Raw genomic sequence first — 72,089 nt, 5'->3', positions numbered from 1 at the left:
AGATGAATATATTTTTTTGATATATTAGTCTGAGTTGACAATCCAGAAATATTATTTGATAGAAAAATTTTTAATTTTATTTTTAACATTTGAAATCGGTCAATGAATTTTGTGCTCAGCTGATTTGTTTTAAAAGAGGAATTCGAACGCAAAACCAAAATTTTGATAAATTTTGACTTACAAATTATATTTTCTTAATTATTCCTTTCTCATATTATTAGGTTTGTTACATATATTATTAATAATACAATAAAGTGAATTATAATTACCAATTTCTAATGTAAAAATTATTAAAGGTACAGTAAGATATGAAATATGATAAAAATCTATTTTTTTCTTTATAATAAAGTTTGGAAAAAATGAAAGTTAGTTTTAGAAAATTCTAATTTTAAGATTTTTTTAATTCGAAACAAAATGGAAAATATTATCCATTACAAATAAACATTACAAACTATTTATGTGCTTTTCTATAGGAGACATTTATCGTTACATCATATTTTAGCTTCTAAACGGAGAGAAGCGTAACAGTCGATTGCGTGATGAACGAGTTCTTTGTGTTCGTAAATGTTGACGTAGCAAACCGTTTCTAATTACGCGCTTCAACGACATGCGGGGCCTTGTGGTCGCATCCTAATGCAGCAGCGGTTATTTCTTAATAAGATCATATTAGCTATTACGATCCCTCATTGATCTATGTCTCGTGTGATCGATATACAGTAATGTATGATGTACATGTGGTGCCTATTTTATATCCGCAAATCTTCAAAATTCAAGATTATAGTCGTTGATATATACACATACATAATATTTTACACACACGCACTCGCACGCGCGCGCACACACACACACACACACACACACACACACACACAAAATTATATATATATATATATATTATGTATATGTAAATATTTTAAATATTTTAAATATATACATACATATACAGATATATTAAATATTACTTATCTTTAAAAAATTAAGAAGCTTTAAAAATAATGATAATTGCAGATATACATTTTCTGTACAATATACAATTTAAATTAAAATTATTTGGACTTTGTGAAAGAAAGTGACAAAGATGAATATATTTTTTGACATTAATCTGAGTTATAATCTCTCGTAATATACTGGATAATTAAAATAATCAAACTAATTTAAATTAAATTTATATTAATTTACGATTTGGTTATATTTGGGAAATTTAATAAAGTGAAAATGGGGCACCACGTACATACTAACTACGTGTTTACAGTCGTTTTAGGTTGCAGCTGTCCCGCATGTACCAATCTCCAATGTGATTTTCCGACCGTTCCGTACCATTTTTCACGTCGCCGTCGCGAAACTTTTGCTAAGTTTCGAACGTTTCGATGTCGAATCAATCAACCGGTCGACCAAAAAATAATATTTGCTCATCCTGCTTGGACAAATAGACCGGGTGTCCGGGAAAACTCTGATGCAACTTCGATGCATGCAGCTTGCTAATACCTCAGGTCAAACCTCAGTATTGATATATGGGGAGGTCTTTTTTTATAAAAAGAGAAATATCTGGATCAATTCAATTGCAGTAGCAAGTGACAAAGGTGTGAATATATTGTTGACACCATTCTTCTTAAGAACATATAGATTCTAAGAGGATATCAAAAATCGATATATATTTCTTTGTTATTCAAGATATATTCTATATTATACAAAAAAGCGTAAGTTCAATTTTTTTATAATAAGAAAGGAATACGTAATCTACTGTTGCGATATTCTCAAAATCTATATGTGTTAGAGATAGAAATTTCAAGCTTGAATAATTACAGATTTACTTAAAATAATTAAAAACTATATGTATATTTTATATTTTTAAAAGATAATTCCAATACAATAAGCTCTAAAGTTTTTTATGGTGCAAAAAATTAACAATAAAACCTTAAAAACATATGATATTTTATCTGATAGATAATTGGGATTTGACAAGTTATTTTTTTATTTATATCAATTGCCTTTTGGTATATAGATTTTCGATTATATTACAAAAAAATGAATGGAAGAATTTTGCCAATATGTTATCGATTCTCCGCTGGGATTACTATTATCCATACAGCTGTCACGCCAGGCTTCAATGGATCGTGATGGATCTATGAAGAGTCCTATAATACTAAAAGAGCGTCCAGACCGCCATCGAGGACAGGACGAATCTGTCCAAGTAATTGGACTTTTCGAACAGAAGATGAAGAAAGGAAGCGACGGGTGTCCTTGGCACGTGCCAAGCGCGGGAGTTCACAAAGGACTTCTTGTGTCACCCCAGGATCCATCTTACCATATGATTCACATCTTTTCGGAGCAACGGCCGTGATATTGGTGGTCGTACAACTTTGGGATTTTTGTTTATTTGTGGTCAACCGAATCGAAATCTTCATCTTTTGGCGCGAGTGACTCGTGATTTTAATAAGATTACATTGTGTCGATCGGTCATTTTAAATCGATAAAAATTGAACGCTGAATGATACCAATAATTTTGTTTGCTAATTAATAAAATTAACGCAAAATTCTTTCTAAAAAATGTAATTATCGCTAACGGTCACAAAAGATTATGCTTCATAATAATATTAATAATGAAATAAATACTAAATAAAATACTAAATAAAAAATTTTTACTAAATAAAAAATTTTATTAAATAATTCTTTTTTAATAATAATTTAATATTTAATAATTCAAGGCTATTAGTTTCACTCATCTCACGCATTTAACCGCGATAAGTTGGAGGACACGAGTATATAATCAAATGCTCGAGACACCCACCAACACCTTCAAAGATCATTGGATCTCCGGTGTTCACCTGGGACGATTGGAGTGGCCGACGTGGTCAAGTCATATGGAAGGGGAATCGAATATGAGAAGGACAGAGAAGAACTTCAATCGATAGGAGGAAGCGAGAGGGCAAGCTGGTCTCTCTTGTTCTGTGGGTTCACCTACGGACCCCTTCTACATAAGGCCCCAGCTCTCACCCTACTTCGTCAGTGTAGAGACGGCCGTTGAAGTGCCACATTACGGACACCTTAGTGCCTTACGATACCTCGAACGTGATCCGAATAGTGTGGACGATTAAAACTTGTGTTATGTGGGACACCGTGTTCTCCAAAAAGTGATTCGTTTTTGGTTGCTGAATTTTAATCTGATGTTTAGCTAGTGCCAAGTTTTCTAGTGCCAAGGACGCAGTGAGTAGCCTGTTTCGTTAGTTTTTTTTTATTTTCATCGAAGTCGGGAGAGATCGTGGGTGGTGACCGGTTTCGTAAAGATCGGCGTAGAGGTCGAGGTACTATACTAGAGATTAATGAGAGGAAAGAACGTATTCTTGAAGAGAATATAGATTTGAAAATGTCGCGCTTTTTTAGTAATAAAATATTTTCTGTGCAATATTTGCTCATTATTTAATTTAATAACTTAAAACTGAGACTATCTATTATTCTATTATATTAAAATTTTAATAATAATAATATTTTTGTTATATTATTATATTAATAATAATATTTGTTAAAAAAATTGATGTACTATAAATGAGAGAAAGATTTAAACAACAAAATAATTTAAAAATATTTAAAATTGTGAATTAAGAAATATTAAAAAATTAAATTTTAAATTTTAAATAAAATGCTATTTGCAAATTGATTGCATATAATTTTATTTCAACCAATTCAAAAAAGCTAGTTTAATTTATTTACCAAAATAGCTAACAGAAATTAAAATTAAAATAATGGACAATTAGAAAAGCGTGGCATTTTATAATAATTAATAATTTAATAAGTTAATAATTAAATATGTTATTAATAATTAATAATTATTAAATATATTATTAATAATTTATATACATATTAATAATTTAATAAGTTATCTTATTAATTAGTAGTTTATAATTATACAGATGAAGTATTGTTAAAATATTTATTCTCAAAATTAAAGTAATGGTATATAATAAAAATTATTAAACTTATTACTAAAAGAATATTAACTTTTAAATAAATATAATAATAGGTTTAAAAAAATAATTTTATTATCTAAATTAAATTATAAATGCAATTTATCTAAATTTCATAGATTAATTCATTCTTATATAGCTTATATTTTAATTTTTATTAGAAAAATAGATTTAAATGAATTTAAAAGATACTTTTTTAAAGATTTATATTATTTTTATAAAATTTAGTGCTTTTTTGAAACATCAGAAAGTCGCATTTTGCTTCCTCGTTTATATCAGAAATCTCGCGACCCTTCTGTTCAAGAGAGTAAATGATCACTTAATTGCTCGACGGTTGTGCCTTGTTCATGTTAGACTTGAAAGTTACCGGCGAAACAATGGCGCCTGCCTGCTTACACATTATAGTTATTATGCACTGTTGAGAGGGGTGCACTTATTTCTCTTTCTCTTCTTTTTCTCATATACTCCCTCTCTCTTTTGCGAATCTCTCTATCCCTTTCCAGACTGTACCTCCTTTTTATCTATCATATTAATCCGTCTCGGTGCGATTGTTTAGTACTTTCCCAGGCGAAATACCGAGGGATTCCCTCTTGTAAATCACTCTTCCTCTTCTTTCGGATTTTCACGGATCAAATCTATCTATATATGTATTTTCTATTGAAATCCTTTATCTTTCGAGATTTTCGTTTTTTTAAAAATAAATCAAGAATGAATTATTAATGAAATTGAAGCAACATAAAATCGACTTTTTCATTGGTCTTACAATTATTATTCGGAATTTATCCTATAAATGATTTATTCTCACATTTTTGTATATGATTAATACCTATCTATATGACAAATAAAGCATGTAGCTTTTTTATCTTTATTCGAGAGAGAGAGAAATTGCTATTTAACTTATTTAAATCAATGTGATTTTATTACTGCAGATCATAATTAAATATTTGAAAACATTTATTTAAAAAATAATTATGCATTAAGAAAGTTAAAATAAATAAATAAATTTCTAATCAATTTATAATTTTCACAAAATCTTGTGCTAAAAATAATGAATCAAATTAATTAAAGAATAATTAGTAATGAAATTGTAACTAATTTATGTAACTAAATTTTTAAACATATATATATGAATGACATTTTTTTAAAACTATTCACATTTAGGAAATGTACAGAATTTATATATTCGCATTCATATTATTTATATTTTTTATCAACATAAATATTAATTTGAGAAATCGAAACTTTCCATTGAAGCTTTTCAAGTTTTCATGCAGATATTACTTTCACCCTCATTCATATCACCTAATGCAAAATTATGCAAAATTTCGCGGCCAGAATATTTTCGTATTATATCTTTACGTATATTATCATATTATAATAAGCCCCCTCAGCATTGAAAGGATTAATATGGAGATCCGCCGGACATGAGCTTTATGCTCGTTCTTATTCACGGTGCAAAATCGTAGGCACCATGCGAAAACGTGGCCAGCCTCGCGAACGAAATCGCGATGGCGAAGGGGGAACCGGGAGGGATGAGATCGGGAGTCGTTGAGGAGAGTGTCCGGAAAGTAAGAGCGGGCTTCCTCGCCCGGTCGACCGGTCGAACAAAGGACAAGTGCGTCCTCGAGAGCGATGTTAGAACCTCGTCTAATTGTAAGACAGTCCTTTTTGATCCGAGCGACACGCGGGCCCACGGGATTCAAAGGGAGAAAAGGGCAAGCACGCGTGCGCCTCGCGCGTACATCTGCCAACGAAGTGGGGAAATTTCGCAAGACGACGGCGAAGAAGAGGAGGGAAGGGGGGACAGAAGAAGGAGATGATGGCGGCTGAAAGGAAGGGCTAGTCTCGTGGGTCCTATACAAACTTTCCTGCGCCGAAGAGGTGAGGACCCCGTGGGTCCACCTCGAGGAGTCCCCTTCTCTTGGGTTTGGCGTTCCGCCATTTAAATGCTCTTCGGACGCCGTTGCTAGGACTCGTTCCCTTGTCCTACCTTATTGTTCCTACCTTATTTTCGAGTCTCGTCCTGAATATCTCTGCGAAGTCTCCTGAAGGATATGGGTGTGCGTGTGTGAGAGTCGTCGCGCACACTCGCGATTCGCGAGTTTCCAGTTTATTCTCGTTCAACCTCCGCATTTGTTCTCTTTTCGACCGTGGGTCATCATTCTTGTTTGATGGGTCGGCCAGCCGCCTTCCTCACGCGCACTCTCGCATCGTCGAGTGGATCATATCTCGAAAATTAAATTCCACTTTAACTCCTCCCGGCCGGTATATCACGGCATATCCAAGATCGACGTTCATAATGAAATACAGTGAGCAGAATATATAATGGACCATGAATTCAAGTCTGAATAATTCAAGGTATATCAAAATGATTTATAATCTCTAGAGAGAAAATACTTCAGAAAATATGTGTGTCTAAATGAGAATGCTGATACAAATTAATTACAAATTAATCATCAGAGATTAACAAATATATATATATATATATATATATATATATATACATATATATATGTATTACTAAATACAAATGTTAATTATTGAGACAAATAGGTATAAATAAATTTCTATATACTTAAATAGAAGTTAGTGATTTTATCTTTAAAAGCAGGTTTTGCGATAAAAAAATTCTAGAAGAAGAAAATTTTTACTTTGCATTACATATTGTCATTCAGTTTATTCTAAGGCAAGTTCAAGGTTCAAATCATCATGAATCAAGTCTACAATCTTTTTCAATCAGCCCCTTTTTTAAAGGAATCATTTTCTTCAAATACATCACGGAAGTTCGATCCCCTAAAATCGCGTCCTTGCAGATTGGAAAAGCCAATGCTGATACTTGGGGTTTCATCCTCGTGGAATTCACGCGCGTAGATCAGACTCGGATGGTGGGAAGGCGCGCGACATGGGAACACGCGCGATCACCGGGGGGACAGGTGTGCTCCAAATAACGCGCGGGCCCAAGGCTCGTCTTCTCTCTCTCCTCTCTCGTACGACGTGTTTTCTCTCTAGACGCGCTTCTCTTTTCTTCTCTCTTACCAAACTCCGCTCCCCTAATCTCTCCCCGTCGCTGACGGGGCGAGCAGTAGCCTCTAGCGAGTGAATGTGGCTTTGATTGTCGTCGGTTGGGTCTCCAAAAACCACCCTCCCCCTTCACGGGGAGCAATTCGAGAAAATGGCGCTAGCAAAAGGTGCGCTCGGGTCAATCCAATATAAATCAGAACCGAGTCTTGAGGCTTAGTCGAGGAGAGAGAAAAGAAACGAGGAGGAAGAGAGAACGTGCGTATGTACGTACGGAATCAAAGTGGGGGGGAGGCCCAGAAGAAAGGGGGCGACGATGAATAGAGTATTTTCGGAACCGCTCGCGGCGTATACATCGAAATGCTCGCGTATGTGCACACTCGTCCGTGTGTTCGTGATAACATGAAAGAGAATCAGGTACGAGACTTCCACCTGCCCTCCCCCTCCCCGCTTCTTTTAGGACCCTAAGGATCTTCTCTGGTAAGAATTTGGAGTTTCTCTCATGGAGTTTCTCTTTAAAACGCTGACGGCCGTTATTCTTCCTTCTTCTGTTGAGGATAATGTTGAGTTGCTTCTGTATCTTCTTTACACGGGTGGGAGGGATTATCGTTATCAGTTCTTTGATAATTTCTACAAGCAGTTCTTTCTATACCCTCAGAAGTCCTCCTGTTGAAATTTCAAAGATTTAAAAGTGATATGCTCTTCGCACGTGATATGTTTTCATTTTTCATGTTTAAAGGTTTGAGATTGATTCACAAAAAGCTGTTTGTTAGATACCGAAGCAGATGATATATAAATAAGATAAGAAATAAATATTCACATCTTGTATCACATAAAGATGCATTATCTCTATTTTTAATTTCTAAGTTATATATAATAAACACTTTCATTTATTTTATATATACATATATTTATTTATTTTTTGTTATTATCTTCACAAAAAACATGTTTTTTTTCTTTCTCGTCATAGTTTTCTTCAGTTATTGAGGAACAAATAGCAAACGAACAAATTAAATTTGTCACTTTCTTTGATACGTTAAATTATTCCAAAGTTTCACTCTAGTTCAGAGATAATCCTTGTAATGCAAGTGCATTTATTATTATTTATTTATTGCACTTTACGAGATTGTGATAAATCAGTTTGCAGAAAGAATTTATAGTGGCGTAAGATTGTATAAGTAATTTTATCTCGATTATTGAAACAAGTAAACGTAATGAGAAAAATCTTTGGAAACATCTTCGAACCAAATAAATTGTCGGAGTGGAAAGGGGTAATATGTCTCCGAGGTACTTCAAATCTCCGTGTGAGCCGACAGAGACATTATTTGTTAAACGACATTCGGTGCGCATGTTTGCATATGTAAGATCGCGCGATTGTTTGCGCGATCCTGAAAAGAAATCGGGTAACGCACGAGTCTCTTTCAGCTGTCCTCCCCCTTTCCTGCCAGCTTCCAGGATGTTCTACAGAGGAAGAAAGACAGGCAGAGAGAAAAAGTGTGAGAGAGAGAGAGAGAGAGAGAGAGAGAGAGAGAGAGAGAGAAGAGATAAAGATAGAAAGAACTTTGGCAATTTTTTTTTGGAGTTAACATCTTTTTAAAATCTCAAATTAATGCAATATTTGTTATAATAAAATATTTGTTGTAATAAAATATTTGTTTTAATAAAAATATCGATTGAATAAGTAATAACATTTTTAAAAAAATTTAATGTTTATAAACAAAAAAAATAGTTAATGCTAATAATCTGTACACGTGCAAAATGTTTCATGATTATTCCAAATTATCTTTCTTAAATATTTCTAATTAGAAATTTATTTAGAATTGTTCCACTTAGCATTTTAATTTGCGTAAAATGCTGGTAAATTACATTTATAAATTGGAGTTATGCGTGGAGAATTCAATGAGAAAATTCTTTTAAATGTGAATTTACAAGAGAAAAATTTTCTTTTATAGGAAAACAATTTAATATAAATTGTTGTTTTGCAAATTGACCTGCATAAAAGAGATAAACAAATAAAAACATACAAAATATTTCTATTTTGATTTTATTTAATTTCCACAGATTTTATATAGATTATTAATATAATATTTAACTATCAATATTTAATATTGAGAGTAACATTAAAAATTAACAAAATAAAAAGTTGAATTAAATTTTTATAGAGAGAAGAAAGAGAAAAAAGAAAGCAAGAGAGAGAAAAAGAAAGTTATTATCAAATTAATTATATAATATTAATTATATAATTTATAAGTCTAAAATTTAAAGTTTCTATGATTTTTTATCTTACCCTAAAAAATACGCATACATCAAATATATCACCATGCTATTTTCTCTAGAACGTTCTTTTATTTAAATTGAGAAATAAAGTCTTTTCCTTGGCCAACAATCTTGATGACACGCGCTACTTTTCGAAGTATTTCTTGCTTAGAAAGGGGCGCATCAAGACCGTTAATATCTTCTTTCTTGTTTCGCGCCCGTGAATAATCCGCATTGTGATGGCGGTTTTCGCATCGCGACTGCCATTAGTCTCGTGCGATTCCAACAAGTGATTAATAATGCCATGAGGAAGAAAAAAATCAAAAACATTGTCTTTCTTGTCTCTTATATTTTTTATTTTTATTCATTTGAAAGCAGTATAAAATGTTCTAGATATATCCATTTTTTATCGATTTATAGGTGAAAGAACGGAATAAATTTTTTAGAGAAAAATGATCTAAAGAGATCTGAATTCAAATTTTGTCAAAGTTTATTTTTAAATACACATTTTTAATAAATAAAAAAATTTAAATAAAAAATAATATTTAATTATTCATTTAAACATGATACACAAACTTTAACAAAATTTATGTTAAAAACTATAAAAAAAGAAGCATTAAAGAAAATTTTAATAAGAGTGTTGATATTAATTTGAATTTTATTTTAGACACATAATGTTAATAATTATACAGATGTTATGAACAGATGTTATGTAGGTTGCAGAGTTTGAGCTTTACGTGGCAGATGGAGAATTTGCAAATAAGTTTTCCCGAAAGGTCCGCTAGAAAAACACAAGCAAGATCCATTTCTTAATCAATCTCGTTTACTTCTTTGAATCTCACTACTTCTTTCTTATTAAAAACAGTTTTTATAGTATACATTATGGACGAGGGTCCTTGTCGACCATGCTTGCAAGCATGTCAAAGTTTCAACCGTCGTTCTATTTTATTCATTTTCCGTGGCATACAGGAACGAGGTCGATCCTGCCTTGCGTCTTGCGGGAATAGAAGCGGGGTCGGGACTCACGGGACGGGTATAAGGCCCCGATGTTGTTATTCCGGGCCGCTCGTCGTGGGGACCATTCTTGCATTCGCAACGTGACCTCAAACGACGCGACTCACCTCGTGCGAACACCTTATAGATCCATAAAAGGGGCGCATATATGGGGAATTGAGAAGCCGCGGAACAATTCAGTGTCTTTAGCGCTTTGTACACTTGTCTCTGTTTCTCGACATTGAAATATGTGACATATACCCTAATTGACGGACGAAAGGAAACAGAATTCGCCCTTGGGCAATCCGAATCGAATTTTATTGATGAGACTAATAATATTACTAGCACTAATAATATTCGATGTAATTGTAAATCAGTTATAAGTTTATTTTGTTAATTTTTTTAAAAAATGTCTTTTTCAATTTATTTGCTGATTGTTTATAATAAATATTCGTATAAAAAAGGATTAATTATCTCTTATAAATATCTGCAAAAAATTATATAGACGTATATTGTATTCCTATTGTTATAGGAAAATTAAAATTAAAAAAAAAAAAAACATAATTTTTTAAATCTCTATTAATATTTTAAATAAATACGTGCTGAAATATATTAAATGCACATAATCTTTTTGTGAGTATCATATTTGTCATATTTACGTGTTATATTTGTTATATATGTCATATTTATTTATTAAATCAATAAAATTGTTGTTGTTTTGAAATCTTTGAAGCATTCTCTTGCATCTTGCACTTGTTTTTTCTCCGTTACCGAGACAAAAATACAAAAAGCATTCATCTTTCGTAGCAATCGTTTATTCGCGAAGCATATCGAAGATTAGATGGAACGATAATATTCACAGGTGGACCACAAAGTGGTCCCCCTTTCTATATTTATATCGTATATATACAACATATGCTACGGGCCCTAAGATTTATTGCGCTTTCATAATTATGACGACGGACCCCTGGGCTCTGCTTAATAGAACTCCATGGGCATTCTAATCAAGCCTATCGTAGTCACGGTGAGGACCTCAAAGGGTTTTACATACAGGTGACGTATGATCAAATTAGAATGGACTTATCTGTTGACTTTTCTTTAAGGATTTTTCTATCGCGATAATAATTTCGAGAATAGTAATTGCGAGAATAATAATTTTTAGATAATTTAATATTATAAATACTGTCATTTGTTAAACCAATTGTATCAGTTTTTCAATATCTTTTATTATAAATACTTGTTGATATTAAAACAAAATTTTATTTTTAAAAAAATGTCAACTTATACGGAACATTCTAATAAAAATTATATGCAATAATAGTCTTTTCCTGGATAAACGAAGTTCTTATCCTTTGTCATAATAATTTAAGATAGTGAGAGGCACAATGATGATGGAAGTCTTTTTCAATGAAAAGGTACTTTTTATAAGAGTTTAGTCAAGTTTTTTAGTCAAGTCCGCAATTCATGTTACCGTCTTTATATTTCTATGGAAAATGACACGTAATATGCGCGAAGTCTCCCATTCAAACGTATAAACAGTAGAACGCTAGGTATACAATTTAGTGTGCACTATAATATATCGTATAGTTGCAAACCGGAAACAGACGGAAACAATACCTTATTGCAGGTGAAGTCTGACTGTCGTACCCCGTTTATTTCGAATGACGAACTAGCGTCTAATTATGCAGACAAATGCCTTTCGTCGCTGTTACTCGTACTCACTCATCCGAGAGGACGAACATTCTGAAGGTTTTAGATATTCCGCATGTCATTTCGTCTAGCACGATTCGCCACTTACGAACGTTGAAAGAGACCATGTATCGCTTAAAACCTCCAGAAATTCGTTAGGAAGTGGTGGTTTTGCTTTTATAAATTTTTTTTAATCTAAGAAAGAATCAATTTTTTTTACAATTGGAATAAAAATAATTTTAAAGATTAAATAAAAGAATTTTTTATACGTCAATGAAATTTGAGTTTCTATGTTCAGTTTAATGTTAAACTGAGAAATATCTTTGACAGTTAAAAAAACATTTTAGAACATTTTTAGAAGAGTACAATTAAATATAATAATAAATATAAATATCATATTAATAATTATATCGAATCAATTTTCCGTGACGAAAATAAATGCACATCAAATATACATATGTATAAGTATGATGCTTAAAATTTTTAAATGTCAAATTTTTAATAATTAATAACAAGTATTTCATATTTCATATATATTCTTCTCTTCTCGAAAGAAATGTGATGGCACGTGCCCTTCGCGACTCCTCTTCCAAAGAAATACGTTGGGGAAATCCTCCTAAGATGTCAGATAACCATCATCTTCGCCATGTATCGACATCGGGGTTCCACCTAACACTAGGCTGTGCGATACCAGATGGGGACCCACACCGCGCGTTTCACCACCATATGGGCAGGTGCCGAGACCGTTTTTACGTACGCGTAGGCCGGTAGTGATGGTGGTAGTGGTACTGTCGCGACAGACAGACATCCACGTATACATATGTGGATATGGTCTTCGAGAAGCACGCACATGCGAATGCACGCGAAAAAGTGCAGGACAGGAGAGAATGTCCGCGCGCGCGTGCGAGTAGCATGGCAACAGCCTGTATGCAAATGAATGCATTTTTATACCTAGCTAGTACAATGCGCCGCACCCCCCCTCGGCGAACCGTTAAAAATGAAAACCTGCTGCTACTACTAGTGCCGCTGCCATTGCTTTTACACGCTGCCCTTCGGACGTGATTTTAACCGCGCGACTTTTCAGAGAGTTTCCTCAGGGTCAAGATCAAGATCGGGATCTTTCAAATGCGTAAGATATTCCTGTCGCGCTTCCTTTCGACCTTAAATGAAGATTCTATTTAATATCTATTTGAAATCGAAGACAGTCTATCTATGCGGTCCGACGAGGACTTTCTAAAAATAAATTTTACGACTCGAGATAATGGCGCGCGATTTGTATGACGTCAAGAATATTTATTTCAGTCAATTAATTTTATTCTTTAATTTTATTAAGATTACAGATTTTTTTTTTAGACATCGATATTTGATATTTTAAAATTACTTTAACGTACCGATAATTTATTCTAAACTAATAAAAGAATCCAAGAATTAAAAGTGAATAATACTTTTAGAATATCCTACTACAAATAAAATTCCTACGTACAAAATGTAAGAAAACTCTTCTAAAGTAAAGATTAATTGGGATAACTCAAAAATAATTAAAATCTTAATATTTTCACAAAAACCGGCAAAGAATTGAATAAACTTCAATGTTTTACAAAAGTATTGGCTATCCAGTTTAGGAACAAACAAGTTAGGTTGAATATAGCGCTCAAAAGAAGGGCCTCGATTCAATCGAGCAACCTCGCTGATGAACCTGCGCTCATGCGGGTTAATCGGATCAGCAATTTCGCGAGTCAGCGACTGCATGCGCAGCAGCAACAACCGTAGGACCGAAACAAAACAATAATTCAGCTTGTACGCTTGACCACGTCCTTTTTTTCTCACCCGTCGTGCCCCGCGCTCGATTCTTCTCGCTTACGAAATTACGCTCCGGGGAGCGAAAGAGAGAAAGGGCTCATCGGCACTCACGGTTTTAGGGGCCGTTTAAGGGATCGTTAAGCACAGTGCCTAGGCAAGTGCTAACTCGTAAAACCGTCTCTCAGGTGTAAGACGGCTTTCACCTGTTTCGCTATTTCCCGTATGTCGCGACAGGTGCGCGTCGCTATCTCTCTTCCCTTCTCTTCGATTTCGTCGCGAGGTTTCCTGTCGCGTTTTGTGTATCGTGTCGTGAACACGTTTCTCTCTATGTAATTAGACGCAAGCGATCACTTCGCTTTCGGCCGGAAGGCCGATAGGGCGGATCTGACGAGATGTCGACCTTATCGAGACGTAGCGAAACCCAACGACGGTTTCCCATTCACGTGGATTCCCATATGTTTTACATACACCGTACGCGTTCGTTGTAGATTAATGACAGCTCGGACCGACCCTCACACTTCCTCTGTACAAAGGAAATAGCTAGATTGAATGTGAAGGACTCTCTAATGAAATGTCATAACCGGTGAACACTAAGTAACGTGTCGAGGCGAAAATAATCGCTCTGGCTTTGTGGCTTCCGGAACACTTGACGTATATTAAGATTAAAAGGACAATAATTCACATGCGTAAGGATAGTCTAAGAAATTAATTATGCTTAACGTTGGAAATATCTTTTTAGTTAGACATTTAAAAGTTACTTAGAACGCAATTCAGCCATTTCACGAGAAAATCTAAATAGTTTCAAAATTTTTTGAGAAATTTTTACCGGGTTAACGATTTTTTTAAATTCTTTTTTTAATGTCCATTCTTATTCTTTTCTCATCTAGCGTCTAGAGATGCTGAAGTGGACGGTTTCGAGATCGTTGTCGACAACCAGTTCGACACCCCACGGTCCGCCCACTTTGAACAAGCCTGCTCGCCGGCCATTTCGGGATTTATCTAACACACCGCCGACGTCTGCTAGCTGTCGAACTAGGCAGGTATCTGCACAGAATGTATCGAACACGTCCAGAACAACGCCGGCTCGGAGGAGAAGATGCAGGAGTAACGGAACTGACTTGAGGACGTATTTTCAGGTAACAGTAAGTTCAACTTTTCTTTTCTTTTTATAGCAATATATGATATAATAAATAATTAAGCATCGTGATATAAATAAAACACTTGAAAAAATACTTCTGATGTAATAATAAAATAATAATAAAGGCTGTGATTGAAATAAATTTTTGATTATACACGTCCAAAAAATTCGTCCAAAAACGTATCCCTCGGTGCATTTTTTAGGCGACGAAACCACATCTGAGATCAAGTAAACGCCAGTCCGTGTCACAAGGAACGGAGAATTCCCCAGTGTCTGAGAGCTTCTATCAAAGCACACCGAGAGTGGACACCGACATCGGACCGCTCATGTATTATCCACCCGGTAGCAAGTGCTCGACCGCTCTGACCCTACCGACAGATCCTACACTCTTCATGAACAGTTGCACCAAAAATTTCCAGAGCGACAACGAGCTACCGCAGAATGTCGTCAATGAGGCGCGAGCGAATTTGCAATCCCATGTTTCCGATTTCTTTCAACAAATCTCGATGGCGACCAGTCCCGAAGACGTGATGGAGGCGGGCTCCATGCCTTTGGGTGAAAAGACCAAGAACGCCTATTCTCAGAACGTTGAGCAGAAGGCAAAAATAGTGAGAACGCCATACTTGCCAAAGCTAGCGAAAATCACGAAGATCCATGCACGATGTCGAACGCCTTATCATACTAAACTTGCTCAAGCAATTAGTCCTTTCAAGCCGAAGATTGCTCAAGGACACACGCCACTCGTCGGAAAATTGTCAAGTCTTACTATAGATCAAGATTTGCCGAAGTATGAAAATATGGACAACACTGTGACGGAAGTGCTTCACAGGTAAGAATGATAATAATTAAAAAAATAATTTAATAATAAAAATAAAATAATTAGAAAAGAGCAAACGTGATTTATTTATTCCTGCTGTTTTACTTTTATTAGTTTTGACTGACATAAATTAATCTTAACGTATAAAATTAATGTATAAAATATACATTTAAGAAATTATGTGTATATTTGTTAATATAAATAACAAAAAGATAAAATTTGCTACAACATAAATTTTCCAAATTAAAAATCACATATGTTCAGAGAGCAGGAAGTCAATTTTGGAAGTAAAACGGTAGCGGAAATTCTCTTGGGTGATGCTGAGGAAAGAAATAAAATTCTGGAGGCGTCGTGCGAAAAACGATCAGATTCAAAGATGACAAATCATACGTACGAGACTATCGCGGAGGTGATAGAGGAAGAATCGCCGGCGCGCAACGACAGCTCCATTTCGTCGGTCAGTCAACTCCTGGAGGATCCCTCACCGGTGTCTTGGGCTTTCACGTCACCTTTGAACGATCTTGAGGGTGAGTTCACGCTGAAGAGGCAACGTGGCATTCGCCGGAAACGTCCGCGAAAGGATGGCGACAAAGAGGTGGACGGCAAACGTGCCAAGAGGAGTCCTTCAATTAAGGAGAATCAAGTCACTCTGATCGAAGCCGTCAATCCAAATGTGAAGAAGCTAGCGTTAGAAACAGATCTTGATTTGACCTTGGATGAAAAGCACATGCCGGCCACGAAGGTGTCTTTCTACAGCATTGAAGATCGTAAGGAGGAGGACATTAGCAGGAAGACCAGTTCATGGGATCTCGACAGCCCGAAGTCATCCATGATGGATGATTTGCATAGCTCGAAATCATTCGTCACTTCTATGTCGACAACTCCGGAGGTCCCCTTGGTCGCGACTGTCAGGAGATGTTTGAAGTTCAGTCCCGAGGGTGAAACGCCAACGAGATCCAATTGTCGCGGATCGATCGAAATCGAGTGCTCTCTCGTGGCGGAACATATACACGTTCGAGGTAAATTTATATTTGTATTACATATTAATTATGGTAACGAAGTGAAGAACAGAAAATGTAAGAGAAAATATGAATATATGCACATAATTACCTCAAAAGAAAAAAGATATAAGTATTAAATTTGTCTATTAACACTGGATCAGATATATATATATATATATATATATATATATATATAGATATATATATATATATATATATATATATTAATACCAAATTGGTATTACAAAATTTTTGAGAAACAATGAAATAATGAAGCTAATAACTTTGCACAATATTCATTTAATAAAATTATTCTTGCAATTTTTATTGCAATCACCAAACATTATTTCATATGTTTTTTCGAATAAATTTTTTACATTTTTCTGGGAGAAAACGTTTGTTATTCTTTAATTTCATTTGGTTATGGGGTAACTTGCTACCCTCGCACACTCCTGAAATTTCGCGGCCACGAGACATGCGCTAGTTGCGTGTCTCGAGAGGGGGTGCTTCGAGGGCGCTCGGCACCCCGCACTCGGCATCGTACTGTGCCAGTAACCTACAGACCCTCCCGGCAATTTGATTCCGGTTAGTAAGCCCAACGACATTAATCATCGTTGCGTTGCCTGCGTGTCAACAGTTACGATCTTTTCTTATACTCGATGACGAGTCTCATTCTGCCGGCTTGTTTTCCCAATCGTTCTTGCCGCGTTTGGAATGAAACGCATCGCATTCGGTCGATGCGCCGTTCGCTGACGCGTTTCGCGGTCGTCTCGCAGAATCGGTTAATCGTCCTCGATTGGTCCCGAGAGATTCGTTTCCCGTGGCACCGCAGTTTCCCGGTCGTCCTTCATCACTCAGAAATTCCCGCTTAATTTTTATATAAGAGAGTGAGGCGAACTTGAATATAATGTCGACACGATTTATTCCCGAAAATCCCGCTCGTATTTCTTACACCACGTTATTCTTTTTAAATATTACTTCTACGGATGATATAACGAATTTCAGCAAGAAGAAGAATATCTACTTGAAGAAGGAGAATTATTTGTAGAAACTAGAATAGTGCTGTGTACGTGTGTGTATTTTTTTTCTTTTCAACAAGTTCACTCTATTCGTCGATTTGCTAGACGTTTGAGATTATTTAAAACGTGATACTATGGTGCGTAGTAATCGCCGAAAAGTAGATCGCGCAATGCGAATCCTCGGCACGGATGGAGCCAGTGGCGAATGCCGCATCGGTCGGACGTCCTCGCGCAAGTAGTGAGTGCCGCGGTACAGTCGGCCGTAAGAGTGAGCTCGGAGCGTCGATTCTCCGGGATTCCTCCTGTCCGCAGTGCCGTCGCACAATGCAAAATTTGCCACAATGCATAAAGGAACAAATACATTTGACTTGATTGCATAAAAATATTTTGCTTAGACAATTAAATTTAAATAGATTAAAAGTCCGACAGTGGAGAAAGGAATTTCAGAGAAGTATATCCACAAAAAAGGGAAAAGTTGTGAGCACATACAAAATGAAGATAAATTGTTTTTTTTTGTTAAACGAGGAAAAAAGCAGTTTTGATGTTTTAAGATAATGAAATAATAATAATTAAATTTAATTATTTTTCTCTCTGTATTCTTTACCTATATATGCATATCTCAAAATAAAAATTAAAAATTAACAAAGATGTTAGAAATGTTAGTCAAAATTGCATAAATTTTTATTTATTATAATATTTGTTTGAATGTTCTCAAAACTAATGAAATAATTATATAATAGCCATTAAATAAATATACGAAGTTAGAGATGTTACATTTATATTTACAACTAAACAAAATATTTTTATTATTTTAAATTGGATAAATTATGTATTACTGTTTTAATAGTCTTTAAAATATTAAATGTATTCTTATACTGCTGTTATAAACTCGTAGAAACAACAATGAGTTGTAAATATTAAATAATCGCGAAGTAGTATAATTGCGGCAAATTAAAACAAACACATCTAGATTGTATGTAGCGAAACTTACGAGAACAAAGGCAACTGGCCACAAAACACATTCCATGTACCGCGAAGTTTATTGCTGTACGTGTTAAAGTGCTACATATCTTAAAAATCTCTTCTTGATCTTTCTAAAGGTCTTTCTTTAGAGAAACATAACAATAACTTCACAGATATATAATTAAAAGCCTGACGTTATTATAATGCGTTATAATGTTGATTATTGACAACAAAAGTAATCGGTTGGAAATAATAAAAAGAAGTTTAATTATTCTCGGTATTCCTATTCGATTCATTTTCTTATTCATTATGCCTTTCAGTTCCGTTCTACCGCCGATAAAACCTAGGTGGGTAGACGGAATGTGAAGATGAAGTGAAAATGAAGTAGGGCAAAGGTCGTAACAACCTACTGATCCTTTTCATTACATTATCGGATACTCCCTCCTTTCGTGCAAACATAAATCAAATGAATCTTTAAAAGCAATCACAAAATATGGCTATAAATATGGCTGAAAACTACAATTCTCCAACATCTTTTATCTTTCGTTAGTTATTAAAAAGAATCTTTTGTCATTGTATTAATAAAAAAGATATCAAAATGTTATACTATAAATCTTGTACTACGAATGATACAATGTTCTATTAAATTCAGAATTTATCTAATGAAAACTTTTTACTATATTCACTCAGAGCTTTTTACTGTGTTATATTTTGAAAGTAGTTGATTATTAAAAGCGAAACGAAAAATGAAAGAAAGAATTCCAAGATTATCTTATTTTTTAAAAATCGCATAAACGTAGGTCTATTATTTTTCGTAATTATTATCACCTTATGTTATTGGTATATATACCACTGATTGTGACGGGAAAGTTCTTTTAAACAAAAACGTACGTAATCCATTTCTCGAATGAATGTAAAATAAAAAATACTCACTTTTCAAAATGAATACGATATAACAAAACTCTATCTGTCCTTTTCTCTTTCTTCTTTTACATTCTCAAAATACATTCCCGATTTTCGTAATGTTCGCAGTAATAAGGTGCAAGGATCTGAGACGGGCGTACGAAGGACCGGTGCACGCATACGTAAAGGCAAGTCTGAAAAATATCAGTGGCGAGGGAGTTGTCAAGAGAACCGCAGTTCATCGCGCCACGCCGAATCCGGTGTTCCGCGAGACTCTTATACTCCCCTGCCCGGCATACAACAGTCACTGCACCGGTCACAGGCCCACGTCCCTGGACATCGCCGTCTGGCACCGGGATCGTCGTGCAAGGTGAGCATGCTCCGCGGAGACGAGAAAACGAGAGAGAGAGAGAGAGAGAGAGAGAGAGAGAGAGAGAGAGAGAGAGAGAGAGAGAGAGAGAGAGAGAGAAAGAGAGGGCGGAGGGGGGGGGGGGAGAAGAGAGGAGAGGAGGCTTACGATACTAGAGGGTGCAAGAAGATACTGACGCAGAGTTAAGTTCGTAAATCTCAGGAGGTCGCGGTGAACGCGTTCAGATTTCAAGCAAATCTGACGCCTCGTTGTCTGAAAATTTATTTATTAAGACAAGTGCCTCGGCTTTGTTACGGTAAGATTAATTATGCAATTTTCTCAGAGAATCCGTATATATATATATATATGAAAGATAATTCATGACAAAAAATATTGAAGAAATTAAATATAAATGGCAATGATATAATTCACTTTTTGAAGGATTAAAAAAAAATAAATTTGATGTAGAAACGATTACATTAAAAACAGATTGTAAAGCTTCTTAGAGAGATAAAGAAGACTGTGTTGTCTATTAGTTCTTTAATTAATTTCCAAATCTTTAATTTTATCACTTATAATAAACTTGTAGATTTTCTTTGTTAACTTTTAATTATGTAAAGATAAGTATATTTACGTGATATTCTTACGGTACAGTTTCTTTGGAGAGCATAAAAGGCGAGAACTAATAGATTCAACACGAATTCTAGAACAAGTTTACAGTTGGAAAACAGGTTGCCGCGATAAGGCTTGTACTGTTTTGCCTGTTCAATTAGTAATAGTCAGAGCAAGAGGGAGAAATGTGGAAGTTAATCTCGGCCGGCGAATCAGCCCTGATTTAATTCGTTCTGATAAAACCTCGTAAACGATATGTCGTTAACTTACAGGAGGCTTAACAAGCACGTGATGCCTCGTGTACGAGATAGTAATCTTTCGACGTACGCCAGGGCAATACGACGTGAGAAAACCCCGTGAAATTCGTAAAAGCGGACACGAAACTGTCTGTGGAATTTATATTAGTGGAGCAGCGAATTTATCTATCGTATCTCACGTATTCCTATTTTTTTTTTTATATTACTCGTGTCATGTGTTTCTATATAAATCTAGTTATACCCATCGGGTCAATCATTTATCCGACGTTACGTTTATTTTTACGCGTGTACGATGTCGTATGCTTTGCAAGAAAGCGCGTTTCTCCTCATTCGATATTCGATCGATGATCGAATATCCTTTTGTCTCGACCTTGGCTTGTTTATTCTTCGGAATGTCCGATCAAAGCAGTCAACCTAATTTTAAGCTGTTCCGAGAATTTCTCATATCGGAAAAATGTCCGCGAAGAAGTTACATTTTCACAAAGATAATACGGATATTATCCAAACGTTTATGTACGATTCGAATCCTTTTAATTTAAATTATAATCATAATTATGCATACATATTTATTTATTTATTATTTGTTTTATAATCAAATTTCTTTCGTACATTTTATAGTTTTAATACTTTCATGCCTAAAGAGATTTCTTAAGAAAATCTTTGTGTGTATATATTTATATAAATAAGTCAAAATCGAAACCTTTTATCCCAAACTTCTGTATTTTATTAAATTGCTCATCATATTTAATATCTCTTAAATATTGCGCATGTAAATTATCACTGTTACCAAATCTTGTTTATGAGAAGTCTAGAATTTTCATATAGAGCGCTCCCATACTTAACTATATACTTATGCTTTATATTCAATATATTGGGCTTTTTAATAAATTAAGGTAAGATCTGAAAGATTTTCAGCGATGCAGGAAATTACGCAATTCCAAACCGCGTGTCTTTTCGGTCGATGGTCCGTCCGAATATCTAAACTATTGTAATTTCTAGGGGCATTCGAGAGAGAGAAGGTTTCCCCTTTTGTGCGGTAGGAGGGGAATCGATTCCCCCGGATCATGCGCACCACGTTTACCACGTGCATTTCTCACCCCTTTCATCCCCCCTTCTTTCTCTCTCTCTCTCTCTCTCTCTCTCTCTCTATATATATATATATATATATATATATATATATATATATATATATATATATTTGCGTACAGTACGCGAGACATTACGGTCACGTTGTATATACACCACACTCCTCGGGGATAGACGGTACTTGTATACAGCGTGTATATGTACTACAAGCGTGTCCACGTATTTTGCGGCCTTACTCCGGACGACGGAAATTTATTATGCGTGTTTCCCTTTCCGGCTGTTTCAGACGTAGCGAGTTGCTGGGCTGCATGACTCTTCCCCTGCCTCTGTCCCAGGATAAGGTATATATACATATATATATATATATATCAATAAACTATATAAAATTATGAAACTTCGGGTACATATATTCGAGTATACATATCCGAGATGTGTTCGATCGAGAAACGTCCATTCTCGATTCGCTTCGAGTGTACATCACATATTATAGAGTCATATCTAGACGTCTACTAAAGTTCGTAGCTGTATTAATTCTCAACGTCTCCGAAACACACACATTTCTTGCTATAAATTATTAAAAAAAAAAAACTCACGTTTCCCTAGAGGAGGAGGAGGGTAAGTATATCAAAATGTTAAATATTCAGGTGAAAGACTCTCGAATTGAGACGTCTTGCCGATTTATTTCAAGTATATTACAGCAACGAATGTGTCTAGACGTCTACTAAAGTTTGCTATATTAATCCTTGAATATTGTAGTAGCGTCTGGAAAGTTTTTTTGCTATAAATCATTGAAAAACTCACAAAGAAAAAGTAAATACATAAAAAAACTTGAAGCTTATTTTAGATATTCGCGCGATTAAAATTTCTTAGTCTCAGCTGTTTTTAAGTCTTAGTCTCTGCTGTTCTAAATCTCAAAAAGATGAGAATACGCATACATTACATAATAATAGATTATTAAAAAATTTATAATTTATAAAAATAGTTAAAAAGTTTGTAATAGTTAAAAAATTTAATATTTTTCCCACTTTGTGTAAACTTCGTAATTTAATCTTTTTTATTCATTGAAGTATAACGGCTTGCATGTACAATATCAATGACTTGAAATAATGTAAGTGGATTATCTGCCTTGATCATAAATATTTTATATATATATATATATATATATATATATATATATATATATATATTATTTGAATAATATCCTAAATACATTTACTTTACAACAAATTTTCTATTATTTTTTATTATATTCTCTTATATTACAGATTTGATATATTTTAATATGACAATAAAAACTATCGCCAAATTGTAACTCAACTTCTATTGGAATTATATTTAAAAATAACAATTATTTCAATTAGCTTAAATTGAATTTTCGTCGAATCTATCGAAATTTATTTCTTAATTCGTCAATTTTCTTTTGAAAAATCGAAACTATTAATTTTTTACAGCAAAAATTTAATGAAGCATAATTTCCAGTTTTTTCAAATGCGACAATTATTACAATTTTTAGTTTCTTGTATCAATAAAGTATAAATTAAGAGGGAGAGAATTTGCAGGAAGCGACATGGCACCCTCTGGAAGCCGGATCCGTCCGAAATACGAGCACCCCTTTCGCGGGTGTACCTCAAGACTGCGTCGTGTCATCGCCATTATCCAAGGATGGCGAGCCAGATAATAACAACTCAGGAACGGACGATCTCATGTATCTGAGGCATTTGGAACTAGAACCGGTCGATCCGCTTACAGGCCTACCTTTACACCCGGGTTTCACTGCGAGGGGCGGTAGAACGCCGTGTACCATCACGAGAAGACTGCTAAGGCAAACTTCGGTCAATCAAGTGCGTTTATCTTAGTTTTAAATCAAAGTATAGGTAGTACCGAAAATTACCGAGTTAGTCAAATATTTCATTACTTCCTTCTATAAATATATGCGATCATAAAACGATTCAATACGTAATAAGAAACAATATGAATAATTTTAGTGTTTGTCCTACTGATATGATTACGAAAACTAATTTCGCTACCCAAACATTTTTATTATTTATCTGTTAGATCCCATGGGGATTCTCGCTGTCGTGGGGCAGACCACCACGAGTGGAGCGCGTGGATCCGGGAAGTCCAGCGGAACGCTCCGGCTTGCGGCCGGGTGATCATGTGGTCTTTGTAGAGACGACGAACGTCGTGACAAAACCGCGAGACGAAATTCTGGGCCTCATCCAGGCCGCCACGAATCAGCTGGTGCTAGAGGTATATCGCAAAGGCGGTGCTCATTCCGGCCCCCATCACAGGCCCAGCTCGGTGAACGCGACTCTTCAACATTCCTCCGCTGTCGGCCTCAACGTTCAGCACTCAGTCACGTTCAACGCCGAGGTCGGTACCGGCGTCCTCGTGTGAACGTTACCCGTGTGTAGCGGTATATGTATATGTATATTCATCGATACCTTGATTACGAAGAAAACGTTGCGTGAACGACAATACATGAAAAGTGACATTATATCTATCAATTATTCAAGATGTAATATGAAACGATCCGCTTTTTGCGTCGTATATGTATGTCGGTTCCTTCTGAACGAAATATTTGCGCGATTGAAATTAAACTCTGGAGAAAGTGTAAATTTTAACTGTTTGTGATTTAAATGGATATCTCAAAATTAATTAAAATCTCTGTAGGCAAAAAGTGACTTACTAAACTCGAAATAGTATCATATAAAGTTACATTATTACTATAGTTACCACAAATAGTACTATCTGATTCAAGGTATCGACTAATATATAATTATAATGCAGTGAAGAGTACCGTTACTAGTGTCAATTTACGTCCGTCATTGAAGCATAATTACATGGATCGTAAATTAATCAAAGATTGAAAGTGTGTTAAAAGAGCTCCCCATTTTAACAAAATAATCGATTAGGTAGAAAAATGCGTCAAATGTTTAATTGCAACATGAAAAAACAATATTATAGAAATATGTAATTTTTCAATTATCTTTAACATCATAAAAAAATATATATTTCTTAATTACTATTATTATGTTGAATTGCATCATCTCTAAGTGTTAATGCTACTTCACAAAACTATAAACTTGCAGACGTGTCTGATAATACCTTTTGATATCATGAGTATCGTTACAGTTTTATAAATCTTATTTCAATTCGAAAGATGTGTGATAATTGATATCACTCGAATAATACTGTAAGATTTAATTCTACAAACTCGCTTTTATGATTGCTATTAATTACTCCGGAGAGCACGATATTTGATAAATATATATGGTCGACGATCGCTTTGTAAAATTCTGAATGTTGTTATTTTTCGGCTATATTTGTAAATCGGAAAAGTGACAAATTTTAACGCTAAATTAGAAATTACAACATATTTAGAATTGTCGAAAAATTTTATATTTTTATGAGGACTTATCATTATAGCGGGAATATATGCGAATTTGTTAGACGCGTCATTAGCGTGCGTTATTTAGAGCTTATTTTTTTTTGTTTTCGTCACAAGAAGAGCGCGAACGGCGTGTCACACACCTCTGTACATTGTTTTTTCATCTCTTTACTTTCTTTATACTTGTAGCGGAGCGTGTAGTGTATAGCGCGCGTGTCTCTCACGTGAGAGATGCCGTTTAAGTTATGATGCGGTTATGTTTTGTACCTTGCTCTTTTTTGTTGCCAACAAGTTTTGTTTCCAACCATGCGTTCTGTTCATTTATTACATCCCTGCCACCTTGATCCTGTGACATTAATTCATCATATATATTCTTATAAGTTTGAATTATTTTTGCTTTAAAAGAAAATAATTTCTCATCGATTTTACAAGATATTTCTTACCTCGTTAAGTTTCTTTTGAAAGAGATTTAAGATTTAAAAAATTACGTATTTATCAAAATTATTCTAGATACTTCATCATAACAATCGTAAAAAGTATTTTTATTATTTTTATATTTTTATATATAAACGTTACCTATGATACGAATGTTAATTAAAAAAAAAATCTCATAATGTCATGTTAAGCAATCATAATTAAGTGCTATTTTCTTCTATTTTTTTATTCATTATTATTGCGAGCTTCGTTTGAAATAACAAAATGCGAGATTACCGCGAAAGTAGACGCTTATTTGAATATTATTTCAATTCCGTATAAAAAAGCCGTCCAAAATCTTGTCGCGACTTATTCAAACAGGTCTTTCCGAACTTGGCGCCTGACGCGCCACCCGAAGAGGAATTAGCTGTACGTGAGACCAGATATTGGGGCGTTTTAAAGAGTGGTCACACGCGCTTCATGGTCCCGTTATGCGAACGACGTGATGTCCTGTCGGCGGCAGACTACCTGATCCTCTTTCAGAACTTGGATGAACTGCTCAAACTGTCCGAGGAGATCAGGGACGAAGGCGGCGGTGTCGACAGCTATCTCTATAGAGTTCCTAAAATCACAGCTGCCTACCGAAGATACCTCAGTGGCCTACAACGTGCCTGTTGTCTGTTGGTCGCTCTCAGACGGAATACGGCCTTCGCCAAGCTGGTCTGCGAACCCGCTGTACCCCACAAACGGCGCCCTGATCTCACCGGGGTGCTGCTTCTACCCTTAGAACACTACAGGTTGGCACGATTACGCTAATCGATTGTGTTCTCTTCTCCTAAAGAGGCCTATTTCGCTTTTTTTCATCATTTTTTCACTGGATAACCCGTGTCTTATAATTAGCGCAAAACAAAATTCGATTAAATCAAAGCGATATATCGAGATCAAGATATACATGTATTTTTGAAAGCTATTATTAATAGAATAAAAGTATGTAGAAGTTGGAGGATATAGAAAATTATAATTTATTTAATTAGAGAATTTATATATTTTAATATAGATTTTTTTAAGTTAAACGAGTAAACTCTTGTTACCCTATTCAGAATTTCTTGTACTTTCAATAATCGTCAATTTTTATACAAGCATGTTCTTCTAATAAATATTCGTATTTAAAGATAAATATTAAAATTATTAAAAAGTTATCAGAATATTTTTATGCTGCGTAATTTTCTCATCTTGTGTGCTATTAAAAAGTATTAATATTAAATCTTCAGTTAAAATTTGAATAGTCTACTAAAGTTTCAAAGTTGTTCTGCTTCTAATGAAAGCTTCTAATGTAAAAGTAATTTCTTGTAATTTCTCGGCGCTTGTAGTATTGGAAAAGCGAAAACCGTACCGTTTTCGTAGTAAATTCGTGTTTGCAGAGAGATGACGAGATTGTTGGGCCAGGCGTCACCGCGAAATTGTCAACAAGCGAGAGACTTGGCCCAGGGTTATAGAGAAGCTACGGCTAACGCGGGTGTCATGGAGCCCCCGCGAGACACCGGAAGACCCTTATTGAGTTTGCAGGAGGTGGAATCTCGATTGGTATTCGCGAGATGCAAGCCCTTTACCTTAGCAATGCCGGGAAGACGATGGTGAGGCTTTAAAGCGTTCTTCCTGACTTTTCGAGAATTTCATGTCAGAGACAATGTCGTGTGTACTAACTTCATGTAAAAGTGAAATTTAATTTTTAGAAAAATCATATTTTGCCTGTTTTTATAAAGAATAATAATTCATCAATTCAACAATTCAATTACATTTGCTTATTTGCTCGATTATTATTTAATTATTTCGTGATTTTCGTGAAATTAAATTAATTTATTTGGCTAGAAGTGATCACTTTTAGTTACAAAACGTACGATTATTAAAAAAAAAAAATCAAATTTGCTTTAGGCTGTTCGGCGGAGCTCTTGCTAAAGTTGAAGGTCGAGCGCGACTGCAACCATCCTGGGCGCTACTGCTGACCGATCTTCTGGTGTTCGCGCGGGTATCGCGGGACCGTGTGCTCTTCGTCACCGAGGAACCTCTGCGATTGTCCAGCATCGCCGAGGCGTGCTTCACCGTGCGAAAGAGACCGACGGAATTTCGGCTGCAGGTCGCTATAAACCCGAACGGCAGCGCGGACAATGGTCACACCGAGACGATAAACAGCGGCGGTTGCAGTCCCCACAGTCGACCCAGAAGACGCGTTCTTATTCTTCGCGCGCCGACAGCGGAGCTAAAGGCCGTCTGGCATAATCTCCTTCAACGGCAAATGTGAGTGACGGGCACGACAGAAAAAAACACGCGTGTGCACCTCGCGGAATATTTTGTCGGAAATCGGGACGTAAGCGAAGAAATCGCACGGACGGGCCAAGTATAACAGTATTCATAAGCGCCAATTTTCATTGCGTTCTAGCATCTATGTGAATACAGGCTGTGGTTTGGGCTCGTCGGATCAGGACAGCCCTGAAGAGAATCTGGTGGCTAGCAGCAATTTCGCCACCACCAGAGAGTCCACGGAAAGCTCGCAGGTCAGTGAAAAATAGCGGCAGATATCACTCGAAACTAGTCCAACGTACATCTAATGTACATATTCATTTCTTCAAAAAAAAAAAAAAAAAAAAAAAAAAATTAATATTCATGTAATATCGCGAAGAGCGAGATGAAGAAATGGGATTAAATTGGGGAACTGAAATCGTCTTAGCATCTTCGAGCGTCTAATTTTTTCAAACTTTCGAAATCGATGTCCGAATGTAATAGATCGCGAGAGAACCTCAGCAACCTGACGAAGAGGAAAAAGAATCGCATTCTGGCGAAAGCCTGGAAACGATCCTAAAAGACTCCCGAGAGAACAATCATCTAGCGCAATGGGTGCGCAATTCGCATCAAATTCCTCCTCCGGATCACGAGGGCTCCTTCGAAGAGTGGACGGCTGAGGAATTGGCGGCCAGAACTCCTCGAGAGAGCAACAGCCGGTCTACCAGCCAGGACACCGCAACGGAGGAAGTCACCACGGCAAATTCTGACGTGGAGCAACAGAGCACCGCGTCGAGTGCAAGTCTGAGTACCGTGAAATCGAACAGCGTAACGCGAAAAAATGGCAGTCATATATCCTCAAAGGAGAACTCGATGAGCTCCATCAGTATCTGCCGAAGGTGTCACAGGTATTTATTTTGACACGCAATTAGATCTGAATATTGATTAAATATTTTTTAAAACTTTCCAATGTTTAATATATATACCAAAATATTTGAAATCAAATTTGATCCTATAATAAACATATTTTTATAAAAAGAAAATACTTTTTTTCGTCTTTAATTTATTACTTATCTATATTTGTTGTAAGAAACAAGGCTAAATATATATATTATGAAAAAATACAAGATCCAAAAAGTGTTAATTTTGACAAGTGATTATAATAATAGTTTATAATCATCTATTATAGATCGGGTTGTCCTACGCCACCGTTGCAGAGGGATCCGTTTTCTCCATTACCTCCAAAGATCTCGGTTCTTCCACCGACTCCCGATCTCTGTACGAGACACAGATTGCGAAATGGATTGCATGATAGTCCAGGACGTAATAGTCCTAGTTACACGCCTGCGGATGGCAACACCGAGGATGGCAGCGAGGATGATCTTGATTGTGATGGAGAACCTCCTTACAGGTATTATAAATTATCAAATCTTATTAAAGTTGACTTTTTTAATTGAAAATAACAGAATAAAAAATGAATTAGTCAAATTTGCTTAATTGTAAACATCTAGCTGATATTTAGATTTGTTGAAACTTTCAAATTCATTAGGATTAACTTAATGATTACTTAAATAAAAATTGGTAGTCTTCGTAAATCATCGAGAAGAACAAAATTTTTCACTCACTCAAATAAACAATATTTAAAGCGATTTTTTTTTTGTTTGTAACAATTCATTCTCGAGCAGAGCTTTGAGAAGATTCGGTACAATGAGCAGTCTGGATCAAGATGACGAGCTGGACGAGCAGGGGGACGACGATAATCGAGACTCAGAATCGCCGCCATCCGGTTTGAGAGCGTGGACCGCTCGAGCGAGTAGCTACGTTGTCAGCAAGATGGTTTTGCTGGAACAACTTAGCGAAGGTGTCGGTGGTTACCTTCTTCAACCGCCGGTACCCCCAGAACGAACCGAGTTCTCGTTGGATCCAAACGATGAAGAGGGTACCACGTCCGGGGCGACTTCCGGCGATGATATATGGGGCACGCCAACTTCCGGCGGACCGGACGATGAAAGCTTCACCGCCAACTCGGTAATGATGCTTGTAATTACAATACGCGATATGTTGTTCGAAAGCAAGCAGCTAAAGCTTAGAAGCACAATGAACCAAATCCCAAAGTTGAGAGGAATTTTTTATCGCGTATCAAGTGGTCACAAGCAGATTCTCAACAATTTCTTACACCTATATTTTAGGAAATGAAGATTACAAAGTTATAAATAATTACAAAAAGCTGTGAGCTATTTTTTAAATATAAAAAGCTTCAAAATAAATTTGTTAATTCATAGAGAATATGCATTATAAATTATAATTATATAAATTATGAAATGCATAAACGAATAACGATTGCTTGATACGTATCATCATTTTCATATAAGCTTGCTTGGAAAATAACGTCTAGTTTTGAAGCATTAATTCACTTAAATTGCACTAAACGTAAAAATTATAATCACATTTGCTTTGAAAACCAATTAGTACCATTAGAATTTAATGCACAGTATAGTATAATTCGACGAAATCCTTGCAATAGTATCGTTCCGAAGTAATGGCTTGTACTCATCGCTGAAATTTTTCGTTAAATATGACTGCCTCATTTGAAATTAGATAAAACTGTAAAATTAGATGGCTGAATTTAACGCTGAACGCTGGGGAATGGATTATATCGTTATTTATTTAAAATCAGGATTTCCCTCATCCTCGATATAGACGTACGTGATGCGGGAATGCCGCGTTAAAGAACAGGATAGAATAAGCTTCGCACTGCTTGCCTGCATGACGACGCTTGCCTTCTGTTTTTCTTTTTGCAAAGAATCACTAGCCCGAGCTGTGCCTGACTTCCCTAGCCGCCGCCGAACGGCTGCAGCAGCAGCGGTGGTGCGGCGAGCGCTGGTACCATCGGTGAGGACAATTACGGCCTAAATCTATCAGCGGAGGACGACGCCGATCAGGAATCGGAGAACGAGGATTGCTCGTTGCCGGAGCTGAGCATGGATCAGTTGCTGGGCGGTAGTGGTAGTCTGGGTTCGCTGCGTTGCTTCCTGGGCAGGAGGCGGCTGGAGCCGCTGCCGGAGGAGGAGGATTCGCCTGGCAGCGGCAAGCACCAGGTCGGATGGTGGTGACAGCGGTTTCAAACGGCGTCCAAGTCGAGCGTCGGTGCGAGCGCCGAGGAGCGCGATCGTGTCTTCGCGAAGCTGAGCCAGGAAGACGAGGAGTTCCGCCGGAAGATCGTCGATCTGCACCGTAAGCTGTCGGACGTGGACGCGGACGCGAGTTACGCGGCAACGGAGGTGACCGGGTTGTCTAAGAGTTCCAAGGAGGCCGAACGCCTGAGGGAATTGGAAGCCGTCGCGAGAAGAGCGGAGGAGACCAATTCTCGCAATGCCGAGGAGATGAACGCCGAGAGGAGACGGGAAGCGATGCGGAGGGAAGACTCCGCCGAGGGGAGCGACAGGAGAAAACACAGAAGTAGAAAGGGTGAACAACTGAGAAGATCGAGGAGATTCGAAGAGGACTTTGACGATCAGAACGGGAGGACAAGTCCGTCCAGCACCGGCGAAACGAATTTTCTGAATAGACTGAGGATAAAGAGACGGAGCATGAAATTATTGAGCTTTCTGAGCGGAAAAGCGGCGGACAGATCGCAGGAGGAGAGAGCGGCGCGATTATTAAGAATGTACATGCCGGAAAAGAGCGGCGCCAGATCGACGCAGAACACAATCTCAATTCATCATACGTCGAGGGACAGACGCTTCTGGAAACTGCGCAATCGGAGACGAACCAGTTCCGCGTAAATTCGTAAGAGCCATCGTGAGTGATGCTTTACTCGTGGGTCACACCGGTTTGCTATCGACTGTCGACTATATAAAAGCAATCGTGTCGCTTTATGCGAAAAAAAAACATGGCTAAAAAGGTGTCATATTTTGTAACGAGATCATTACGCAATAACTGTTCATCATTAAAATTACAAATAAAAGATTACAATACAATACGATGAGCCAAATTCATGTAAAAGTCACGGCGTTGTATTAGTTTGAAAAAAATTATTAATATACTAGAATATATACATATACATTAGTAATATTAATATCAGAAGGGGGGAGAGATATAATGATATAATGATCACTGTGATAGCATAGAGGACGATTAGAATCAATCACAAATACGCTTGAAGATGCGAATGACTAATGAAATATGACACACGAGTAAATCGTTGCTCAAAAAGTCGTACATTAAAGAGAAAAAAAAAAAAAGGTATATTAAAGAGGAAAGTTCGTAAAGAACGGAGGATTGAAAAGGGGCGGCAGTTGACTGTCTCTCTGTTACTAGGACTTCCAAAACGTTCGCATTTACCGAGACTTTTTGAATTCCGCTCGAGCATGTACGAGGCCGAAGTTGTTTTCATAGAGTGGTAGTAGTGAATACGAATAGCTGACGTTAGGTTTAATCGCAGTTCCAATCTAGTTCACTTCTTAGTACCGCAAGGGAGTAAAAGTCGCAGTTGGTCATTTACCGGTGGCAACGGAGGTGCACAACTCCAGGATTAGTCGGTCGAGTACAGTTTCAGCATCGCGTTACATAGTATGCTTACTAAACCTCGAGAGGACAGGAAGTTTTTTTTTTTGGATATGACGTAGCGAATCGCTTCCGAATCGTTCGAATTGCTCGGCGGCAGTCGGGATCGGCGAGTTTCGTTCGCGAGGTGTAGACTTCTCCTGAACTTCGACTTCTTTCTTTTGGAACACTGTACTAAGTAGGTCCGCACGACTGACCCAAAGCGGCACTTATCTTCCACTTATTATACTGGGTGTCCCGCAACAAGCTGCTGATATCTACATAAGATTGAGAACATTTTGCGTCAGAGTTGGAATACGCACGAGTCACTCTGAGGGAGGCGGCTGTGATATAATAATAACGTAATATTAAATTTGATTTAAGCTTATGTTATTGTTACATTATAGCCGTTATATTATTACTCAATAACGATCCAATGATGAGCCCTAATAAATTTACTCCTAATTTAATTAAATGTAAGATTATATTGGAGCCTAATATTTATATTTAAACTTTTTGACTACAAGTAAATTGGAAAAAATGTGATTGAGATAAATGAAATCTTATTGCAGGGCATCTTATAGATCTTGCTCTTATCTGTGAAGCGTCCCAAATCCGCTGGATATGCTAATCATAGATTTTATTAAAAATTGGAGTTTCTTATTATCAATTATGTCTAATGAAAGAACTTGTCGTAAACATCTGTCATCTAATTTGTTATTAAGTTTCAACATTAGACACATCTTACAGATTAAATTTTAAAAAATATATATAAAAATTTAATAAAATAAGTAGAATAAAATCAATTACAAATCAATTACAAAATTATATGTAACCTGGGGATCTGGGATGCTTTAAACAGATTAAGAATTAAATAAAATACTAAAATTTTAAAATTGTTAGTAGGTTGTAACTGGTCGATTGACCGCATATTCAAGATATAAATAAAGCTGTATTATTTGTTCAATTGTTTCCTTCGTATCTTTTAAAGCGCAAAATTATTGTTTTTTGCATATTATTTTTATATAATTTTTCACATATATGACCTATTTCTAACTGACCATAAATTTCTTCTTATTATACTATACAGGGTATTTCGAAAGTCTTTCTTATAAGAAAAGAATTTCAGTCCAGGTTGCTGAGGGATTATTTTAAGAGTTCCTCCACTGACAGATATATATCAATAACTTTTTGACTATTTATTTTTATTAAATTTAATATCTATTCTATTTCATTACATGGATTGTCCTAACAGCCATTTAAGCCTCAGTTTTTTTTGTATAATATCACGATTCAGCTTCTTTGGATCGTTTACAAATTTTTCCACAGCTTCTTCGCGAGCAGGTTCTACTCTTGGTATAACATAAAACGTGCCATTTTCGTGTAAATATGTGCCATTTAGATCGTCTGTGGTTGGCAATTTATCTGGTAATTTTATGGGAGTGATCTTTACCAGATGCTTCACTTTCCAAAGCATGGCACATATCTCTGGCATGTTTTTTACGATTACTGGTTCATTTACGTGTTTCTGTAAGAACGACAATTAAGTAAAATAAAGAATTTGTCAAACACTATCTTATGTTTTACATCTAGAACTCTGACTACCTCATTTTTGAAACCTAAGTTTACGAGTACTTCTTTTTCCCACCAAGGATTACCTGCAAAAGGCTTCACTCGTTTTACTAATAATAGTTTGCTGGGTTCAAATGGTGGATCAACATGATCTGGGTGTCTACAAATATATTTTAAATGTTTATACCAGAGGCACCAATTCTGATATAAATCATAAAGTGTCTTAATCTCTTTAGAAATTGAAAATGATACATTATATCTAATATTTAACAATTTGTTAAAATCTAACGTTCCAAAAACTTGACATAAGAGCATCAAGAATATTTTAAAAAAACTTAAAATTTTTATATTTTAAGCTTGACATGTGAAAAAAATTGATTCATTTCGTATTTCAATTTAAAAAAATTAAAAATTTCTAGTAATTACATAGTATTCCTCATAATTATAATGTAATCTTTCAAAAGAATTAAAACATAGACATGTAATGTGACCTCATGTACCTTGGAAAATATGTAATTTTTCCATATTTCACTCCCTCTAGTTCACCCTGTTCGTTTTTATACCTAATTCTCCGTTTCATAAAAGTTGCATGACGTACAAAATTCAAGAAAATAGTCGCGCGAGATGTCATGTTATAACTAAAAGTTAAAATTTAAGATTTGGATATAAGATCATATATTTAGATAGGTTAGAATTAGCTTGTTTCTAAAATATACATATAAACTAATAACACTCTATCGCATACTGTCTGTTATAATTTATAAATAATCGCAATAATCGTCAATTTTTTTTTAATTACTTACGTAAACTTCAGTGTTTTATTCATTTATTAAAATTAACGTCACAAACTCGTAATCAGAAAGAAACTTGAAGCTGCTATCTTGGTTTTTCTACACGATCCCGTCAAAGTCTCCTGTACACTGTCACCAGCACATTCATTTTTGAACTTGGAACTACGTAGCTACATCCATTCTACCGATAAAATCGCATTTTGGTGTATGTCCAAGCTGCATCCACGATTCATTGGATCAAGAATATGCTTATATATAACTTAAAAATTATTTATATTAAATTAGAATGTCGTAATATTTTAAAATTAAAATATTTTAAATAATAGAACAATTACAATATGGATTATCAAATAAGTTTATTTTATTTGTAAATTAAATTTATATGAAATGACATATTTTTTTTATATGGAAATGCATTTTTTCAACAATTTTTTCTTTTATATAAGTAAATTTTTAACTTAAGGAAAAAAGTTAAAATTTATATGTTTTATAAAAATAACTAATTAAAGATTAACTAATAAATTAATTCATTTAAAATTAACTAAGTTACGTTAGAAGTTATTAACTTTTTATTAGTTAACATTTACTATAGCTATAACTATAATTATTATTGTTCTTAATTATAATTATTTTCTTGTTTTAGTTACTATTCAACTTTGATTAAAATTAATTAAGTTCTTTCATTTACAACAAAAAAAATTTGAGAAGACATTTTATTAATTTTTAAAAGAAATAATAATAATTTTAGCATATTACTTTTCTATAATACATACTTTTCATAGTTTTACAATTTCTGATAAAATATTATTTATTAAAGTTTCGCATTTTAAAACAAAAATAAAAAATAAATATATTAACTTCACGTTTTAGCATGGGATATTCTCTTCTAAAATATAAGAAACAATTCAATATTACTCCAATATTAATATAGATATCAAAGATTCTTATTAGTTTCAGATTAATTCAATAATTATAATACTTCAAGATAAAATTCTAACAATTAATTTTATATCAATTAAATATTCGTAGCAGCATAGCATTTGGAGGAAATATATCATGTTGATTATTTATTACAATTCTAATGACAAATTTTATTAGTTGTAATAGATTTTTATGCTCTGACTTCTATTATACTTTTAGGAACTAATCAATTTGAGGCCTTCTATTATCCTCATTCATCATTCCTCTACATATATATTTTAAATTTTCTTACATTTATTATTTTTTATACAATAATTTAATATTAAAAAAAATATAATAACATATTAAATATGAAAGTGAATGTAATCGAATAAAATATATTTTGTGTAAATATATTATAACAATAAATTATAACAAAATAACATTTGATAAAAATACAAAAATTTAATAAAAAATAAAAAAATATCATAATACATGATACAATAATGAAATTTGTATTGTTCGATAACAATAACAAAAACTTCGGTCAAAATATTTATCCGATAAAATCTGAATGTACTAAAATCTGAAGTGGCTAAATTAAAGAATTCATAAATTAAAGAAAAAGAAAGGGCAAAAAAGTGTATAGTGATGATTTGACACCGAGTTGATATGAAAAATGCATTTTTGACACAAATTGATATTCTTTGATGTTGCCAAAGAGAAACCTGAGGGCGGTCTTTTTTATGACATGTTTGGAATAAATATTAAACATAAACTATCATCTAAAATTCATCATATTAAAAACTATCATATTAAACATAAACTACATCTTATAGCTACATATGTATAAATATATATATATATATATATATATATATATATATATATATAGAGAGAGAGAGAGAGAGAGAGAGAGAGAGAGAGAGAGAGAGAGAGATATCTTATACTTATTTATATCCATTACACATTAATCTTTATATTCCGAATTTTTACTTTCAAGATTTAATATTTATTCCTGTTCCTAATATTTCCTCTATTGTGCGCAGAACTTAACAGATATAAATGGTAATGTTTAATTTTGTTATAGATGTTGAAATTTTTATGTTTGAGATAATGATACAATAGCACGTGACCTTGTTACTTTGTTTACAATCGACGGGTATTGTATACGCTCGCGCAGCGCGTTATTTAATCACTGACGCTCGTACGGGCAGGTAGTATTACGTATCACTTCGCGTATCTTCACATTTTCTTTTCGAAAAATCATGACGAATTCTAGAATGTCGATTCTAGAATGTCGGTACCTTATAATAAACGTTGGTAACTCGTGCTGCTTTGTTAAATTCAAATTTATTAAAAAGACAATTTGTTTCATTGAACATTTCGGTCGGCGAAAATGACTCGTATACATTGATACAGTAATGCTAATTCATAACTTTTTATAAATGATAATCTTTGCGATGGATATTACCTTAACGTGACAGAAGGATTGCATATCTCGAAGGATTTTATTTAATGATGATCCGAATATTTGTTGAGCATTTTGGAATTTTCACGAATTTAAATAATTAATAATTTGCATACTAACAAGATAACAGATAAAATACATAAGATATATCTGTATACATATCTATCTAAAGAATAAATTGTCTAACAAAGTCTATTAAGAGTGCGTTTGCTTTGGATGCTCATGCGCTATAAATGTAATTTTATCTTTATTATTTATTACACACTAAAGGAAGGTAGAACAACATTTACAGCGCGTGAATGCCTAAAATGAACGTATCCTGAATGAAATAGCAAATATACGATACATACCATTTAAAAGTTATTTGTTATAAAATGTAACAATTATAGTATTTAATGTTCCTTTATCGAGAGATGAAACGTGGAAATTAAACTTTGCTTGTAATATTAGTGAATATATCATCGTAGCCAGACTATTGTCGTTGTAGCCTTGAGTTGTGTTTACGCGCCGCGGCTGATACGTCACGTGTTTACTAGCGCGCCACGTGTTACCATTCATTCGCTGGCGTTCGTCGTATAGGCAGGTAGCGAAACACGCTGCCCCCGCATTCCTTTGATACCGAATAATATCAACTGTTACTTTATCTTACGAATGTCATAATAAATGCTTATTAATAGATTGACAACTAAGCGTATCGAAATAACTCTAATGAAATATATACGTATTTCAAGTAATTTATTTCTTGGAAAATCATTTTTTTTATAAACATTAATCCTTTTAATGGGTACGGCCTTGACGTGGCAGAGAGGTTCAGTATTCCAAGGGATTCCGTTGATTTCCTCAATAGAATCTCAAAGCTAACAGTATCCGTTGCATTGTTATTAATAACATTAATATTAGGTAATTATTAATGTTAGGTAATATTACTGTTATTAATAATGTATTAACATCACATAGCTACGAGTCGTTCAATGAACTTTTATAGGGCAAATCAATGCGTCACTTCATTGATCGATCGGTTTTTAATAAAATCGGAATTCGAAAAATCAGAATTAAATCAATCGTCCTTCCGCCGCCGATTTAATTGAATGAACGAATTGCAGCCAGTTCGTCGCGCCGCGCGTTTACTTCGGAAGCGCGAGTGATCAGACTAAAAGACTTTTATTTAAAATTAGTGCGCGCGATTGTAATAATTCGCGAATGTTTTTCACGAGTGTCCTGTGCTACGAAGAGATCTGACGGCCTGGCATCCTGAGGAGGAGACTAGAAAAGGCATTAGGCACCGGCGGAATAACCTTACCGGTAAATGTATTTATTAAATAAAGAAATAGATGAATATTTATCCAATAAATTATTTTTTACATGAAATAAAAGGGAAATTCTAAAGAAGATTATTAAAATATACGATTGACCAAATTATTTATCGTAAACAAAAAAAGTTAAAGCAGGAAATAATAGGATTAGAAAACAGATAATTTAACATAATGTAACATAATGTTACATAATGTTAAAATATACAAAAATGAGAAATTACCGTATCAAAATTTATTATGAAATAACGTATTATAATAATCAAAATTAATATAATAAATACAATTTAAGACATGTATAGCAATTATTAAATGCAGACAGTTTTGAATGTTTTATAACAATTGTAAATTGTACGAAAATAATATTAAAAACTAACAAAAAGCGAAAAGAACATTGAAAGAATACATAATAGATATAATAACGATTGTAATAAATTATTATTTATTTTGGACTCAACAATTAAATAATTATTGATATTGAATATATATTTATCTTACCAAACTTGGTGTTTGCACGTCTTTATTTTCTATGTATGTATGTGATAGTGATACGATACAATATACGAGTAATGGGTTTTAATTTGTTGATCCGTTGAAGACAAAAACACAGGTCTTATTTGTAATAATAATAATAAATAATAATAATAATAAATAAAATAATAATAATAAAATAATAAATATTTCTAATTGGCAGAGTCGAAACCTAAAATTATCTATTCTTCATTAAATTCGCAACTTTGTTAACAGTTAGTTTTATTTGGTTGATAACAATGGAATTCAGGTATATAAATATTTATATCTCAAAAATTACTGTTTGGAACGAGAAATGACAAATACATTAATAACTTATTTTTTCGAGAACTTTCTTGCTGATGATATTTTGATTCGCGAATTTCGGGACACCCTGTATAACTGGAAAAGTAACATTCTATAACTTGCTGATGCGAACATGAATTTTCGTAACTAAGATTTTTTTCTTATTTAACTCCTAGCACATTTGCAATTTGTCACAGTGCAACATTAAATAAATCAAATACTCCTATTAAAATTTTCCCTTGGAAAAGCGCTTTTCTCTTTACCGGTTATTCTATTTGTCGAATTTGTATGTGAAAGATAACATTATGTCGCTTTTCTACTGGCGTCTGACTTTTTCTACTTCCTGTCTCTATCTCTCTTAAGTGGCCTTTCCCATCTTGCAGATATGAATATTGGCTTTATTGGCCTGCGATATAGGATTTAGTTGATGAACTATCTCTTCTGTTCTGGCTTTTTTTTTTATAAATACTTGACTGCGTTTAAAATCTATGACGAAACGAGATCACAATGGTCGAGGATTCAAACAAGTTTTCATCCAAATTTTGTTACCTGCGATTTCATGTACTTCTATGCATTATGTTGTTTTGGAGTTATGGAGTTTTGCGGCGAATCAATAGATGTTTCACAAAAATTATCGCTCTTATAATCTTATAATCTAAAAATTTTAACATTGAAGATGATCAAATCGTATGGTTAAAACATTTACTTTATATCAATTATTGTTCATGAATTGATTTAATAGTCGTTTTAACATTAACAATCTTTACCTTTGGCCTTTATGTTATTGTTTTAGATATACGCTTAATATAAGATTAATAATTACAAAAGAAAATTTTTGCAAAAGTTTATTAATACAATTTTAAAATTCTTATAATTCATAATAAATATTCTGACAAACTTGTGTTTACTCTTAAAGAAGTCTGACGGAACCTTTTAAGAGTTCTAATGTTGGCCAAAACAATTTCTACGTTAAAATATATAATAAAGTGCTGCAGATAAATATTTTGAAATCAAATTAACAAAATAGATCCTGTTAAAATATAATATATAATATATAACAGATAAATAAATAATATATAACTATTGAAATTGTTATTACTATATACAAAAGTTATCTAAGAATATTAAAAGATTCAAATAATACACTCGCTAGTACGGTCGCTTTTTTTAACTAATTTTAAATTTTGCAATATAGCATTCCAATTATTATAATATATATTATATGTAAGAATATTAGTAGCCTACACTAATATATTAATCATATATTATTTGTTATATTAATAATATATTTTAAAATATAGTACACAGTTCAAAAATTTGTAATAATATTAGAAAATTAGATTGTTTTCTGAAATTAATCATCGAATACGACAAACAGACCGCTACGACGTAACAAAATAAAAAAGATAATAAGTGTGAATACCAATAAATTTCTATTTTACGCATAAAATTACAAATCCTATATTTTGATATTCAATAACGATAATGTAGATAATTTATTGCTGCTTTCATTTCTAACAGTGAATTGAAATGCAACTTAAAATAGCACTGGTTTACTATGCAGCTTTTTTCGATTAAAGTATGAATAATAAATTATATGTACGTGTTAACATAAGATTTTATATGTCTCTGGATTTCAGATAAGCGCTTGTATATTTTGTCTTGAATGTTCCAAAATAAGGAGTTATGTAGGTTTTCATATGTCCATTCCTTTATCTACAAAATTAATATGAGCACATGTTAAATACTAAATAATTATATTATAACATCTGTATATTACGTATATTTGTATTTCTTTATGTATTTTTCAAATCTAGTGATTATTAACAAAACACTTTTGTAGAAGTAGAGACATTACATTACATTGACAATAACATAAAACATTATAACCGTTATATAACACGTGTGTTATGTAACAGTTACATTGTTGAGTGGAAAATTATATCTGACATTTATATTACATGTAATTTTGTTAAGTAGAAAGACCTTAAACATTTTCAGGCAAGTTTCACAATTAATAAGCAAGATGTTAATAAATGAAAGGAAGATATTAATAAATATCTGTACAAAGATGTGTGTTTGCGTGTTAGATGCATTTATATAGTTGCTAAGAATGCGAGTTGAAGATATGTTCTCTAAGATATACTCTCATATCAAACAATTCACTTTTTTATATAGAGAAAACATCTTTGCAGCATATGTAACTGCTGCGAAAATGCATATGAAGATAATGCTTGTTCCTACACGTATGCTTTCTGAATGATTTTTATTACTAACTACTAACTTGTAATTTTGGAAAAAAACGCGAAATAATATAGAATCTTTTTGCTCAGCTTATTTATTCTACTTGCATTCAAATTTGCAATATAACGATAATGATATAATAATATATGCGATATATAATGTGATATAGTATTATAATTATCTGATAATCTGTATATTAGAGTTATATTAGAGTTACATTACTTCTAGATAATGAGTTGTTTTTTTACAAATAAAATAATTATAACTTTTTATAAATACATCGTTTGTCAAGAATAATAAAATATTCATAATACAAACATATATTTATTGAAAATAAATATTTTTTCAACCTTCATGTGAAATAAATTTAAATAAAGTATTTCATTTTTATATTTACTTTTATATGATTTGTTACATTTACCAATATTAAATTTAAACTTCTGTGATATTACTATATATTAAATATAATAAAAAAATAAAAATTTAATAAAAGTACGAGACAGTAGTAAATAAGGAATATTATATTTCTCAACTTACCTCAACAAGTGTTGTCAAAGAATGAACAGAATTTATGACATTAATTAATGTTGCAGTTATACTAATTTCTCTAGGAAGAAAAACAATAATTACATTATATAATAAAATAATACAAATAATACAAATATTTGTGATTGAATGCAAAGGAAAGATATCTATGAAAATGTATTTTTACTTGGGTTTGAATGTTTCCAAATCGCTTAATATGAAATTAATAGAGAAATCATTTGCATGTCTCTGAACAACATAACAATATGCAGTAATCTGGTTTTTAATAACAGAGATCATTCTTGTATTATCTTCTGTATAAATAATAGATTCGTAATCATTTCTTAACTTTTTTAGCTCATCTAAGAGAAAGAGGAAGTTAGAAGGTGGATTTGAACAAATCAGAAATTCCAATATTTCTGAAATTTTGGTTTCTAATATCTTGTCTAAATTATTAAATACTTTGTTAAAAACAGATGTGTTAGATGCCAATAAGCTATTACAATACATCCATTTTTTTTCCCATAGCAGTTTAACATTCCTGAAATTTAATCATAAAATATATATGATTTATATTCTTATATAGGGAAAATATTCGAGAATAATAAGACTGCAGCATAAAGATTCGTGAAAAATTAAATAATAAAAATATATGCTACTTTCTCATGAAATAATTTTTTCTGCACATAGCTTCAAGGTATAATTAATTACAAGCTTTGGTTAAAAAGTCCGTATTGTACGCAATACTATTACAAATATTACATTACAAATATTTCATAATCACTGAAACTACTGATACTGTCGCTGTTTAAATGTTTGTAAACTACGTTACTCAATAATGTACATTACTATATATTATTGAATTAGCTAATACTAATAATTGCAAGCAACACATAATTGCAAGCGTTAGATAAATATAACGCGTGTGTTATATAACAGTTACTTTGTTGAGTGGGAAATTGTAACTAACATTTATATTGCATAAAATTTAGTTACTTTGCTGAGATATAATTTTTAATCAATATTTATGTTTGGTTATATTTTAAACATTTATATGTAAAAAATTATTTTACGAAGAAGTTACATCCGCTTTTACTTAATTTTTTTCGAATTTACATGCTATCTTATCCACGAATTTCGTTCTCCCTTATACAATTTTATTCAAAAATTTGCCGAGTATTTTATATTATATCTAGTATAAAAATATGACAATAAAAAACTACTATTAATTAATAACTAATAAGAATATTTACATCGGATTTGTTAAATACTGATACAATTTAATTTCAGCAACTGCTTTGCATTTTTTGTCACCGAGAACACAAGCCCATTTTATAGCTTCTTGCCTTAAACATTTAGTATGATCGTTTTCATTAGGATTTTCTTCATATTCAATTTTGTCAAGAAGGGAATTCAGTAGCTTTAATAGTTGAATCTAAATTTTGGAAAATAACATAAATTTTGTATTAATTATTTATTCAAGGAAATTCAATCTAAAACTGTAGAAACGTAAAATCTTTATTTCTTAATAACAGAAGTTATTTCGAAAAATATTTAAATAAGTATACAAAACGAAATTAATGCTTTGAGTACATTAATATAAAATTTCTTTTATTGAAATTGTTTTTACCTGAAAATTAGTATTTTTGAGATATGGTATAATATATGACATGCGTTCAATAGCTTTAAACATGGGATACCATGCTATATAATCTGTCTCTCGCGACAAATAATTTGTAAGTTCCATAAATATGAAATAACTTAATTTGTGTGATGTTACGAAATAAAATGCATCATCGATGATTTGAGCACGATTTAGGACATGAATATTTGTATAATTCTCGGAATTAAGATAACGTGCTATTTTTACCCAATTGTCCTCATTATAATTTATTCGATAATATCCTATCACACAGTAAACAAATAAAATCAAAACAAATAAAATTGAATTGATTTGATATTAAATTTAAGGTAAAGTTTAGAGATATTATTTTTTTATTTTTAAACATGTTAAAAAGTTATCATGTAATGATAGGCTATTACGTAAATATTATCTCACATTACAAATACTAAAAAAATGTTCTTTATCAATTAACATATTAATTTTTATGTAAGCTGCCGATTATTTACTTGAAAACTCATACGTAAGAATATATTAAATTTTAGAAATTAATCTCTCTTTATAAATATTACTCTTCAAGTAAAATTAAAATTATTTGAGCAAATAAAACAACTTGATCAAATATATAAACATAATTATTAAGTATACATATAACAACATATATTAAACATAAACATTCGTTAAACAAGAAATTAATTATACATGGAAATATCTAAAAAGACTTACAAATTCAATATACAAATTTCAATATACAAATAAATGATAATAAGTGATTTTAAAAAGTAAATAATAAAGATTAAAATATTCAATTTTAAAATCATATAATTCAGACTATAGAAACCTAATGCAAAAATAAAGCGAAAAAATCTTTTTATTTTTTTTCCATAATAAGAGATTCTTGATTATATATAGAAAATAAATTGACAATATTCTTCAATATAATAAAATATTTGATTTTCGTTATTTACCAGTTTGTTGTGGATTGGCTATTAGTGGCCAATAAGATTCCATATGCTTCCATATATCATCACCACGATAAATATGTTTGTATTGCACATTTAACCACACCAAAGACGAAGTATTCTGGAAAGTAATATGTGGTGGAAAAATATATCTAAATGGTATTTTGCACTTCTTGGACATATTTTCTATTAAAAACCAGTATTTTTTATAATCAATTTCAAGAACAGGGTATTGCTTTTCTTTTATCCAAGGATCCATTATGTCTTTTACATTAATTTCTCCAATCATTGTTTTATTCTGTTCTAAATCATAGGCGGATTGTATAGCAGTCCAAAAATCATCCGGATTACCAGTCCTTACAAAAATTTATAATAATCTATTATATTAACAGTATATATTATATAATCTATTATATATTTTATAATCTGGTAAATATTATCGACGGAACATTATTATTTATGATGTGATGTACGCACAAATTCTTATAATTTTAATATATATATATATATATGTATATATATATATATATATTACAAGAATATATTATACAGAATATCTCGTAAAGATTGTAACAACACCTGGATCTTCAAAATTATTATATATGATGTTCAAATTGATTGTTAGAAGATCAAACATTTTCGCAGTATTATCATTATATTTAAGTGTTCTACAAAATAATTTTAATGGGCCAACAAAATTATTTTCAGATCTGTATCAGGTTAAATTTTTTAATTTGCCAACAAAAGTGTTCTTTCCATGAATGCTTAAAAGTAGATTCTCTAGATCAAAATGATCTCATCTTCCCTAGAAGATGAGATTATTTTGAAACGAAAATTCTAATACCAAAATGTCGAGGCTACAATGCTTTTTAAATTATAAACATTTAGAGTTAGCAAATCAAATCGTCTTAAGTTCAAAATATATTTTACTGAAAAGAGGAAAAAATATTATTACATGTTAAGCGTAAGCGTAAAGCGTAAGTTGTTAAATGACATTATTTTCAGAAATTTGCTAGTTTTATATCTTACAAAATCTTAAATATTGCATATAGATAGATAGTGCACAATTTGCATTTGTAAATAAATGAAACGAAAATAAAATAATTTATTATTATTATTATTTAAATTGTATAAATTATTTATAAATTGTTTTTAAAAACTTGTTATTATTATTCTAAAATAAAATAAAATAGTATCTCGATCGATTTCTATAATAATAATCTTATTTATTTGCAAGATATAAAACTAGTAGATTTCTGAAAATAAATAATAATCATTTGATAGCTTGCGCTTTACGTATTATGTAATAATATTTTTTCTTCTTTTCAGTAAAATATAATCTGCTTAGATATATGCACAGTGTATTTATGTGAATATCAGTAAAAATAATTCATCATCTTTGCATTATAATTTTTAAATCAATTTTGACAAGAGGGTGACAATCAGCTTTCGTCTTTCGTATTATGCATTACACATCTAAGTGCGCGGACTTGATTCACTAACTCTAAATATTTATAATTCAAAAAGCATTGTAGCCTCAATATTTTGGTATTAGGATTTTTTTCTCAAAATGATCTCAAGAATCTATCTTTAAAAGTCGTTACGATCTTTACGAAACACCCTGTATATAGCAGTTAAATTTAAAAGCATAAAGAATAAAAAACTAACATTCTTGATGTCAAATCGATTATTAAATCAAACTCTAAACTTGACACCTATTAGAAGTTAGCCCCCCACTTTTAGAAATAACTTATTTTGAGAGTTGTGCTGAATTGTGCTAGGTTTGTGCTACATTGTGCTCGAATTTTAAAACCGTAATGTGAAAAATGTCATAAAAAATGAAAAAAAACGACATTTTAGGCTAGCCCCCCACTTTGCGATTTTTTTAATTTTCTCGATTGTGCTAGGTTGTGCTAGGTTGTGCTAACATTGTGCCAAAATATTATCTTTAAAAAATAATAACAATAGAAGTTATGATAAAAAATAGATTTGGGAAAAAAAATATATAAATGACATTTATTCTTATATCAGTCATCTAAAGAGTATGCAAATGCATATCTAATATATATTCGCTTAGCACAAATCGGCACAATCGACGGTTTCGTCAGCAGAACGATATGAAGGGTACTTTACTCTTGATCGCGGCCCTTCGCGCACGCATTTTTTGTTAAAAACTCGGATTTGTAATTATTGGATATTCATAATACTGCATATCTGAGTTGTGCTAGCCTTTTTTTTTTTTTTTTTTTTTTTTTTATCGTGTGGAAATGCATTTACGCACCCCCCAGGCCTCATGTGCCCGGGGGAGTGTGGGACTCAGGGGACTAATTCCCCCACTACCCACTAAAACCACACGGTGTCCTCTCCGGCCATTTAGCCGAGCGCCCGGGAACGACCAGCGGCATACTTCCGGGCGCTCGGCTGGCCAGTCGGGCTATTTTTTTGCCCGACTCCAGTCCTCCTACAGGCGGCGGGGCGAAGACACCTGCTCCGCCGCCTCCCTCACTTGGGGAGGGGGAAGGGCAAATCGCCCCGCCCCCTCCCCAAGATGCCCACATCTGTGGGCAGCCTCCTTCCCGGCCGAGGCTAGGGGGGAGGGATCGGGGAAGCACGGGCCACTCCCGCGCCCCGTCACCATCCCCCCCTTAGGGCTACGATGCCCTTAGGTGCGCCAACAGGCGCCGTCTGATTCTTCTGGGGCGAGCCCCGGGAGTCCCGCGTTGTGCGGGGTCCAAGGCCTCGCCCCTCCTGACCCTTTCGGCCTCCTCCTTCCGCCCCATTACTATCTCGCAGAAGGAGGAGGCCGCCCTCCATTTATCCTCTCCCTCCAACATTCCCTCGATCAGGGTTCGGAGGGAGAGGATCTCCCCGCCCATTACCGCGGCCAGGGCACGACGTTCTTCCGCCCAAGCTGGACAATGTGCCAGCGTGTGCACCGCCGTGTCCCGGGCCGCCCGACAATGGTGGCACCTTGGTGCCTCCTCCTTCCCTATACGGTGCAGGTACTCCCCGAAGCATCCATGCCCGGAGAGCACCTGCACCAGCCTGTAGGCCAGCCCGCCGTGGCCCCTCTCCACCCATTCGGTGAGGAGAGGCCGGATGGCCCCGGTGGTATTGCGGCCGGACGCGGCCGGGTCTTCCAGTCTTCTCTGCCATTTCTGCACGACCCGGCCGCGCTCCTCCATCCTGATTTTGTTCACGGCCCTCGCCGTGGGGACTATCCCCTCCAACCTCAACGCCCGGACGCGCCGATAGACTTCGGCGCGCTCCCGGGCAAGGAGGTCAACTGGAGGGGTACCCGCGAGGACCGTGACCGCCGCGTGTGACACCGTCCTGTATGCGCGGGCGACCCTGGCAGCCATGCGTCGCTGTGCCGCATTTGCCACCGCTTTAATGCGGCGGCTGGCCGCCATTGCGGTCGCCCATACTGGTGCTCCATACAGGAGCACCGACAGGACGGTGTTCACATAAAGGCGCCGCACCGCAACGCCTGGACCACCGAGGTTGGGCAGGAGGCGACAAAGTGCGTTCGCCATCCTGCCCACTTTGGGGGCTAGAGTCTCGAAATGAGACTCGAATCCCCATTTCCTATCCAGGGTGAGGCCGAGATATTTTAAAGTCGGCCCCACCCTAATGCGGGCCGGCCCTACCCTTACATAGGCCGGAGGCAGCGCCCCGCGCCGCCTCTCGTAGAGGAAAATGGCCTCTGTTTTGTGTGGCGCCACCTCCAGCCCCATGGCCCTAATGGCCCTCGTTACACTGGACACAGCCATGTTGGCCATGTCCAGTGCATCCTCCCAGTCTTCCCCCCCGGCCACCACTAATGTGTCGTCCGCGTAGCAGACGACGTGGCAGCCAGGGGGGAGTGGTGTCCGCAACACACTATCATAAGCGAGGTCCCACAGGAGCGGCCCAAGCACCGACCCCTGCGGGACCCCGCAGGACATTCCCCGTCCGCGCTCGAGTCCCTCCTTATCGCGGAACCCGATAGACCTGTCCCTGAAATAGTCCCACAGGACCGCCTTCATGTATGGGGGAAGGCGATGCTTATCCATCGCTCTCCCCACCATTTCCCAGGGGAGGGAGTTGAACGCGTTGACGATGTCGAGCGACACCGCCACCGCAACCCCCCCCCCACCCGTTATCTGGTCCGAGAGGGCCCGCACCCTCATCACCGCGTCTATCGTAGAACGGCCCTCCCGGAACCCAAACTGGTCCTCGGACAAATTGGGACCATCCAGGGACAAATGCCGGACAAGGCGGGTAGCGATGATTCTCTCAAAGAGCTTCCCCGCCTCGTCCAGCAGACATATTGGTCTATACGCGGACGGGGAGTCCGCCGGCTTCCCCTCCTTCCGGAGAAGGACCATGTTGGCCCTCCTCCATCCGGAGGGGAAGCGACCGGTTCTGAGGCAGTCAGACATCAGCCGCCTCAGCCGGTCGCCCATACCTTCCAAGGCCAGGGCCCAGACCCTTCCCGGGACCCCATCTGGTCCGGGGGCCGTCGATTTGCCCCCGAACCTCCCAGCCGCGGAGCGCATTTCCTCCTCCGTGATCCCGAGCTCCTCCCTCCACTCTACAGGGGGACCGAGGTAGGGGGGCACAGACACTCGCCTTTCAGGGAACAAGGCCCCCACTACCTCCCCCAGGAACCCGGGATCCAGTCCCTCCGCGACTGGGGGCGCCGCGTGTCTAAGTCGCCTGAGTACGAGCTTGTACGGGCGCCCCCAGGGGTCAAGGGAGGAGACCAGCTCCTCCCATGCCCCGGCCTTTGCCGCCCTGATGGCCGCCTTTAGAGATGCACGAGCCACCCTGTACTCCTCGTACACCTCCGCAACCCTGGTGGGATTCCCCTTCCTGCGGGTCCGCACAAAAGCTCTCCTGGCCCGGACCGAGAGACGCCGCAGTTCGGCTATCTCCTCGGTCCACCAGTACGCGGCCCGCCGAGGGCATGGCCTGGACCGGGGCATAGAGGCGTCACACGCTCTCGCCATGATATCCCCGATCCTGCCAGCCTCCTCGTCCACCCCGGCCCGTGCTTGGCCGGGCCAGTTTCCCACCAGTACGGCGGCCCTCAGGGCGTCCTCGTCCAGTTTGGCGAGGGCCCATCGTCGCCGGGTGCAAAGATTCCGCCGTTGGCGGGCCAGCACCTCGGGCCGGGCGGCCCGGACCCCGACCAGGATATATAGATGGTCGGAGCCCGTCTCAAGCTCCTCGGCCACCCTCCACCCTGTCACCAGGCCGACGGCAGGAGGACTAGCAAAGGTGACGTCGATCACCGACTCCCCCTGCCATCGGACGCAGGTGCTGGTCGAGCCCCTGTTTAACGAACAGAGGCCCATGCCCGCCACCCAGTCGTCTAGAGCGCCACCTCTCACATCGGTACTCCGGGAGCCCCAAGTCGCCGACTTGGCGTTGAAGTCCCCGGCGACCACCACAGGCCGGGGGAGGCATCGGCGTACACACTCCCCCAGCGCATCGAGGTAGCGCTCAAACTGGGCCAATGTGCGGCTCGGCGGGCAGTAACACCCGACGACTATCAAGGCCCCCCATTCCACCGCCACAAATCCCTCCCCCGCCTCGATCAACGAGGCAGGGGGGGAGGCATCAAATGCCCTCCAATGCACCGCCACCGAGCCATCCCGGTCCGCCACCCAACAGGGGTGGTCCTCCGGGACACTGTATGGCTCGGCGGCAATCCCCAGTCCAATCCCGCGCTCTGCCACGCACTGGACGAACAGGTCCTGCGCGTAGCGAGCGCGGTTCAAGTTTGCTTGGAGGAGCCATGTGGCCATTATTTGGTCGCGCTCATTGAAGCCTCCTCCTGGCAAACCTCCATTCGCTCCTCACCTCCTGAGAGGGGAGCCACTTGTTCTTTCGCCGGGGGGGCCTTCTTTTTCTTGGCTCCCCCCGTTTTTTCGACCTTATTCCCCCCCTCTTTATTGTTGGGGGGTTGGACAGTCACCGTTCTGTCCGCCCTTCTTCTTTGAAAGGCCCCCTCCCCTTTGGAGGTGGCCCTACAGTTGACGCCCCCGATCTTATGATCGTGGGGCCTCCCAGCTTCCTTGCATGCAGGACACTCCGCCCTCCCTTTACACATTCTGGCGAGGTGTCCTGTTTGTCCGCAGCGGTAGCACGCCCCGCTTCTGTCAACAGGGTTTGTGCACCGCTGTCGGACATGCCCTTTCTCCAGGCACCGATAGCATTGGAGGGGCCTAGCCTCCAGGATCTCAACTCGGGCCATCACCCATCCCACACGTATGCGACCCTTTGCAGCGATATTGTTTGCTGCGATTACTGGACACTGCACCCATGCAGTGCCCATACCATCAGGGGAGGTGTTTACTCCTCCGATTTTTACCTCTTGTGGGTCGCAGCCGCTGGCAGCAGTCACCGCCGCAATTAATTCTTCGTTCCCGACGGAATCATCGAGGTCTCGAATCCGTAGTTCCGCCTTTTTTATGGGACGGGTCACTTTCACCCCCTCCATGCTTCCCAGTGCATCGCGCATTCTGGCAGCCAGGGCGTCCGCCTTCGCAGTCCCTCCTTCTCCCGGTATTTCAAGCATAAGCGCACCTGTAATGGCGCGCCTGGCTCTTAGCTCCGGGATTCCCATTAGCTCAAGTTCCGAGCTGGGAATCTTCTCTCTCGCCGTAGCCATGACCTCTGCATATTTCCCTGCGGGGCAGGCAATTGCCACGGCCGCGGTTTTTGGCACCTTCCTTTTTTTGTTTCTTTTCCTCCCTTTTTTCTTTCCTCCCCCTTTTTGGGGAGTGGGAGTGTTACTATTCTTGTCCCTATTGTTTTGGGACTTTTGTCCTTCCCGTGTGGGCCGTTGTTGTTGTTGTTGCATTTTCTTCTTCTCGGTCCTCTTCTCCTTCCTTCCCACCACTTGCGCCCACGTACCCCCCTCAGATCGGCGCTCAGGCGCCCGTGTGGGTGCGGGAGTGGGTCCCATCCATTGGAGCAGCTGTTCATGCTCCATTGCCAGGGTTTTGGCAGCCCTCTCGGGTTGTACCCGGCGATTGGGCGCGGGTGTGGAGGCAGGGGGTTTTGCTCCCCGCTTTCCTTGTCTCTCCTCCTGGGCTCCGCCCTTCCCTTTTGGCATCGCCTTTGGGGGGACGGGAACCGGTGGGGGGGCCACCCGTGTCGGGGGCCGCTCCTTGGGGATGAACCCCATCTTGTTCAATACGCGGGGGATGATGCCCTCGATGAGAGCTCCCAGCTCTCCCGCGTCTATTGTTATTTTCTGGGTAGTTGTTGACCCAGTATCTAAGTCCCTCCTAGGGACCCCTTTGAGAGAGGGTCTCAGGGCCGGGAACTTTTCCTTCTCCCTTCTACCCAGCTCCTCCACCTCCATGGGGGAGGGGCCTATTGGGTCTATGGAGGGGGGAGGGGATGGCATGGGATCATCTCCCCGGTATGGTGGGGGGGTTCGTTCTCTTGATGTGCCCGGCCTTGGCGTCACTTCCTTCGGTGTTTGCGTCGGGAGTAATGGAGGGGGGTGATTTCTTATCTCCTCCACTTGTTTCCTAAGTTCGGCAATCTCCTTTTCCATCCTGGCGTTGTCCCGCCTCGCTTGGAGGAGATTGTTCCTAAGTTCCTCCGCCTCGTTGGTTTCTCCGGTTGTATTTTCCCGGAGTCTCTTTACCAGTGCTATGTTAGCAGCACCGATCCTTTCGCTGGCTTCCCATAGCAGGCTCACCATTTTTCCTTTTAAGTGGGTCGATTTTTGAGCAACTTTCTTCACTTTTGCTATCTCCTCTGTGACGATGGCGTTAACGTCTAGAGTTGGGAGCTCTCTGTAGTCTTCTAGAAGCTCTCTTTCGTTTACTTGGGCCTTCTTGGCCCTCCTTGATTCTGAGATTTCAACGTCCGAATCCTCTACTTCCAGGGCTGCACGATATTCAGCTGCTGCCCTTCGTATTCTCTCTCTCTTCTGGCGCTTTGCTAGCGTGAATTTTCCCTCATTCTTTGGGTTTAGTGCAGGCCGTCCTCTGCCCCTTTTTTCAGGCACCGGATTACCCAGCGTGCCCGAATTAGGGTCTTCGGATTCGATGTGCAGTGGCCTTTTCCTGGACACAGTAAACTGTGTCATTTCCTGCACGTTGGACACCGTAGACATAAGGGTCCTCGAGGTTCTGGTGGATCCCACAGATGGGGAGGTTTCCCTCGTGTCACTCTCTGCCACATCGCTGGAATCGTGGCCATCCTGCTTCGAAAGATTTAACGACCCTTCAGCGGGTGAAGCTTCTCCGCTGCCTCGTCGGGCCCTGTCAGCGACTGGGCCGGTATGGGGTTTTTTGTTTTTAATTTGTGTCATCTCCATAATGTTCCCACGAGTGTGGACGAATAAAAGGACCCCACCCTGGTGACGCCTTTCCGGGTGGTAGGCTGGTGCCACATGGGGTGCGCCAGTTTCCCCATGGGTTGCTCGCTAGCGACACAGCTCCCCCTGTGCCATGCACCTCTCGCCACGTAACTCAGCTTAGGTTGGGGTAATTTTTTATAGAGGTTTTCTTCCTCGTGACCCGGGCGGTTAAGCCAAGGCCCCCGGTCCCGCGAAACATGACCACGGGATTACGGTATGAGCTAACGTGCCCCTATTGCAATGGGGCACTCTGGTGAACCTAGGTGCAATGGTTCACCGGTGCCGCCGGACCCCGTCCCCGGAATATTTCCGAGCGGCCCCGACGGCACCCGGACTGCGGACCCTGCCTCGGAAACGTCCGAGCGGCACCGCAGCCCGTACCCCCCGGGCGGAGCACCGCCCCCCCGGCATGTGTCAAGCCGTGACGCCAGGAGCACCCAGCGCCACGGCGACACGCCTGCGGGAACACCCGCGTCGTTACGGACAGGGAGCAGACCTCCCCCTATCGGCGCCGCACCGCCGGGCGTTTGAAGTCAGGGTCGCCGCATCCCCTACCGGCCCATTGAGTGTGGCGCTCCCGAAGGAGATCCGACACTCTACTGGGGGAGCGGACCCAGAGTCGGTGTGCCCTTAGACCCTGACCCCTCGCACCCGGGCTTTCCCGGGGTTGGACCCCGGTACTGCCAGCAGGTGGTCATAGGGACAGGGAGCTCCCCCACCACGTCAAGGTGGCACACCAGGAGGGAGGAGTTGTGCTAGCCTAGCACAAGTTGGCACAACCATAACTTTCGTCAGCACAACGATATAAAGGGCACTTTACTCTTGAACGCGGCCCTTTGCGCACGCATTTTTTGTTAAAAACTCAGATTTGTAATTATTGGATATTCATAATACTGCATATCTGAGTTGTGCTAGCCTAGCACAAGTTGGCACAACCGTCGATTTCGTCAGCACAACGATATGAAGGGTACTTTACTCTTGATCGCGGCCCTTCGCGCATTTTTTGTTAAAAACTGGGGTTTGTAATTATTGGATATTCATAATACTGCATATCTGAGTTGTGCTAGCCTAGCACAACTCAGATATGCAGTATTATGAATATCCAATAATTACAAATCCGAGGTTTTAACAAAAAATGCGTGCGCGAAGGGCCGCGTTCAAGAGTAAAGTGCCCTTTATATCGTTGTGCTGACGAAACCGACGGTTGTGCCAACTTGTGCTAGGCTAGCACAACTCAGATATGAAGTATTATGAACATCCAATAACTACAAATCCGAATTTTTAACAAAAAATGCGTGCGCGAAGGGCTGCGCTCAAGAGTAAAGTGCCCTTCATATCGTTCTGCTGACGAAACCGTCGATTGTGCCGATTTGTGCTAAGCGAATATATATTAGATATGCATTTGCATACTCTTTAGATGACTGATATAAGAATAAATGTCATTTATATATTTTTTTTCCCAAATCTATTTTTTATCATAACTTCTATTGTTATTATTTTTTAAAGATAATATTTTGGCACAATGTTAGCACAACCTAGCAGAACCTAACACAATCGAGAAAATTAAAAAAATCGCAAAGTGGGGGGCTAGCCTAAAATGTCGTTTTTTTTCATTTTTTATGACATTTTTCACATTACGGTTTTAAAATTCGAGCACAATGTAGCACAAACCTAGCACAATTCAGCACAACTCTCAAAATAAGTTATTTCTAAAAGTGGGGGGCTAACTTCTAATAGGTAAACTTGACACTAAAATTTATTTAATTATAAAGTTGAAACATTTTTATCTATATCATTTATATCAATCATTGTTTATTTTTAGTTATGTTATATACTTATAGTTTGTTTAGTGTTCGCTCGATTTCAATATAACCGACTTGACATTAAGGACGTTATTTTTTTTGCCTTTACTTTCTTTAATTTAACCGTTGTTTTTAACATAAGAGATCTATTGATAATTTTTAGTTATATTATATTATATTATCAATTATTATTATAAAATTGTCATTATTAAAGTGAAAGATATACAGCAACTATGATTAAGAAAAAAATGGAATATATGAAATTAATGACAAAAGCCTCAACTAAAACATTCTATTGATTTACATTTTAAATTTTAAAGAAAAAAAATATATGAACATGTAATAAACATGTAATAAAAATTGCGTATTCTAATTTGCTATTATAAAATGAACAAATTAATAAAGTAATATTTATTTTAAAAAATAATGAACAATAGCATTAAAGTACATCTTTGGTACACCTTTAAGTATACAACAAGAATATGCCGCTGATTCACTTTCACAGAATTTATGTTTTATTAGAAGCAAAAAATCTAGGTACTGTTTTTACTTGGGAAATAAACTGATTGTTTAGAGAGAGTTGAGATGGTAAGCAGACTATCTATAATATAAATTGTAAAATTCACTAAAATTGAAGAGAAGAATAATACAATTATGTAATGTGTTATAGCAATATATAATACTATTAAATCTTTTTGTCAATTTCAAATTATTATCAATTTCTGAGATTGAAATTTTCAATAAACAATTATTCTTTTCCACAATAAAAGGCATATTTATAACGCTATTTTTACTCTTATATAAAAAATAATTTTATATAATTTTATATAAAGTTAATTTTTGTGGAAGAGTAATAACAAGATAGCAAATTGTTAGCTAATGATATATCATCAAATCAAAATGAAAGTAAAAAAAGAGGAAAGAGAAATTAAAAGGAGAGAAACATGATGTATACTCACTGTTTTTCCAAATATTTAATAATGCTGTTCCGAAAAATTTGATTACCCAGTGCATGTTCTAGCATGCGCAATATACAAGGTGCTGTAAAAAATGAATTATTGGAAATCAAATATGTAATAAATAAATGATGAAATAAATAATAATAAATTTGCTAAATATTTCCAAAGGTACGATAAGTCATTAAATGATTAAATGATTCAGAATATTCAATTTTCAATATTTATATATAAAATTAATACATTTTTATTTTTACTAAATTAGAAGAAAGACAAAATACAATTTATCTTATAAAACAATACTTAAATAATCATATAGTTGTTAAATTTGTTGTGCAATATACCTTTTATATAGCATACCTTTTATATAGCAAGCTAAAGGGAAAAAAATATCATTTTCAAAGATGTTATTTACTTCTGGTGTAAGAGAACTCATAATCTGTTGATCGTCTAAACGGAGAGACTCTTGTTGAGTTTGCACCACAAACAAATCCAACAAACGAATGTCTGGCATAACCTAGACATTAAATCTATATTGTTACATAATTATATACTTATATGAGTAATATTATTTTAATAAGTAATTTATATAATTTACATTAAATCATGATTACATTAGATCATGATTAGAATCAGTTTAGTAAACAATTTTTAAAAATAAAAATGTTAAATAAATAGACAGATTCTAAAGTAAGTAGTTTGTAACGAAATTGTTTAGTTATATTAAATAACATCAGAAATATTCAAAGAGTACATTTAGATATTTCATATAAATTATTTAAATATAAATTTATGGCATGTTTCCTAGTGAAATATTATTACAGACATGAAAAAATACCTTATTGACCATATATATTCCAAATAACGTGGTAACACCTTCATTGAACCACATATCAGACCATGTTGGTGGACTGATTTTGGCAAATAATTTACCCATCACTTTACGTCCTATTAAACGCGATATTTCCATTTTTCGCGCAATGGGATCTATTCCTTCATTATAGACAATATCTTTTTCTCTGAAACCAATCATAAATATTGTATGTTATGCATACTACAATCATGCGTGTAACACATTGCTCTATAAATAATATTATCATTTATTACATATAATTCCTAGTTTCTTTTTTTGTAATTATTTTATTATAAAAGTATAGAAATTTATTTTCTTAATTACATATATTACCTATGAAATACAAATTGAAATTTATCCACGCCATTATTTTCTAAACCTGCGATCACATAGTGATCTCCTATTATGTTTTCTTGTAATTTCCATGTGTGATTAATGATATTTGTGACATTTTCAATTAGTTCAAATGCAAAAATTTGATTTTGTATTATTGGTTCTCTGCCCCATAATTTGAGATCAATTTTTTCGGAAGTAATATTTGAATAGTCATTCTTATCGAATAGCACAATCGCAATACAATAAGTAGGAATCTGAGGAATACTGCTAAGATATGTTATCGTTCTATTATTGTTCTTATAGTATTTAAAGAAGGGTGACGTATTCGAAAAAGAATGATAATGTTCGGGATGCTCAATAGTAAAGCTGGTAAAGTCAACTTTTATTCTTGGCTCGTCCCAGCATGGAAATAAACGTCGCATTCCAGTAGCCGAGTTGTCCGTTGCGATAAGCCACCTAATATATTTAAGTAATTGTATTAATGGGCTAAGTAACACAACAAAGTTTTAATTTGTAGATATCATATAAATAATGAAAATTATTGTAACATAAAAGCTGAGAAGGAGCCAACATAATGGCCAACATTTTTATATTAATTACTGTTATTACTTAATATCCTTTTTTCTGAGATATCAGACAATATTTAGAGTATAATATTTATTTTATGAACTAGCTATGTATGAACGACGTAAATTGATATAAAAAAATTTTGTTTGTGTGCAACGTGTGATTAATTTATTTAATATTACTTCTCCAAAAGAATAATAAAGAATTCTTCTGTAGATCTGAAAGATTTCGTCTGTATATCACAATTTTTATTTTAGCAGCGTATTTATATTATTTAAGCAAATATTCCTCAATATAATCTAATATTAAAGTTCATCCAAATATTCTATAGGTATTATAGCGCTATTTCCTAATTCTTATGCATTTAACGTATTCTTGTTACATATTATGCATTATTAACTTTAAATAGTTAAAAAACGTACTTAATCAATTTACTTTGAACATTTTATAAATCGTGTTTATAATAAATCTCTTTGTATACTAACTTGTCATATCCTTCCGTACTTTTGAATGGGATTTTAACAAAGCCTCCACCATTATCATTAGCAGTAATACCACTATATGTTATGATACCATCATATATTATTTTCATTCTATATTTACCAGCTTGCAGAAAGTTGGAGAAATTCAAAATAACAATTTGCAATTTATTAATATATGAAATCTTATGTATTTCGCGTTTACCATTCGTGTTAATTTCTGTTAATTCTATATGAATTATATTAATGTTCATTGCATGAAATTTTATGTTTTCTGTATTTCGACGAATAATAATTCTGTGATCACACATTCCATGAAAAATATCTTTTTCTGTGTCTAATGTTATTTCAACGATGTATTGTTCTGGTACTATATCTTCATGCAAACGAGAATTATCTACAGTTTCATCATTTAGATATTCTACTTTTATGTGAACTGCGCGTTCAGAAGTGAAATTAAAGAAAGCCATGGCATAGTTAAATATTAGATTTCCATATAATAATACTTTTATTAATTCCATGACATTTATCCAAAAAAATGTTTAAAATTTAGACAAATATATTTCTGCTATAAAGCTGAAATTTAAAATTGTATCGTAAAACTTCAATTCTTTAAAAATCTCGAAAGCAGCAAAAATTTCTCATTAAAAAATTTACAGATAAATGAAAATCTTTTTTGATAACGGCTTTGACATAAATATTATTGTTAAATATGTAATGTTAAATGTGTGTTAGATTTTTAATGTACACACACACACACACACACACACACACACACACACACACACACACACACACACACACACACACACACACACACATATATGTGTATATATACATATATATACATATTATATATATATATATATATATATATATATATATATATAAACTATCCTGTTGCTAGTGATTTATAAATTGAAATTATGTGTTCTGACAAAATATATAAAATATTTTATACATAAAATATTTTATAATTAGTTCAAATTGTACCTACCGTTATAAAATATAGAATACTGTTACAAGAATCACAACCTTTCTGCTCTGATAGTTTGCTGCAAAATAAAATAAATATGAAACATGCAGAATCATATGAGATCATAAGTGATAAAATAATAAGTAATATGAAGTATAAATACATATCGCTGGATGGTTCTAAATATATAATAACGGTCGTTAATCATGAAGATTATAATGTAATTAAGTTGAACAATTTATTATTTTATTTTGAAATTAAATTTATCCTGATGTAATGTACGTTATAAGTGTGTGTATTCTAAATATTTTATAATGTTTTTAATTAGAAATTAATTAATTAATTAATTAGAAATTAATTAATTAATTAATTAGAAATTATATTTACCGTTAGAAGTTATTGATAATAGGCTTGAAATCTTAGACTAACGATCTTTCTGCTCCGATAGTTCACCGCCAAATGACAGCTGTGAGAACAAACATATAGTTATAAAGGATATACGTTGTGCAAATAGACAATATACTGAACACTGGATTTAATATAAAAGTTGAAATAAAACTTTTAATATTTTTAATAAAAGGTAAATTTTATTTAGAAGTTTATTAATATTATTTTAAAAATCTTATAATTTAAAACAAATAAAAATTTGCACTGAAGCAGATAATAAAATATTTATAACATTAGATTAAAACATTATACATCACATTAAAATACATGTTAAAATAATACTGATAAACATGTCTTAATTATATTTATATTAAACAAATTCCTAACATATAGATAATATTATAATATAATTATCAAAATTATAATTTAATAATTTAATAATTTATATTCAATAATTGTTATATGTAGAAATGATCTAAGAATATCCATAAAATTTAAATATTTTATTTTATATATTTTATTTATTATTCGTATATTACATTTTAACTTATATACTTTTTTATATGCTATATATATATATATATATATATATATATACTTAGAATTTTAAATGTTGTTGAATGCAATATTATTTATCATAATTATATTTAATGTTTTTAATATTTATTTGAATGAATTGTTGCATGTTCACATCTTCCCTACTACTTATAAGGGAAGATACACAACTGTTCCTCCACCCTTTAATAAGCTTCGAATATATTAAGATATAGACAAAAATAAGAGACAAATATAAGATATTTTTTTTATCTGCGTTCTCGCACGTTAAGGAGATGAAACTATCCCTTGAAAAAAAAATTAGTTTTTTTCTGAGTAAATATCGTCCAAACCGTTAAAGATATGAAAAAAAGTTTTACGGCTGCAAGTGTACCTTATAACGACGCATTTGAATTTTCTAAAAATGTTATATTTTCGATCTCTTCCCCATCCCCCTAATTTTCAAAAATTTTTAAATTTTTATAAGAACAAAAATTTAAGCGCATTATGAATGAATACAATGATATATAACAAAATTATGTTCCAAAATCGTATTTTTGAGAAATGAGCGAGAAATATCTCTGTATACGCTTCATATGTATTCGTCTCATACCGCGTTGGCTGCGCGGGACAACATTAAAGGTGAATATAATGCAATTCGTCAGTACAGTATCAGTGCAACAATAATTATTGAAATAAGAGCTTTTTATAATAATAATAATAATAAGAATAGTAATAGTGAAAACAGATTTTGTTTCGGTATTCAATGTATTCAAATATTTTTGATAAGGTATCAAAAAACATACAAAGTACAAGTCTAGAAACAAAAGTTACAAAAATGATTATTTTTATAAAATATCGTTTATTTAATTTTGACCAGAGAGCAGCTACTGCAATGTTATAAATATATTTGATCGATCGGTATTTATATTTTGTGCATTTTACAAAATCTGCAATTATACTGACATGCAGGTAATAAATTTGTTGAAGCACAGTTTTGCGTAAGAAAATCATTGCATAAGCCTTCTTAATGCGACGCTAAGCGCATTATAAATAGAAAATAGATTTATAAATTTGATGAATTTTATTATACATTATATGAACATAGATATAAAAGAACGCAAATCGTTATCGGTAAATTCAAAGTTTTATAATTGAATGAATCATAGATAATTAAAAATATATGTTCATGTGATCATTAAAAATATTTATATTTATATTTTCACTACGTTATCTCCCAACTGTGTTCAAGTATTACGTGTACAATTACAAATTTTTTAAATCTCTTAATGAGAAACTTTGCTTAACTGATTTACATTCACATATTTATAAAATTGCAACATTATATATCTGAATATTACAATTTTTTCTTATTTATATTATATTCTTTTACATTAAAGTATTGGATGAACATTCGTATTAATGAGATACAAGGTATTTCTATCAATAAAGACAATACGAAAGCGCAGAAGAAACTCAGAAAGACATATTCCAGATACATAAAAATCTGAAAACGAAAATAATAATAATTATATTTTTCTAAATCATATATTCGTTGTTACTAGGATTTTGAATATTTATTTGTAATGTACTTACTAGAGGCAAAAATTGAAAATAAATTGGCGCTTCACTACACAAATTAATCGATCGTATAATGATAGGGTTTAAAAGGTAAGCGCAATAAGTAAGTCTGCTGAGAGGAATCCAGCCTTTGAATGATAACAACTGATTAACAATGCCTATAATAAGATCAAACATATTATCATTAAAATAATATTTTAAACTAAAACATATTTGAAATTCGAAATTATAATATATAATTATGATGAAAAAATAATTATTAAAATGAAACTAAAAAAATAATACTGATATAATAAGTAAAATATAAATAACAAATAATAATTTTTAATGTTTAAATAACATTTCATACATATTAATTAAATAACAACTGTTTCTGTATAAATAAGTTCCAAAAAGTAAACAAACCTCCGTGTTTAGTAAAACATGCTATTACAATCCATGCAAAACTTATGGCCCAAAATACTCTTTGCAAGGCCATATAAATAGCAGTAATCGTAATAGATGTATATTGTATGGATGTATAATGACCAAATATTATAAAAATAATGCTAGTGATCGAAAGCAACCAACATAATATTACTTTTTTCTGAAAATTGTTATATTATTATAATATAGTAAGAATTTATAGTAAATCCTAAACATGTGATATAAATACTAAAATATTATAATTTATTTATATTTTATTCTATATATTGCACTGTATTAGAATGTCCTATTTTAATCAATCTATTAGAATATTTCAAAATCCTTAAATTTAAGATAAAAATGTCAGACAAAAATTGTAGAATATCGAGTGTATAATTAATATCGATTTATTTTTAAATAGCATCACTATTGAGACATTTTATGATCGCTATTATTTTACATGAAATCATATATTTTTGTTACGTAATATGATCTCAGTGAATATCAACGTTTCAAAAATATGAGAAAATATCTAAAAGATATCTAAAAATGTTTAAAAATATCTTTAAGGTATTTTTAAAAAAGATCTCTAAAAGCCATTTAAGAGATATCTAAAAAGATTTCGATAAAGATATTTGTAGCACTTTTAAAAAACATCTATAATCATTTGAAAGATGTATTTAAAATATCTTTAAAACATTTATGACAACTGTTATAAGAATATTTTTATCGAAATCTATTTAGATATATTTTAACTATATTTAATACATCTGAGGTATTAAAGCTACCTAAATTCTTTCTTTTAAAAGATATCTTTAGACATTTTTAAAACATGTCTATTATATCTTTAACTTAATATTATTAACTTATTATTTAACTTTTATGTTTCCTTCTACGAAAAAGTTTTTATAGAAAGGTGCTTCTAATCCCTGATTATTTTGAATGAAGTAAAAAAGTATAAGATGCTACTTAAGTTATTATGATTTCAAAAATATTTTGTTTAAAGACTTTAAGACTTTATATTAAAAAAAACATTTTTATATTTAATTTTTTAAATATTATTTTTGACATTTATTGTATATCCAAACAACACAAAGTCGACAGTTAATACTATAAGTCGATAGGAGAAGTCTAAAGTCGACTTTAGTTAGACTGAATGTCAACTTATAGCTGACTAATAGTCGACTTTACAAGTCAATTAAAAAAAGTCAACAATTAGTTGGGCAAATAGTCATTTGTGCTGTGTGGGTATGAATTAATTATTTTTGAATTAATATATATCAAGAATACGTTGATATTGATTTGACGTATTTAGATTTTCTGTTTTATATACTCAAATTTGCCAATTGCAATATAATAATATAAATTATATTTAAAAATCAGTTAAAAATATTTTTGAAATGAAAAAGAGGTTCATGAAAATGACGAATCATCTAAATATTCCAACCATTGGATGGACCACTGATTAATGCGACGCCTTGCATACTAATTTATAAACAATTAATTTATAATCAATAAAATTGCAAGAAAAGAATATATTTGTAGCTTTGTACAGCTTTTATAAATTAACATTCAAGTTTTATTAATCAAAACTTACTTAAACTTACATAAAATATAAATTATACATTACCTTTTCTAAAACAAAATTATTGTTTATTTTCGTTAAAATAAAACCTGTAATTATTCCTATAATATATGGAATTATTCTAACCAATGGTGAATAATATAATATATCTGCAAGTCTATACAGTTCACCCCAACTACAAAAATAAGAAAAAGCATTAACATAATTAATTTCTCGATAAGCAAAATATATTTCAATAACTTACGTTGGAATGTATTCATAAGTATATGAAATATAACCATTAAGAATGACGGAGCCTATTAAAAGTATACCCAACAGCATAGCAGCGGCATAAAAGTATCTGAAAATACGATATGATATTTTTCCGAATATATTAGAGACACGTAGCTATATTACCATCAATAATTAATTAACTTACACAGTTGACAACATTAATACTATTATAGCAATTATAAAAAATTGCATATCATTAGCTAAATACCAACTCCAACTCATGCACTGTAATAAAAATGAAACGTAAAAGATTTATACGCATAATTTTAAGCTTTTTTTAATTAAATAGATTGCATGTACCATTTCCTCGAGGCCAAAGAAATTATTTATGTACAAAAGATTTCTCCACCAGTACTTCTCGCAAGTTTCATATGATTTCTCATACATATAAAATTGTGAAGTGTTATGCAACTTAATTGAGCTTAATAAGAATATTCCTAATGTCATTATGTAAGCCGGAGTTAGCCTTAAAATAAAATTCTAATTATAGAAATAAAAATAAATTACATTGGATCACAAAATAAAATTAAAAATTTTTTCCCAATTACTGTACTTTTCTAAATAATATTCAATTATAATTGTTTTTAAAGAATAACGTTGCTATTACGTTGTTTTGTATTATTTGATATCAATCAACATAAAGTAACATAATATTTTACATACTGTTATCAAAATATCATAATTTAACCGTTATTAATTAATTTATTAATTATATTTATTAAATAAAAATAATATAAATTAAATAAAAAAAATATTTAACAAACATTTTATTGATATTATCTTATTATCTAAGTGAGGTAATACATACCGGATATATCTTTTTATCATATATACAGAAAAAGTAATTAATTTTTGTCTGTAACCAATTGGCTTAATCAATTCTTTGTCCGTTTTATTTCTCAGATACAAATAGGTCACTAAACAACCGCTCGAAAGAAAATAAATATCGACTGATAGAAATGAAATATCAAATAGACTAATCCAAAAGCTGCCACTATATCTCAGAAACCATCCTTTATTATCTGTATTCACAAAATAAATTCTATTATGCAGATCTTAAAATGTTTACCGTTCCAATATTGTAAAGTACTTACTGGCAAATTCTGCTGAGAAAAAAAAAGTATGGATGAAAATTATACATAACATAGTTAAAAATTTTAACCCGTGAATGAGAGGTATTTCATCGGCATTTAGTTTTGTATTAAATATTTCTCTCGTATTTCTATAAACGGAGAAGCATATTAGTATTTTTTCAATTTTATTGTCTCGATATGAAGATAAATCTGTTTCTATTTTCTTAGTCATGTTTTTTATGTCTGAATTATACTTTTCGGTTTTTAATAATACATTAACTGAAAAACAAAAATGCCTCAATTAAATAAGAGATACAGAAAATGTCTATATTAATGATGAAGAAAATTGAAATTTATCATATATATAATTAATAATTTTAATTCAGTACGCATAATAAAAGTTTTTTTGAAAATAAAGTCTGTATAATAAGAAGATGATAAGTAGTTTGTTAAAACGGAAAATATTTTTCATTTTACAAATTATTTTAAAGATTTTATATATGATACATACCATTATTAGTTGTATCATTACTTGTCGTATTTTTATTTATATATTTTTGATACACAAATATATCATATGTCGTTCCAATTGTTGTCATGAAGAAAAAAAACGCTAGAACAACACTACAAACAAAAGCTTTTTTTGATTTAATTTTGATTAAATTTTTAAAAGATTAAAAATTAATAAAATTAAAAAAATTAATAAAAATTATTTATAATACTAAAATGCATTTTTTATTATATCTATATATTATATATTGCTTATATCATAAAAAAAATAGTTGCTATATTTATGTTTTGTACCAAACGAAGGATGACATTTTACTGGATAACCATTCATAATCATCTTTAAATTCTTTAATTTCGATCAATTTGAAATCCATGGAATAGAGATCATTGATCAGGAAAATTTTATCATAAAGTATTTTTTTCAAAATAACATTTAAATTATTTATAGAGCACGACGCTGGCAAACAGAGTCCGAGTGAAATCACATCCTGAAAGAATAAAACTTTCTGTATTCTTACATTTAAATTTGTAGAGAAAGGAATTATTAAGGAAAATTAGAAATAACTGGAATTACTAATTAAATAAAAATGGAAATTCAAGGCTTCTAACTACTTCGCGGATATCTAAAACATCTGGTATCAGAATAGAGAAAATATGTTATAAAAATTCTTGCAAAATAAAAATACATTTTAAGAAAATATTTGTAATTGATCAGTCTTGTATCGAAATAGAACAATCTTGTATCAAAGACCCCCTTCCTAATCAATAAATGACCATACGTCTAAAATTGAATTATAGCCGGTTTTCATTAGATGACTAAATTACTGGATTAATTAAAAGAGAAGTATGTATTTTATAAATCTGTTAATAATAATGTGTAATAATGTGTAAATCTATTAATAATAATAATGTTTTCTATTAATAAAGCGAGGAGACATCAAAAATAAAATATTGCGTGCTAACGGCGAAATTTCAAATTGTCGTAGTGACATTGCTAATTGAAGAATCAGAGATCGTTGCAACGCTAAGGCGTAGCATCTTACGAATTTTGATAAAAACATGCCAACATATTTTCATATCAAAATTGTATCGCGTAAAGTGTTACAAGATGTTTTATTCAAAACTATTAAAGAGCGAAAAAAATCTTTCTTGTAATTTTTATGAGTCATTCAGATTTTTTAAGTAACAAATAATATATCATTGCTGATATATTTAAAAAGACAAAACAATTAATACCTTTTTCTTTAAATAAAATCATATAATTTTCTTTTGAGTTTTCAAAGCTTTTATTTGCAAATATTTGCAGAATTAATATAAATTATTTAATCTCTTAATAAATAATTTCTTTTCCTTGTATATTTTAATATTTCTTTGTTTTTCCCAAATTGCGCCGTTTTTAAACACAAATAAATGCAAGTTTAAATAAGAATATAAAGATTAATAATGTACAATATTAATTACATTTTAATTTTCTATTGATTCAATTTTGTATTTAATTTAAAAATTTTGTAAGTTCAACAAATACAATAAATTAACATTTATAAATGAATATGTTCTATCTATTTTTTGAATTTTATTATATATAGCTTTTTATAAATTTACCTCTTCAAATATATTTATATGATATTGAAGAGTATTGTTGTGTTTAAAATGAGCAACAAAATAATTCACTTTAAAAGAAGGAAACTGCTGTTGTGAATCATGATACAGTGTTTCATTTAATATTTTCTGCTTTGAATTCAGGCGAGCTGTATTCATTGTATCGAGACATTGGCTACGACTTCCCAGCCAATAGTTATTTCCGTAAAGGAAACCAGAATTAAATACACCACTGGAATCTAATACTTAAAAATAAGAAATAAAATATTAGTATAAAATATTAGAAATACTAACATTATTATTATTATACTAGTATGACCAATTTTTAATTTTTGTTCGCACCCTTCTGTTCTGATACTAATCTGGCTTAACGTGATCATTATTCGATATTTGATTATTCAATATTTTTAACTCATACTATATTATTTCCGTAATTAGTTTGTATTATTTATATTTGTTAATATTATTACTATTTATTTCATTTGACATTTCATATCATCTAATTTAATAACTCACTTGTATTTCGAATTTTATTTTTCTTAATCTGATATTTGAATTAATTTTTTTAATTTTTTATTTGATTTTTTGATTATTTGATTTAAATTTTATTTGATTTACTTTTTTTAGTTTATAAATAAATTTTAATTATTGGTCACGCATGATCCTAAGATTTTTCTTCTCGGAACTCTGATTGCATCTTTGTTTATAACTCCAACGAATGTACATGACCAACAAATAGTTGTTCTTGATTTGCACCAGAGATTTGTTCCGAGTTCAATTATGCGATAATGATTTTATCTATTGATAACCATACGGCACTCTTCCTTGTAACAAAACCAATTTTAATTATGTTATAACGAGTTCCGAATGTTATAATTTTTTACACACTGAAGATAACCATATTAAAAGTCGAAACGTTTGTAAATGTAAATTGTTATTGTTTATATTAGTTATTTTCAATATATAAACAACCTAGCTTGACTCGTACAATCCAGTTTTTTGTATTCTTTGACATGTTTTTCGTTGAAAATAGTGAATTTCAACATATATGGTAGTTAAAAACAACTAAAATTATTTAACTTAAGAATTTGAGTCAAATTTGACTCTAATATCTAACAGTGTACATAAGACTCCCCCCTTAATAAGAATATCATTAATAAGAATATCATTATTTAAGAATCTCGATGTCGTTAAAGAAACTTCATTTCTAATAGCTTATTATATACTATGCCTGAGCGCGCAAAATGATTTAATTCTATTTGTGAACTTTAATTTTTAGTATTTGAAAAACTATTATAGCTTCTATTTTCGTTTTAGAATATTAAAGAATCTGCTCATAAAAGGAAAAGCAGAAGTTCACAGATATTCTATATAGCAATGACATAACAATTGCTATATAACATACAACCCGATATATTTTATTATTTTTTTATATAACAGATAAATAAAAAAGTAATTTATATGGGCTTAACTACCCGATTATAGAGTATAATATGAAATTACATAATTATAATATAAATTATAATATAAATGATAGTAACATATCTTACATTATGTCTTATTTATATCAATAATTAAAGCTCTCAGTTAGACCTCTCAAATCGCTTTTTATTTGTTATTTATGTTAAATAATAATTACATTACATTTGTATAGAATTAACCTTAATTGAAATATAATTAAATCTCTACAATATAACAATTAATTTATGCACTATGGATAAAACATAAATGATTGTTCTTCAAAATATTTTCCGATTTAAAGTAGTGCGTTATCAATACGATTAAAAATGATTACAAACTTTATTTACCTTTCAAGCCCCATAATATTCGTTGATCTACAGCATTTCGAAATTTATGCAATTCCTTTCCACATATCGTCGAATCAATAAGATCAGCTACTGAAGCAATGGCATAAGCCGGTAGGGTATGAATATGAGCGTCACTAAATTTTTGACTATGAGCAGAGACACTAAATAATGTGATAAAGTTTATTGTACAGATGTACAAAATAAATTGTCGTGGCAACATAATGGGACTCTAGCAAACAGCAATCACGTTTATTTCTTTTTGTATTGCGATTCAATTAGTATTTTTGACAACCAGCATATTAATTTTAAAATACAGAAGAATCAAGTTGTTTTACTAATATACATTTTTTTACAATATAGATACAATATAGATATAAACACATTTGTTTTAAATATGTTTTTTTTACTAACGCCAAAGAAGTAATATTATCACTAGATCATTGTGATTTTTCTAGTTGAACCTAATGTATGTTTTTTTTGTGTCGAAATCTTGTCCGATTGCAAAGAAAATATCACAATCGCTCCTTTGATTATTTTAAATATTCTTCTGCGATCCGTTATTAGATCGAGTCTCGCTGAGACAATTCTCGGATAACACTTGATTCCGACCCTCGAATTTGGATAGATGGACTTCTGATAAAATAAATGAGCCAAACTAATCAAGATAACTTACAAGTGTTACGAGTTTATTATGTTTTTACTTTACATGTAGTCTCTTTCGTGTTTCTTCGCGAACTGTGTGTGTCATTCTGTCGAGAGCGCGAATTTCGATCGTAATTAGCATCAGCGACTCTAACTCTTCCATTGTCTTTTCCTAATAGCACGCGATAGGAAACTCTTTTTTTATCCTTTGTTTTATAACTTTTATAGAAGATTGTGTACAATAATCCAAACGTCTTAATAAACAGAAGAGAATTGAATCAATATACAATTCATGAGATGTTAAGTAGGAAGCAAGATTCATTTTCCTTTATCTAATCGTCTTAATGCAATTGTCTTAATGCAATTTAAATGCAATCGTCTAATGCATTAGCGTTACATAAGTATGTGAGTTAATATCGTAAACACATTGTAACACATATTGTAACACATAATTATACAAAAACTTTACAAAAAAATTGATAGTATGTTTGTCTTTTTAAATTGAACTTCTTGCACTATTCATCTTTTCTACTTTCTTTCTTTAACACGAAAAAAAGGGGAATAAATGAAAAACGAAAGTTTATTTAAAAAAAAATCACACTTAATATCGTTACAATATAATTAGTATAAACATATTGTATCAATATTTTTGATCTCTGTGATGATACATTATTTAATCTTTATTGTCATTTAATTAGGCAAAGAGAAATAAACCATATACAAGAAATCTTATAATTATACATTGTTAATGTATAGATAGAATAATTTAAATGAAGCAAAAAGATCTAAAACTTTTATGCAATTTTTGTAATTAATGAAAATAAGTCACTATACATTATTAATATAAATCACTTTACTATTCAATCCAAAACAAAGAGACACTAATTTTGCAGATGTTTCTTTATTGCATTAATTGTGATTACCTTCTCTTTGCAACAAAGATTAGATAGAGTTACGACAAAGAGAGAGAGAGAGAGAGAGAGAGAGAGAGAGAGAGAGAGAGAGAGAGAGAAAGAGAGAGAGAGAGAGAGAGAGGGAGAGAGAGAGAGAGAGACCCTGAATTTATTTATTTTCAATTACAACAAAATTTCATTATTAGGGAATACTTTAGTGCTAAATAGTCAATTATCTACAAAGAGTTTAGATAAGTATAGTAATAGTAATTTAATAAATATAATTTATTTATATTAACAAAATTTGGGATGTGTTGCTTTTATTACTTTAATTTTTCATAGTGAATTGAATGTTATGATAAATAATGTAAACAATAATATAAAAGTAAACTCTAATATTTAAATACATGAATCTAATATTTAATTATGTGTTTATAAATATAATTATTTGTAATTTATGTATTTTAAATAAATCAACGGTTTTTTCATAAGAGAACCTTTTAAATTCAACAATTATACATTTATAAATTTATTAAATGAGAATCTAAGAATTATGTACGTTTAAGTTAGTCATTTCTTCGTTATATACAAGTATTGAGAATAAATGAATAAAAATGCATTACTTAGACTCGGAATTTATTTTGCAAATTGTCATCGTAAACTTATTATAGATTTAAAATGTATTGCTGTATGTTATAATAAATAATGTAATAGCAGACAATTTCTTTTAGATGAGGCATATAATAACATATATAATCCGCTATAAAAGATAGATTATTATTCTATCAAAACTATTTTATCAAACAAGCAGACAATAGATGACTTCCATCAGCAGACTGGGTCGAATAATTTTTACTTTTCTGAATTTCAAGACAATGCTTATTGCGAACTACGTCGTTAAATCATTTTACAACGTAGCCTATTCAAAGCTAAATCTAAATTCACCCTTTTCCTATTAAATCGATAATCAAATTTGAAATCGATTAATCCCCCACTTTTGAAAATTTTTTATTGCGAAAAATATTACCTCAGCTAGGAAACTGACTTCTCAATTCGATAATTAAATTGTTATTGAGATCAAATTTATTTATCTTATCAAATCTTTGGTGTTCGCTCGTCTCTTCGTTCCACGTACATATATGATAGAAAATGTATAAGTAACAATTCGAACTATCAAAGACAAAAGCGTAAATCTTATTTCTAATTGAACTAATACAAATATGTATTATTAGTTGGCAGTGCTCAAATTCAAAATTATCTATTCAATTATCCAAATTCAAAATTATCTAGTTGGTTTCATTTGCTTAAATAATAATAAATGTTATGTACATGTAAAAAAAAGTAAGGAAATGTATGTAATGAATATATAAAATATAAGCTTAAAAAATCAGATTAAACTCATGGCGCTTGAAACGAAATAATTAACGGATGTGTGCCAGCATCAATACGATACAGGTCCTGAACTGCATTGCTAACAAAAAAAGATATAGAAAAAAAGATATAAGAAAAAAAGACATAATCTTAATGATAAATGAATATATGAATTTGAAATGAATCGATAAAATCGGCAAATGTGAAAATTTAAAAGAAATGTCATGGACCTGTATAATTGAAAGTAACATTATATAACGTAACGATATATGTGCATATAATTATCTTTTTTACGTTTTTGTTCAAGGAATATGTAATATGTGCTACATATCTCATCTATATATTACGTTTATATTATATTAATTAATTATGTGATATTATTTGTA

General features: G+C 33.7%; 5 protein-coding genes and 1 long non-coding RNA gene across 9 annotated transcripts; 2 read left to right on the top strand and 4 right to left on the bottom strand.

The window, feature by feature from the left end:
- The first annotated feature begins 14,599 nt into the window (after positions 1–14,599).
- PsGEF (Protostome-specific GEF) lies at positions 14,600–31,058 on the top strand. Of its 3 annotated transcripts, none has more exons than XM_089071095.1 (15): positions 14,600–14,854; positions 15,060–15,685; positions 15,938–16,692; positions 19,689–19,929; positions 22,150–22,204; positions 23,423–23,704; positions 23,919–24,236; positions 26,050–26,465; positions 27,090–27,302; positions 27,601–27,963; positions 28,106–28,220; positions 28,450–28,853; positions 29,135–29,356; positions 29,631–29,973; positions 30,783–31,058. In XM_089071095.1, the coding sequence occupies exons 1-15, from the start codon at positions 14,615–14,617 to the stop codon at positions 31,056–31,058; spliced, it is 4,869 nt and encodes a 1,622-aa protein (XP_088927221.1). In that variant the 5' UTR covers positions 14,600–14,614. The 3 variants fall into 3 exon arrangements, with proteins under 3 accessions (XP_088927221.1, XP_088927214.1, XP_088927223.1); XM_089071088.1 differs by having other exon boundaries at positions 14,600–14,860; XM_089071097.1 differs by having other exon boundaries at positions 14,600–14,860; positions 30,749–30,925.
- Positions 31,059–31,062: 4 nt separating this feature from the next.
- Positions 31,063–34,064, top strand: LOC148938244 (uncharacterized). The gene has a single exon (XM_089071113.1). It carries the CDS (start codon positions 31,329–31,331, stop codon positions 31,728–31,730), a length of 402 nt encoding a protein of 133 aa, XP_088927239.1. The 5' UTR covers positions 31,063–31,328; the 3' UTR covers positions 31,731–34,064.
- On the bottom strand, positions 33,679–35,019 carry mRpL30 (mitochondrial ribosomal protein L30). Its single transcript, XM_011632796.3, has 4 exons — positions 34,866–35,019; positions 34,563–34,700; positions 34,096–34,222; positions 33,679–34,018 (listed from the first exon to the last, which is right to left on the bottom strand). The coding sequence occupies exons 1-4, from the start codon at positions 34,886–34,888 to the stop codon at positions 33,725–33,727; spliced, it is 582 nt and encodes a 193-aa protein (XP_011631098.2). The 5' UTR covers positions 34,889–35,019; the 3' UTR covers positions 33,679–33,724.
- A 5,290-nt stretch (positions 35,020–40,309) lies between these two features.
- Positions 40,310–57,470, bottom strand: LOC148938243 (aminopeptidase N-like). Its single transcript, XM_089081020.1, has 10 exons — positions 57,018–57,470; positions 56,670–56,850; positions 56,192–56,348; positions 55,835–55,916; positions 44,709–45,058; positions 43,750–44,024; positions 43,373–43,554; positions 42,307–42,660; positions 42,132–42,201; positions 40,310–41,066 (listed from the first exon to the last, which is right to left on the bottom strand). The coding sequence occupies exons 1-10, from the start codon at positions 57,440–57,442 to the stop codon at positions 40,944–40,946; spliced, it is 2,199 nt and encodes a 732-aa protein (XP_088937146.1). The 5' UTR covers positions 57,443–57,470; the 3' UTR covers positions 40,310–40,943.
- A 1,033-nt stretch (positions 57,471–58,503) lies between these two features.
- LOC148938242 (uncharacterized) lies at positions 58,504–59,500 on the bottom strand. The gene is made up of 3 exons (XR_016141398.1): positions 59,430–59,500; positions 59,064–59,121; positions 58,504–58,642 (listed from the first exon to the last, which is right to left on the bottom strand). It is a non-coding gene; the product is annotated as an uncharacterized LOC148938242 (long non-coding RNA).
- A 1,305-nt stretch (positions 59,501–60,805) lies between these two features.
- Positions 60,806–69,655, bottom strand: LOC105423832 (nose resistant to fluoxetine protein 6-like). Of its 2 annotated transcripts, XM_089076514.1 has the most exons (13): positions 68,798–69,655; positions 66,993–67,234; positions 65,685–65,878; positions 65,392–65,504; positions 64,902–65,159; positions 64,616–64,829; positions 64,108–64,273; positions 63,953–64,032; positions 63,779–63,874; positions 63,580–63,709; positions 61,950–62,130; positions 61,560–61,702; positions 60,806–61,470 (listed from the first exon to the last, which is right to left on the bottom strand). In XM_089076514.1, the coding sequence occupies exons 1-13, from the start codon at positions 69,015–69,017 to the stop codon at positions 61,321–61,323; spliced, it is 2,187 nt and encodes a 728-aa protein (XP_088932640.1). In that variant the 5' UTR covers positions 69,018–69,655; the 3' UTR covers positions 60,806–61,320. The 2 variants fall into 2 exon arrangements, 1 of the variants encoding a protein (XP_088932640.1); XR_016139163.1 differs by lacking the exon at positions 61,950–62,130 and having other exon boundaries at positions 61,331–61,470.
- Between the last annotated feature and the right edge of the window lie 2,434 nt (positions 69,656–72,089).

The sequence above is a fragment of the Pogonomyrmex barbatus genome, unplaced genomic scaffold, assembly GCF_055798465.1.
Source record: "Pogonomyrmex barbatus isolate J1 unplaced genomic scaffold, ASM5579846v1 scaffold1, whole genome shotgun sequence".
Lineage (NCBI taxonomy): Eukaryota > Metazoa > Arthropoda > Insecta > Hymenoptera > Formicidae > Pogonomyrmex > Pogonomyrmex barbatus.
This window is presented reverse-complemented; position numbering and strand designations above follow the sequence as displayed.

Bases quoted from the DNA above. Each gene is read 5' to 3' on its own strand.
- PsGEF (XM_089071088.1), top strand. From the start codon at position 14,615: ATGCTGAAGTGGACGGTTTCGAGATCGTTGTCGACAACCAGTTCGACA. The intron at 22,205-23,422 runs GTATATATACAT...GAGAATTTGCAG, and splicing joins TGCCTCTGTCCCAGGATAAG to GAAGCGACATGGCACCCTCT. The intron at 27,303-27,600 runs GTGAGGCTTTAA...AATTTGCTTTAG, and splicing joins GCAATGCCGGGAAGACGATG to GCTGTTCGGCGGAGCTCTTG.
- LOC148938244 (XM_089071113.1), top strand. From the start codon at position 31,329: ATGAACGCCGAGAGGAGACGGGAAGCGATGCGGAGGGAAGACTCCGCC.
- mRpL30 (XM_011632796.3), bottom strand. From the start codon at position 34,888: ATGAATAAAACACTGAAGTTTAC. The intron at 34,223-34,562 runs GTACATGAGGTC...ATATATTTGTAG, and splicing joins AAAATTACATATTTTCCAAG to ACACCCAGATCATGTTGATC. The intron at 34,019-34,095 runs GTAGTCAGAGTT...TCGTTCTTACAG, and splicing joins ACTTAGGTTTCAAAAATGAG to AAACACGTAAATGAACCAGT.
- LOC148938243 (XM_089081020.1), bottom strand. From the start codon at position 57,442: ATGCGACGTTTATTTCCATGCTGGGACGAGCCAAGAATAAAAGTTGAC. The intron at 45,059-55,834 runs GTGAGTATACAT...AATTTTTGTAAG, and splicing joins ATTAAATATTTGGAAAAACA to GACTGGTAATCCGGATGATT. The intron at 43,555-43,749 runs GTAAAAACAATT...TCCAAAATTTAG, and splicing joins TCAAAAATACTAATTTTCAG to ATTCAACTATTAAAGCTACT.
- LOC105423832 (XM_089076514.1), bottom strand. From the start codon at position 69,017: ATGTTGCCACGACAATTTATTTTGTACATCTGTACAATAAACTTTATC. The intron at 67,235-68,797 runs GTAAATAAAGTT...CTTATTTTTAAG, and splicing joins AATATTATGGGGCTTGAAAG to TATTAGATTCCAGTGGTGTA. The intron at 64,033-64,107 runs GTACATGCAATC...TTTTTATTACAG, and splicing joins TCTTTGGCCTCGAGGAAATG to TGCATGAGTTGGAGTTGGTA.